We start from the raw sequence: 72089 nt of genomic DNA, 5'->3' as shown, positions 1-72089 counted from the left end.
GATATCGCCCATGATAATGTTCTGCATGATCTGTGTATATTCTCCTGGCAGCACATCAGAAAACTATACCAGCAAGTGTAGTCTACGTACTGGTGCTGTGCGGCTGTGCAAAAATCATCAGCTCGTAATGTTTGTGACGTGACTGTGGGAAAACTGTTCGGGGCAGAGAAAAAACAACCAACACTCTTATGCGTGTACATATTAAGGTATCACATATAAATATACTGCACTTGTATCCAATACATCCCGTGTATAGAGATGGCCGCGTGAGGCTAGGACCATTGTTTATTCTTAGTTTTTCCAGTTGGCTTTGTCGTCACGCGCATATCGACGACATATGGTCGGCTATCGTGTTTCACCAGGAAGGAATATCGGTTGCTCCTCCATTAACTCGCAGCAATTCAAGCTCCCCTCTTTGGTTTCTGCCTAACTACATACTCGGAAATCGCTCCATATTAGGAAACAAAGAAACAAATATCTGTCAGAACAAAGAATTCTAATTTTAGTGCAGTTCGTTTAAGCTGCAGCATTTAAAGCTCTACCCTTAGGTTCCAGCCTCAACACGCCCGCTGACACCACCACGTATTCGGAAATAAAGAGCCAATTATTAGTAAAGAGGCAGAAAATGAATTTTGTTGTTGCACGTTTCAATCACATCAGTTTAAGCTGACCTCTTAGGTTCCTACTTAACCGTGCACTCGTAAACCGCTAAATATTTATTTCATACTTCGTTCTCAGATCAGACGGAATGTAAATAACATCCAATACTGCAGAACGTATTTGAATTACTTTCATAAGAACGTAACAAAACGCGTTAACAACGGTAACATGAAAAAACTGAATGTAATGGGATGTGAACCAACAACTTTCGACTGCAGAAACCACGAAGTTATTCGTCACCACGAGATGTTTAACTCCGGTCTTGGTTATCATATTCTATCTTGAAGGCCTGTATCGTTGATACGTTATTGATTGACTTTAACGATAATGGAGATGTGTTAGTTATAAATTTTCAGTGTTCCGCTACACTGAAACGCCTTACTGACAGTTACAAGACATGTGGACTTCATTCTTAATTTGTAAATTATTGACGATAATAACTTACTCCTAAGAGAGCACTCTTATATGAAGGTATTAGCTGTCGATAAATTATTATGTAACATTTTATTATTGTGATGATTATAATAAATCATTCCAAAAATGACTGGTTTTTGTAAATCTCCAGTACCCGCGTATGAAATTTTGTGAGAGGTCCGTATCGAATGTTAACGAAAGTCGATAGCCCATCAAGCGGTCGTCGATACTATGTGTGACGTCAAAATGGCGTCACATTTGTGGGCATTGTTATGAAACTAGACAAGCCCAAAGATGGGTATTCTAGGACTCCAACCACAATTTTGTGTCGGTAAATTAATATTTTCACGGCAGTTTCATTTTATAGCCATAATAACGCAGGTTATCTGAGTAAACGTAGAACTATACTTTAGATCACATCTTCGGCTCGGAAACACAATTTTTATCTGGATGAACATGGCACTAGAACATAGAACGACAGAAAGAGGAATCTTCTGAAAAATCGTACGAGTAGGTCAAATCAAGAACAAACACTGCAACTGGGCTTTAAGACAAGAAAGGAAATATAGTTATTCTGCCCTAAAATTAGTGGTGAGATCAGGAGAAGACGTGCTGCACAGTTAGATATTTAGAGAGAATGAGGCTAGGCAGATTAACAAAGAAGATCCACATATTATTCCAAAATAGGAAAACATACGAAGAAACTCGATGGGGGCAGGACAAAAGAGGAAAGAACAAATGCAAATTGAATGGGAGAGCTTACATAACAGACAGTTATTCCATTATTCCAACTTTAAGTAAAGAAATTCAGTTCGAGGGAAGTCCTGACATAAATTAATCAGCAGTTTGAAGCCGTTTTATAAGGGGGGGGGGTACTATTTTTGTAAAGAATCAGGAATTTATTGGTTCTACAGAGAACTGTTTCCCGTGGTTGGAAGTACAGATCACGCCCGCCTACAAGAAGCCTAGCAGAACTGATTCACAAAGTACGACCTAATAGAGTTGACATCCACCTAGTGTAGAAATTTTGAAGAAACTGAGAGCTCAATGAAGTATCTCGATCGGAATGATCTCCATGCTAACCAGCTTTGATTCCGATAGTTCTGGTCATGACAATCTTAATCCCTATATCTCTCACGAATTCTGAACACCACAGATCAATTATTCTCGAATGGACCATCGTATGGGGTGTCAAACGAAATTAGTGAGTGAACTGAGGGTGTTTTTGGGCAGCGAGGAGGCTGCATGTTGAAAGGACGGGGGCTGTTTGTAAAAGGATATTGTTTAGGGATTTATCTTGGTGTGTTAACGTGGGATCACTTAATCTACAAAAGGTTTCTATCTATTATACTGAAGCGCCCTGATCATATCATTTATATTTATTATGTCCACAGTGGATTACAGCAGTATCACACAAACTGAATGAATCGTGATAATCCGCACAATGATTCAATTTTGCGTGACGTCACTGTCGCAATGTGATGTTACTGTCAGTTGCTGCTAAGCAATATTATATCATTTTTATGCTGCTATTTCTCAGTTATTTATTGAGCATACTGGAACAATGTGCCTCAGAAGACAGCCGTGCGCACGGCATGGTGTGTGATGTGCCAATGGAAGCATTTTTCACGGCAGAAAACACTGAATCTTATAAAGTCGAGCGGGCCTGCTTTGGGAGGAACGGACCGTACACACTGAGGTCTGACTATGATTCGGTCCGGTCGGGCAGGCTGCACGTGTAAAACTTCCGTTAATTTTTGTGGCTATAGGACTATCGGCCCTTCGTTACGAAATAAACGGGAGCAATATGAATACATTTTTCCTATACTTCTCGAATATTAAAGCTATTCACCTGAAGGACAGAAAATGTCGTTTTGAAATAGTAATAGTAGCTCCTATTAGGCAAATTACTATTTTTTATTGTCCCTTTTGCACACAACACACATCGCTAACAATGCCTACGTTCATTCGATCTCGTTTGACTGTAATGTCTCTAGCTGAAGTAACCACTGATACGCTACGTCACGTTTCCACATTATTTAAATAGGTCGTCAGTGATAACAAGGAGTACAATGTTGATATGTTATGAGATCGACGCTAACAGTACACAATGATATGAAGTTTTTCATCTTAGGCCATGTATTTCTTTCTATTTGGTCATTAAATTTTTTTTCTTTAATTTTTCATCTATTGCACGCTGTGGCCGCTCTACAGCCCATACTGATTAATTGATTAGGACATTCATTATCTTCCGATAGACTACAAATTTACAGATCTTGCAGCACCACCTCGATAGCGTGGGAGAGTCCGATGGGTTCACTACGGACATTTGGTTCAGCCAGTATTATAATCTGGATAGAGTTCGTGGCGCCTAAGGTCGATCAATCCTGAAGAGACTGCTTCGGCGGAGTGCCAATTTCGTATTCAAAAATGTGCTTCTCATACGCATAATGAGCTAAGTGGAGGTACGCTTTTACTTGTTTTTTCTTGAACTTAGAAACAAATCTGGCCCATCACTTTCGCAACAGTTTCCCATCAATGTAGAGTTCGTTATAGAGTGGGGATATGATGTCTATAAACGGTTCAACGCATCATAGTAAATTAATTTCACCTCTCCCCTATGACATACGTCACCTAGTTACGACAAGTAAATCACTGGGGAAGGACTCGAGGGAGTTATGCATGTTTGCAATGGGAGATGTGGAGTCGGAAATCACAAAGCACGGGGCATCTATTACTTCTTAACGCATGAGATTGCCACGAAGCTTTGCAAAGATTGGACAGAAACATCTTCAAATATTATTGTATGGTTTACACGAATAACTGTACATTTTTAATCAAAAAGGTTAATGAAACCAGACTATGGGTATGGGACTACAGTTACAGGCATAGTATGTATCATATATGTGGCAGATATGAAGGATGATATGGAATTAGGATCACAGCAATACTCCTGCTGAGAGTCTATCGATACTGAACTATTATAAAACAGCTAGACTCACAGCAGGGCAGGCACTAGCAAGTAACCGACCACATACTGTGGGGACAAGGGAAAACATTAAAATCTGTAAATGGTAAATTAGAAGGAATTCTTTACATGTGTCAGTACTAAGTATACCGGTAATCTCACATACCGCATATAACACACACCTTACTACTCATAAGATGCACGATAAAGGACACGTGGGATGTTCTTTTCCCCACGGCTATGTTCAACACTGGAAAGAGTAGGCTAACTCTGGTTAAATCCACATTAGAGGAGGTACGCGAAATAATTAAATTTCGTCGCTGAAGGCGATAGTTGTTTCATTTAACGAACTCGAAATCTTTTTAGATTGAGTGCGACACCGTGTAACTTTACTACAGCCGAAGAAACGACATCAAAGCCACTGTTTATCACGTTAAAATTACCCGGATATTGCAAGAAATATATCTGAATGATTCACGAAGAAATCAATATTTAATTTAGGAATGAAACATTTCATGAGGAGCTAGTAAAGTGAATCTATGGACGCAGTTATTTACATCTCTTCATGGACATATGATTCAACATTAAACCTCGCCCTGCTCGTAAAATCTGAATAAATCAAAGCAATAATTATAATCACGGAACTATCTACTGGACAGCACTCCTCACCGAATCAGGTCGAAACTGAGTCCATGTTAAAAATGAAACCAGCTGTTAGGTAATTCCTAATACACCAGTAGGCTTGAAAAGATTGCCATTCTACTTACGCATCTCCGGAGCAAACGTGTTTTGCAGTTCGCAATTTCGGCTTGTCGTCTTCCCCAGGATGTAGTGGGGCAAAGTGGACCGTTAGACAGATGCAAAAGTTACATGTTTGCTCATTTGTTTATAGCAAACTTACAGTTACTAGAATGCAGTTAAGCTGCTACATCTCTGGTTTACTCTCTGGTAGACTGGAAGGAACGTTGGTTAACGGAGCACCAACGCACCATAAGTAAACACATTTTTCCGCTCATATTTCCTCTGGAGACTCATGATAATAACAAAACAGTGAGATTCCTTGCGACTCATATAAATAACATTCTCTCAAATTCTCAGAGACTTGCATCACTGATCATAAATGACAGTACCGTTACAATATCTGGGATGAAGAGTCTTGGACACATGTAGATCGTCAAGTGAGAGCCCGGAAAGCGTTATGGGACCTTTGTATGGCCCGAGTGACTCCTGGACAGGGTATTTAGGGCTGTGGGTGTCCAAGGGTGTTCTTTAAACAAAAGTTGTCTCCAAAATATTTTCTGATTGTATTCAGTAGACAGAATATGGGTGCTCCTGAGTTGCCCTATGAGGCCGTCAGCCAGTCAGATCTTAGGTGTAGTGTCGGAACGAAGTCCGAAAATAAGGGGAGAGCGGACTTGGTTCTGGTTGTTACTGGCTGAAAGCCTGTGCCGGAGACAGCGTTCAAAATGGAACCGAGACTCCACCTACGGACTGCAGAAAATACGTAACATCTCTCCCACACCTTCTATTGGCTATTCGAAATGGTGCATTGAGGCTTGTTTGTCAGCAGGTTCCACAGAAACAAACAACTTCTGCTGAATCGATGATCCTACTCGGCCCTCAGGCCACAATGGAAACTAAAATTTAAGTGAAAGGTTTCACTACCCTGTAGACTGGTGCACGACTTACACAGATACTGTTTCATATTTTTTTACTGTATTAATAGTAACCGCAGACTCTTCACAGGTGATACAGCCAATATATAATGATACAATAACAAAAAACTTGATCAAATTACTAATGAGATCTTGACAAGGGATTGAAGTCATCCAAAGATTAACAACTTGCTTAAACGTGAAAATTTTTTAGTTTGATTACTTCATGAAACGCGAATCACAGTAGCCACAGGTTATCAGTGAGTCACATTTGAAATATGAATAGGTGAGTCACATAGAAATATATGGTTCCAGCAGTTTGTGATATTACGGAATGCAGAAAACACACGTACTATCAGACTTCGTTTCATTATTATAATGGGAAAATGCAGTCAGTTTACACAGGCGATTTCTCAGATATTTATTACATTGTAAATCCAGTCACAGACAACAAAAGTTTATTAATCAGATAATTAATTTCGATCAGCGATGACCATCTTCAGACTTAAAGAAATATGCAGAGTTAGCTTGATGCACAATATTTCCAAATTACATGTAGAATCAGAAACCATTATTAGCAAACAGGGAAAGATCTCTGTACCTGAGCAAATCCATTGTTCTACACTAACCGTGTTTGGTACAGTCACATTAATCAGCGATGCAAGCTTCGTCACAAAATCACTTCTGTAACGTAATTTCACACGTTTAATAAAGCCTCTTTTGTTACAAATTGTGTTAGTTGCAGCAAATAAATGCTGTGGGACAATAGTGTTAATTATGTCCAGTGACATTTTTTTTGGTTTCCTTGAATGTAGTTGATAGCCAGTTTGTCGGATCTTGTTTGGCAGATGCATTTTGTGGGCGCATTGCGTGCACTTGGATGAAGTGTTTTTTGATTTGTTACATTAGCGTGTTTTCGATTTTGTTCCAATGAACGATTAAATTGTAAAATGATAATACGTAATTTGTAACACATGGTATTTTTCATAAAGCCTCTTCCGTCTTTAGGTTTTATTACAGAATATACACTCCTGGAAATTGAAATAAGAACACCGTGAATTCATTGTCCCAGGAAGGGGAAACTTTATTGACACATTCCTGGGGTCAGATACATCACATGATCACACTGACAGAACCACAGGCACATAGACACAGGCAACAGAGCATGCACAACGTCGGCACTAGTACAGTGTATATCCACCTTTCGCAGCAATGCAGGCTGCTATTCTCCCATGGAGACGATCGTAGAGATGCTGGATGTAGTCCTGTGGAACGGCTTGCCATGCCATTTCCACCTGGCGCCTCAGTTGGACCAGCGTTCGTGCTGGACGTGCAGACCGCGTGAGACGACGCTTCATCCAGTCCCAAACATGCTCAATGGGGGACAGATCCGGAGATCTTCCTGGCCAGGGTAGCTGACTTACACCTTCTAGAACACGTTGGGTGGCACGGGATACATGCGGACGTGCATTGTCCTGTTGGAACAGCAAGTTCCCTTGCCGGTCTAGGAATGGTAGAACGATGGGTTCGATGACGGTTTGGATGTACCGTGCACTATTCAGTGTCCCCTCGACGATCACCAGTGGTGTACGGCCAGTGTAGGAGATCGCTCCCCACACCATGATGCCGGGTGTTGGCCCTGTGTGCCTCGGTCGTATGCAGTCCTGATTGTGGCGCTCACCTGCACGGCGCCAAACACGCATACGGCCATCATTGGCACCAAGGCAGAAGCGACTCTCATCGCTGAAGACGACACGTCTCCATTCGTCCCTCCATTCACGCCTGTCGCGACACCACTGGAGGCGGGCTGCACGATGTTGGGGCGTGAGCGGAAGACGGCCTAACGGTGTGCCCAGCTTCATGGAGACGGTTGCGAATGGTCCTCGCCGATACCCCAGGAGCAACAGTGTCCCTAATTTGCTGGGAAGTGGCGGTGCTGTCCCCTACGGCACTGCGTAGGATCCTACGGTCTTGGCGTGCATCCGTGCGTCGCTGCGGTCCGGTCCCAGGTCGACGGGCACGTGCACCTTCCGCCGACCACTGGCGACAACATCGATGTACTGTGGAGACCTGACGCCCCACGTGTTGAGCAATTCGGCGGTACGTCCACCCGACCTCCCGCATGCCCACTATACGCCCTCGCTCAAAGTCCGTCAACTGCACATACGGTTCACGTCCACGCTGTCGCGGCATGCTACCAGTGTTAAAGACTGCGATGGAGCTCCGTATGCCACGGCAAACTGGCTGACACTGAAGGCGGCGGTGCACAAATGCTGTGCAGCTAGCGCCATTCGACGGCCAACGCCGCGGTTCCTGGTGTGTCCGCTGTGCCGTGCGTGTGATCATTGCTTGTACAGCCCTCTCGCAGTGTCCGGAGCAAGTATGGTGGGTCTGACACACCGGTGTCAATGTGTTCTTTTTTCCATTTCCAGGAGTGTATAAGCACAGTGACCTAAGTTTTGAGATATATTGAGCTGATTCTGTGGGGAAGATTTTGTAGTCTTAATCAAATAGAATATTTCTTTGAAGTTATGTGAACTGATATGCAGCAGAGACGGTTAAACTGCCAGAGTACAGGCACATCATTCTTCGCTGTATGGCAATACACTTAATGTCCTTAAAATGTCTATATGTAAGGCATGTTGATGTGCATGGTACTGAAAGTTATGATTAAGTGGAACGTTTATTATTTTGAAGTCGTAAGAGGATCATTATTAACCGAAATTAATTACTAGGTTAATAATTTTTTGCAATCCGTCACTGGACACGCAATAAAACAAATATTTCCAGGATCGTTGTTAAATCTTGTAGTGAGTACGTCTTAACCCATATTTTTTAAATAACTGTCCAGTTTTACCTGGAACAGCTGTTTTATTCCAGCATTTGAAGACCATATTGTCTGCACTACAAACCCTTAAGAATTCAGTTTTGTCTTAGTGTCTGACATGATCCATTTTTAAGGTGCAATATCTCTTTGCGTGAGGTCCAACGACTTTTTTGGTATCTGCTCACCAGACACTCCTAACATAAAACATGATTTAGTCGGAAAGTTTATTTCGTGGCGAAATATTTTTGACACATAACTCCAGACACAGCTCCTTCAAAGGAAATAGCACCTATTCATTTCACAAGTATATTTACCTGCTGTTACAAATTCCATCAGATGATACTTGAACGAGATATATACAGGGAAGTATATCTAATGCTTCATTCCTTTTTCCTAAGCAGTTTCGTTTTACAGAAGAGAAATGCTACAGAGTTTAAAATGTCGTGTGATTTCCCTGTCATTTGTATGCATGTCCAACGGTTTTGTAATGTCATAAAGGATAATGTAAATAAACTGGTAAAGAACGTTAGCAGAGAGTTTTAGTTCTTTGGGGGTCTCCAATGACATGCACACCACACGTTAGAGTTAGGGCCACGTTTAATAATTTGAAACCTTTTCAGCTGTAGACAGAGTAATGATCAGCTTAAAGATACGAACATCACTTCCGTATCTGTAATGTATGTATATGGTCATGTGTTTATGCGAGCTTCACTACCAATTCAAAAACATCGCCTATTTGAAACACAACTGAATATTAAAAGCGGAAGACTTTTGCTCTATTAGTCATAATATCTGTATGCGTGTTGGTTAACCTAGAGCTACGTTGTGCAGATGAATTAAGTAATATTTATTATATGTGTACTTAAATGCCTGTACAAACTGTTTTTTTCTCAGTTCAAGACGATAACGTAAGATCAGCACGCGCTACATGGAGAATTTTAGATCCAACCGAGATGAGCGTAGCTTGTATATCATCCCCGACGGCGCTCATATATAAACAACACTTCACACGTCACAGCCAGCACTCCACTTCGCTGCAATCGCTAACCACTGACACAACAAAGTACGTGGCTGACAGTCGATATCTGCCACAGGCATTCACTGACAGGAGAGCCCCTGCGTATCCCTCTCGATAGGCAGGCCGCAACACAAGGGCTGTGAGATGTCGCATTAAGTGGTTGGGGGCACACGAATTCCATGTGCTATTGCTAAGAGCTACAGTACTTGATCTGCGCTACATATACGGCTCTGACGTAACTTTTCTTGCTCAATAAGAGTGCTTGAGGTGGGAGACATTTTCAATAATTCCGTTTCTTTAAGAAGTGTAAGTTTCCTCACTAACGCATGTATGGAAATAAAATCAAAACAGAGCAAAAGCACACAATACAGACGAAAAGAGCACACGCCGAAAATTTTACTTTATACGCAGAAGGGCTGAATATTTTTATCCAGACGAAAGGGGCAGCTACATACAAAAGTACATAAGCAAATGACGAAGACTGGAAGATGCATAAGGATTTCAAAAGAAAAGAAAATGTCAGATGAAACCAGCAAATTGTTAGAGAAAAGAGGGGAGTTTAAGCAAACTACAATTGGGTCACAGTGGAATATAGCGCATGAATTAAAACTACCTTGCAATAAAAGTTCGCGAGATGGTGGAAAAAACACAAATAACTGAGTAACAATCTAAAAAGAAAGAATTGTGGTGAAATTGATGATTTAATGGTAGTAGTTCATGCTCGAGGCATAATAATACAAATGGAAGTTGAAAAATTATTTTCAGAATGTCTATAGAGGAAGACAATACCGCAAAATAAGAAGAACGATACGTGAGTTGTACTATATTCTTACCCAGCCGTCCAGACTTAAATTTTCCATGATTTCCTCGAATCACGTAAGGCGAAAGCCGGGATGGCTCCATTGAAAGGACGTAGCAGACTTCCGTCCCCACGCTTGTAATGACCTTCTCGTCGACGAGACGTCGAACTCTTACTTCTTTCCTCGTTCTACTTCACAATAAGGAATCCATAGAAGACACAGAATTATAGGCACTAGTGGAAATCAGCATAAAGGCATAGAGATTTGTATGAAATTTGACGTTCTCGATTAGAGTAGTTGTGCACTGTACAACAGTATGAGATCCATCATACCGTGGAAACGGTTACTTTTTCGCAAAGCAAAGGTTACAAACATGCTTATCAAATTACTGCTGATTTACAGTGACCCATACCTGCCATACGTGAACGACAAATTACATCAAATGACAAGCGTCTTGCATTCAAGAAAAGATTACAGAAACCTGTTCTAACACCCAAACATAAACATGCCATACTGAAGTTTGCTGGAAAACGTACTCAAGGACTTCATAATGGGATACAGTTCAAATGGCTCTGAGCACTATGGGATTTAACTTCTGAGGTCATCAGTCCCATAGAACTTAGAACTACTTAAACCTAACTAACCTAAGGACATCACACACATCCATGCTCGAGGCAGGATTCGAACCAGCGACCGTAGCAGTTACGCGGTGGTATACAGTGATCTTCAGTTATGAGAAGAAGTCTAATTTTGATGGAGGGGATGGTTTTCAATATAACTGGCATGATCTGAAAACGGATTAGCAGGTCAGAAGAAGCAGTAATTTTGGTGGTGGATGAGTTATGATTTGGACGGCCCTCTGCGCTAAAGGTAAATCACGCATTACTCGTTTGAACACTGGAACGAAATCTAACATGTGCACCAAGATTGCAGTGACACAACTCATTATAATATATGAGGACCTAGGGGACGAAAGTCTAGTATTTCAACAAGATAAAGCATCTGTGAATGTTTCTGTTACAACCAAAATGTGATATGAAAATAAAGATATTGAAGTCTTGCCCTGGCCTGCACGTTGCCCGGATTCGAACCCCACGGAAAACCTTTGAGACTATTTGGAAAGCTTGTTTTTCGCAACGAAACGCCATTTGAGGGCGTATGTGAGCTGCAAACAGTGAAAGGAGAAGAGTGGGCGACCAGTTCTCTGCAATAACTACAAATCCTAAAAAAATCAATGTTGAAGAGACGTGGTGAGTGCAAATGCCTTATTATGTTACTCGTGCTATAAAAGGAACTGCGTATTTTGTCATGATTGGTTATGTCTTATATGTTTCTATTACATTCTTATAAATTCGATATATGTATGCTTCAGGCATTGTACTAGTACTTTCGTAGAAACCCTACTATTGTACAGATTTCCACTGCTGTATGTCATCCCCGTCTAATATACAAAATTCTCACGAATATTATCAACAACTGAATAGCAAAAAAGTAAGATTATAAAGTGGCTATCGAAATAATTGTTACACAACAGATTTACGAAGTCTGACGAAAATTTTAGAACAATAATTATGTATCATTTCTATGTCTGGGATTCATCAAGAATGACAAAGATTTTGCCTCAGGTCCATTAAATTCTGTTTTAGTAGTCCTTGAGGGACAGGCCATGCCTCAGTCCGAACTAAGATAAACTGGACAATTCACGTCTAGGAATGTCGAAACTAAGTGCCTTAGAAGAACTTTTGATATCATTACACTGGTTAATTGCTGAAGGAAAGCATCTTAATGGATCCTACTTGAATCACCTTCAATTTTCTTTTAAGTATGTGGTCTTTCTTTATTATCCAGATGTACAATTAATGAAAAAGTTTAATAGAATTTGTGTAAGTAAAGGTCTGAAAACTAAGCAAAACGTGTGTAAATTAACATCAACAGATAGAAAATAAAATCATATAAAGTAATAGAATTGAGGATATGTATATATATTTTTGAGTTTTGTTTGGTAAACCAGAAAATGTTTCCACAATCTAGGATTCTAAAGATTCCAAAAAGTCTGAAAGAGGACTCATTAAAATCAGTTTGTGGTACCAGTTCTGGCTCATTAACGTAATAGGTGATATTTTAATGTGGATCCTTCGCAAACTTCCGTTAGACCTGCTCTTCGACCAGTGGAGAGACGCATGATGGCAATTAATAGACGAGACAGAAACGTCAATATCAGAGAAGAGATTGACCTTGAATGTATTATAATTATTGGAAAGAAAATTTAATGCAAATGAGTGAAAGTTGAAACGAGTTATATTTGTGCTACTAATCTGCATTACTAACAGTTTGAGCTCCGAAATAAAAACCTGCGGGCACTACCTATCCGCCGCCACAATAAACAACTTTGCATGTTATGAAACATTGAGTTAATAATTTGGCCACTGCACACAACGAAAACACTAACATATTGAATCTATACCTTAGTGTATTTCTAAGTACATTTGGTAAATAATGGTCGTCAAATCATCGGAGATGTTGTAAGAGGTAGGGGTGATAAATGAAACTACTTCAAAAAACAATTTTTATTGAGATTAAAACTACATGGAGCGTTATAGCAATGTGGCTTTTGAACAACAAACACAGAAAACTTCTCGGAAATACTGAAGTTAATTATGTAGGACTGGGATATCGTTAGGAAGACTGAAGGAAGAATAAATTCAGAGATCCTCATCCGCACAATTCGTATTTTCAAATAAACAAGAGAAATAACGCAATGAATCCCGCATCTACTAGGTCTACAACTTTGCTTCCGCCGTTTTTTCTCGAAGTTCGGGGCTTTATTGTGAAAAACTTATAGTAAAATTATAATTCATAGTGTTGGCCATCGCTGGCCACTAAATTCTCCCCTCTTTCGGATAGCATACGAATCCCGTGGCGGTAGAATTGGACGTCTTTTGTGGGGATCCATGAATCGATTCAATTTTGCACTTGTTCATATGATCGGAAGTGCTCGTCAGCCAGACCCTGTGCCACCTATCGAAAAAGGTGGTAGTCAGGCAGAGCAACGTATGGAGAATACGGCGGGAGGGATAGGACCTCTCATTTCAACGTTTCCATGTACATTTTGACGAGTTTTGCGACATTGGGTCGAGCACTGACCTTCTGCAAAATTACCTTTACGTGTCTATCGCTGTATTGCGGCCGTTTGTGCTTCAGTGCTGGGCTCAAACGGATCAATTTCTTTCGATAATGATGTCCTGTGATTATCTTCGTCTGTTTCAGTAGCTACGAAAACATTCTGTCTTCCACCCATATGCCTGTTCGGCATCAAAATCACCGTTCTTAAGTCGTTGAAAACATTCTCTGCAAGTTCTTCCACTAATAGTTCCCTCATGAATGGTCTTCCCCAGCATTTTAAGAGCCACAGCCGGAGATTTCTTCATGTTAAACAGAAAATTTAAACTTCCTGCAAATGGCGAGAAATGGGCACGTAAGTTGACGTACTTAATCGAGAATAACCTTATGATGCAATCACAAATCGACTAATGTTATTATGTCATTATGTTTACAGATGCCTGTTACACCTATGACCAACTACCCTACCCCACTTGCCAGTACTGCCGTCTGCTGCAAAATGGCGGAAGCAAAGTTGTAGACCTAATAAAATGAACGAACAACTAGATAAATGCGAGCTGCTCGGAATGCGAACTCTGAAATATGAAGCTAACACATGCTACACCAAAATGCGACACTGATATAAAGAGACTGCACTGTGAGCACGGGAAGACAGCCAAGATGCAAATGATCAGAAACTTATTGTAACGTATCTACAAGTCATCTTTTATTTTTTTTTATTGTAAGATTAATGGAATGGAGTATCCTTAAGTGAGCGCGAGTGTCATTTGCACTGACAAATTACAGTTAATGTAGTTCCATGAGTTCCATGCGTAACGGTTGCTTTGAGCAATAAATATCTCAGTCGATACACAGGAGCCATCTAGGTGACAAGTGGCGCAACTCGCTGATGAGTAACGCTAACGTCTCCTAAGCGGCGTTGTGGCATGCTGTACTGTGGTATGAGAATTATCAACGTCGCGTCATTGTTAGCACGCGTTATATGGTACGAAAGTTACCCAAAGTAAAATATCAAGTTTTCCTTAGTTTAATTAATAGTTTAAGTATTTCTGATACTTGTAAATGTTACTTGTAAATGCCACTGTATTGTCGTATATGCTGTGATCCGCTGTTTAAACCCACATGATTAAAGAGTGCGCCAGAGAACATTCGAAGTGCTATTGTTCTTCGTAAATGGATTAAGAGCAGACAGACTGCCGAGAATGGGAACACTTTCAAAGGAGTGAAGACTTTTAAGATTATAGGGTGGGGGGGGGGGGGAGGGGGGGCATAGCGGCCGATGAAGACTAAGGACTGTCATGGATAAGGTAGAGGGAATAACAGAATGTTAAAGGACTGCGCAGCACATATTAGACCTGTACTTACATTTTTTTGTTATTTTTCATTTAAGATTGTTTAGTTTTCCGAATGACTGAAGTACTTAGCACTAAAGCCGCTTTAAGAAAGGGAGAAAGTGATAATGTAGACAATTTTGGATCTATTTCTATGGCATCAGTGTTTGATAAAGTCATTAAAAAGGCTGTTATTTAAGGATAATTGATCTCTTTATATCACACAATTTGCTATCAAAAGTACAGTTCGGTTTTAGAAGTCTTTATCAACTGAAAATTCTATGTTCTCTTTTCTCTGTGAGGTACTGGATGGATTAAACAAAAGGTTTCAAACGATGGGCATATTATTTGATTTAAGTAAGACATTTGATTGTGTTGATCACAAAATATTGCTCCAGAAGTTTGACCATTACGGAATACAGGGAGTAGCTCACTGTTGGTTCACCTTTTACTTTAACAACAGACAACAAAAGGTCATTATTCATAGTGTTGAAAATGGCTGTGATGTGGGGTCTGAGTGGGATACAGTCAAATGGGAGGTGTCCCAGGGATCAGTGTTGCGGCCACTCCTGTTCTTTATTGATATAACCGATATGCCCTCTAGTATTACGCGTAATTCCAAAATATATCTGTTTCCTGATGACACTAGCTTGGTAGTAAAGGATGTTGTGTGAAACATTCGCTCGGTTTCAAATAGTGCAGTTCATGACATAACTTCATGGCTTGTAGAAAATAAACTAAGGCTAAATTACAGTAAAGCTCAGTTTTTACAATTTGTAATATCCAGTTCAACAAACCCAACGTTTTAATTTCGCAGAGTTGGCATACCATTAACGAAACTGAACAGTCCAAATTTCTAGGTGTTCAGATAGACAGCTAACTGTCGTGGAAAGCCGTTTTCAGGATCTTGTTCAAAGACTTAGTGCTACCATTTTTACTATTCGAACGGTGTCTGTAGTAAGTGATCGTTCGACACGGAAATTAGTCTACCTTGCTTATTTTCATTGGCTAATGTCGTATGATATTATATTTTGGGGTAACCATTCCCATTCTAAAAGGATATTTTTTTTGCTACGAAACAGGCAGTTCGGGCAATAAGTGGTGTAAGTTCGAGAACGTCTTGTCGACCCCTGTTCACTAGTCGATATTTTGACGTCGGCCTCTCAATACATATATATATATTCTTTACTGTCGTTTCATGTTAACAATATCATCTTATTCCCAAGAATTAGCAGCTTTCACTCAGTTAATATTCGGCAGAAATCCAATCTTCATTTGGATCACACTTCGTTAACACTTGTGCAGAAAGGTGTGCAATATAGTGCTGCATTCATTTACAATAAGGTACCACAAAAATTCAAAAATATTATCAGTAATCCAAGCGCTTTCAAATCGAAACTGAAGAGTTTCCTCATAGATCCTCCTTGTATTCTGTTGAGAAGTTCCTTGAAAAATTAAGCTGATTCTTATGTTATTTTGTTGATTGCGTTTACTTCAACTTATGGCTTGACTTTTTTGGGTTCGTAAATATTTTATCTGTTATTACTTTTATGTTGTAATTTCACGTACTGAACGTTCCATGACCTTGGAGATATACTCCTCAGTTTGGTCCTGCGGATCTAGACGTGTATATAAAATGAATAAAAATATGGAGATATTGAACGGGCAAAGCAGTATGCAAAGGAAAATGAAAATTAAGTAATCATGGGTGACTAAAATTAGCTTGTTGGGAAGGACTGGAGGAATAGCTTATGTGAGAATATGGACTAGGCAGTATCAATGACAGTGGAGAACGACTAACTGAGTCTGTATATACACGATAATAGCGAATACTCTTTTGAAGAATCACAAGGAGGTACATTTGGGCAGTACCTACAGGCAGAGGAAGTTTCCAGCTGGATTACATCATCGTCAGACTGTGTTTCCGAAATCAGGTAGTGGACTGTAAGGCGTATCCTTGTGCTTATATAGACAATCAGAGTAGACTGAAGTTCAAGAGAAGTGTCCAGAAGAATCGGTGTGCATGGAAGTAGGATACTGAAGTACTGAGGAAAGATAGACGCGTTTGAAGTTCTCTAAGAATGTGATACAACGATAAGGAATATCGGGGTAAGAAGTTAAGGGTAAGATGTTAGCTGGAACAGGAGTGGACATCTGTAAAAATGGAAGTCGCACCTGGTCGATATCCAGAGTGACAAGGAAGGCAACTCCGACAAGAAGCTTAGCTAACAGATGACATGCTTCAACTGAGAGGTAAAGAGGTATTCAAAATATAATGGAATACTGAAATATAAAAGACTAAAGAATGAAATAAGTAGAAAGAGCAAGTCACCCAAGGCGAACTAGCTGCGGGAAGTAGAAATCGAAATGACTGTCGGGAGGACCGAGTCAGTATATAAAAAGAGAAGTTAATCTTTTTTGAAGTTAAAAGTAGGGATGGCAAATTTCAGGTTGCAATGGGAATTCCACGGTTTAACGAAGAGGAAAGAGCGGATAGATGGAACGAGTATATTGAGGAGGAGAACTTGCTGGAAACTTGATACGAAATGAAATTGCGGTGGATAAAGAAGAGGTAGGGGATCCAGTATAGGAGTCAGAATTTAAAAGGACACTGGGAGACTTGAGATCAAATAACGAAGAAGGGACGGATAAAATTCCATCAGAGTTTCTAAAATCATTGGGGAGAAGTGGTGTGTACAATCTATGGGACTGGCAACGTACTATCAGACTTTCGGAAAGATATCACTCACACTCTTCGGAAGATAGCAAGTAGAGATAAGTGCGAAAACTATCTCATAATCAGAATAACAGCTGATGCATATGAGCTGATGACCAGAATAATATACAGAAGAATGGAAAAGAAAACTGAGGATGTGTTAGAAGACATTCAATTTGGCTTTAGGAGAGGTAAAGGAACCAAAGGAGAAGTTCGCATGTTGCACTGAAAGCAAGTTTTAAGGGAAAATCAAGACACGATCATAGAATTCGTAGACCTAAAAAAAGGGTCTGATAATATATAATGCTTCAGGATGTTAGGTATTCTGAGAGAAATAGGTGTAAGCTAGCGGGGAAGATGGGTGATATGCAATATGCGTATACAAGAACCAAGAGGGAACAGTACGACTGAAAGGACACGAACGGAGTGCTCGAATTAAAAAGGGTTGGAGGCAGATACATGTTTCACACCAAGTGTGCAACCTATACATCGAAGAAACAGTGACGAAAATCAAGAAAAGTTATGGAGTGTGATTAAAATTGAGGGTGTTAGGTATCAATGGTTTGATTCACTAGTGAATTTGCTAAACTCAGTGGATCTGAAGAAGAACGACGTGATCTATTGAACGGAATTAACAGTCGACTAAGTACAGAATCTGGACTGAGAGAAAACCGGAGAAAGACCAAAGTAATGAGCAGCTGTCGAAATGAAAACAACGCTAAACCTAATATCAATATTAGTCACGGAGCAGACGAATTTATGGAATTCTGCTTCTTTGGAAGCCAAGTAACGCATGACGGATGGAGCAGAAAGACATAAACGGAGACTAGCGCGGGTAAAGTGGGGATTCCTGCCCATGTGAGATCTACTGCTATCAATCATAAGCCTTAATTTAAGAAACATTTCTGACAGCGTACGTTTAGAGCAGTGCGTCGTATGGTAGTGGGTCGCGAACGTAGAAAACCAGAACAGAAGATAATCGAACCTTTTGAGATGTAGTGCTACAGAAGAACGTTTAATATCAGATGGACTAATATGATAAGGAATGAGGAGGTTCTCCGTAGGATCGCCAAAGAAAGGTCGATATGGAAAACACTAACAAGAGGGAGCATGGCGATAGGACAAGTGTTAAGGCGTCAAGGTACTAGAGGGTGAAAACTGTAGGGGAAGACAGAGATTGTATTATATCAAACATATAATTTAGGATGTTGGTTGCAAATACTAGTCTGAGATGAAGAGTTTGCCGCTGGAGAAGAATTCGTTGTCGGATGGATCAAAACAGTAAGAAGACTGATGTCTCAGAACAAAGCAAAGAAAGTTCCTTTGATATTTGTTTCAGACGTGTTTCATAAGCCCCACAATTTCTGGAATTAGAACAGCTCACGTTCCAGTCTTTCGTGGTGTTTCTTTAATAGGTGCCTACCTCCCAAGATGATTGAAACATGTATAGCTTCTGTTTTCCGTCGCTTCAACACATTGGAAGTATTCACTATCCTTCAGTCACTTCGTAGTATGTGATACGATGTGACAAGTTCCAGACGATTAGCATTAATAGAGTAATCTGATTCAATAGGCCATTATCTGCATTCGTGATTACGACGGAAAGAAATAATTATTATCTGGAACAAAAACAAGCAGCCAGTACCATGCATTGTGATTATTGAAGAACACAACAGTCGTTAGACGTCTTCCTGGTTTTGATCATGTCAATGACTTTAAGAGTTTTTCTGTTTCTAGTGGATTTGTATTGTCACCTAATTCTGATACGATTGGCTTTGTGTCCTCGTTACTGGATAACGAATATCAGAAATAGTTCTAAAAAAGATTTCTCTGCCATCCCATTAATGGATACTCGTGCGACAACATAGGCTACCTTCCATGTTCCAAAGAGCCGCACATTAAAACAGGATTTTTCCGTGACTTACACCTCGGGTTCTGTTGGTGATAGAAAGATAGGGTCAATGGTGATGGACAGCGTTTGGGCTAGGGACCATATGTGTACGCACCAGAGGGATCCTTCTACTGTAACTGTCCTGCAGTACAGGGTCGAAGTCTCCAACTTAGATAAATGGATGAAATCGGTTACTTATTTGTCTATTATATGTCGTATCTGGTTTGCCTTAAGTGGCTTCTGGAGGTATATTTTTCTTCGTGGCCAGTTCCTGAGAAAACCTGAAAAACATGGTTCTTGGGTACAATAACCGAACCGCGGATTCCAAGTCGGTTATGCACAGCAAATTTCTGAAATCTTTGTAGTATATTTCTAAGATACCGATCTCGAACAAACTTGAAAATTTTATTGACACCTTTATCTTTTTCCAAGATAGAGAGGTTCGAAGTTACTCTGCTGGACACGTAAAATACACACGTAATATCTGGTGTGAGGTGGAAAAGAAATTTATAAGATAGCACGGAGAAGCATGCTGTGTCTCCGTTACCATCATAACTGTTCTGGAAACCAGGTTTTGTAGCAATGTAGCACATGCAGAATTTTTGTGCACATAACATCCAATATGTTGTGTAAAATTAGTTTCGCGTTGTTTCAGTTTCACATAAGTAATCTATCAATATTTTACTGATCCATTAAATTGTTTTCATATGAGTGACATGCCCTGTTGTAGCAAAGAAACGGCGGGAACCAGTGGAAAAGTCTCCTATCAGACAAAACGGGCTAATATCCTCCAGCTTGAAAGACACTGACTGAAAAGTGGACCGAGTGATGTGGCGCAGTGTTTGTCCCACTGCAGTCGCAATCGGAAGGACGACAGTTCAAACCCGCGTCCTGCCATTTTGATTTAGGTTTTCCGTGATTTCCTTAAATAGCGTCATGCAAAGGCCTGGCTGATTCCTTTGAAAAGCCACGGTCGAGTACCTTCCCCGTCCTTCCCTAATCCGTAAGGACCGACGACCTCGCTGTTTGGTTCCCTTCCCCTAAATCAACGTACCAGCTGAAAGTTGGAGCACCAGTTGCCTCTTCTGTCTTCCTCGTGGCCTTTAAAATTGCCCCAAAGAGTTTGGCAAGTGAGCTTGTTTGCGCCATTATTCGTGGAGGGAGAAAGAGACAGTGACAGCGGCAAAGAGAGGGAAAAGTAGTAAATACTGGAAGATAGTAGACAGTTGTTGTGTTATGGAAAGAGCGAAGGAGTCAATGACAGTGTGAAAGAAAGAGACAGTGGTAGTGGAACATACTTGGCACTGGCAGAACAGTACGGACTCTGTGAAGATGCCAACGAGGAAGAGAGTGATATTCACAGTGAGAAGAGACAGCAGCAGTCGGAAGGAGTGAATTACATAGAAACACTAAGAGAAAGTGACTGGGAGACAGTGCTAGTGAGGCAGAACCAAGGAGATTCTGGCTGTGAGATAGGAAAGACTGTCGTTAGAGAGACACAAAAGTATAGTGACAATGAACTGTGCTGAGTGAGTGAGGGAGAATGGGTGTGGGAGACTTACAAAATGTTTCAAATGGCTCTGAACACTATGGTACTTAACATCTCAGGGAATCTGTCCCCTATAACTTAGAACTACTAAAACCTAAGGACATCACACACATCCAGGCCAGAGGCAAGATCCGAACCTGCGACCGTAGCAGTTACGCGGTTCCGGACTGAAGCGCCTAGAACCGCTCGGCTACAACAGCCGGCGGGTGACTTACAGCGATGAAGTAATGGGTGTGAACGAGTTACAGTTATGGCAGTTTGTGGGAGCTACACTACTGGCCATTAAAATTGTTACACCACGAAGGTGACCTGCTACAGACGCGAAATTTAACTGACAGGAAGAAGATGCTGTGATATGCAAATGATTAGCTTTTCAGAGCATTCACACAAGGTTGGCGCCGGTGGTGACACCTACAATGTGCTGACATGAGGAAAGGTCCGGGCGATTTCTCATACACAAACGGCAGTTGATCGGCGTTGCCTGGTGAAACGTTGTTGTGATGCTTCGTGTAATGAGGAGAAATGCCTACCATCACGTTTCCGACTTTGATAAAGGTCGGATTGTAGCCTGTCGCGATTGCAATTTATCGTATCGCGACATTGGTGCTCGCTTTAGTCGATATCCAATGACTGTTAGTAGAATATGGAATCGGTGGGTTCAGGAGGGTAATACGGAACGGCGTGCTGGATCCCAACGGCCTCGTATCACTAGCAGTCGAGATGACAGGCATCTTATCCGGATGGCTGTAACGGATCGTGCAGTCACGTCTAGATCCCTGAGTCAACAGATGGGGACGTTTGCAAGACAACAACCATCTGCACGAACAGTTCGACGACGTTCGCAGCAGCATGGACTATCAGCTCAGAGACAATGGCTGCGGTTACCCACGACGCTGCATCGCAGACAGGAGTGCGTGCGATGGTGTACTCAACGACGAACCAGGGTGCACGAATTGCAAAACGTCATTTTTTCGGATGAATCCAGGTTCTGTTTGCAGCATCATGATGGTCGCATCCGTGTTTGGCGACATCGCGTTGAACGCACATTGGAAGGGTGTATTCGTCATCGCTATAATGGCGTATCACCCGGCGTGATGGTACGGCGTGCTATTGGTTGCACGTCTCGGTCACCTCTTGTTCGCATTGACGGCACTCTGAACAGTGGACGTTACTTTTCGGATATGTTTCGAATCGTGGCACATTCTCCAGATCTCTCACCAATTGAAGACGTCTGGTCAATGGTGGCCGAGCAACTGGCTCGTCACAATACGCTAGTCACTACTCTTGATGAACGGTGGCATCGTGTTGAGGCTGCATGGGCAGGTGTAACTGTACACACCATCGAAGCTCTGTTTGACTCAATGCCCAGGCGTATCAAGGCCGTCATTACGGCCAGAGGCGGTTGTTCTGGGTACTGATTTCTCAGGATCTATGCACCCAAAGTGCGTGAAAATGTAATCACATGTCTGTTCTAGTATAATATACGTGTCCAATGAATACCCGTTTCTCATCTGCATTTCTTCTTGGTGTAGCACTTTTAATGGGCAGTAGTGCAGATGTAGATGTTTAAAAGTGCGTGGATATGTTCACATGGCAAAATTTTGAACGTGCTGATGAAGGTAGAACGAAGCAGCTAATATCCCACTTTTCATTTTTTTAATAAGAAGGAATATATTAGCCTTTTTGTGCTCCTGAGGGAGCGTTTCTAGCTGGTTCAGAATTACCTGTATTTCCTTTATTTGGAACTTTCGTTATTTTCACTACATTTGTCTTCATCCAGTAACAGTGTTATAGATTAGAGAGTCGATGAGCACAAGGTACCATAGTTTGACGGAGAATAGTCTGAGTTAAGGAACCGCTTAATTCCGTTGTAAGCGTCACACTTTTTGTAGATTCATGTTACGCGAATGGTCAGTCGAGCCTAAAACCGCATTCTTTTGCTGCGCTGGCGGTACAGGCTCTTGCGATTGACAGTACTGATCCGCATTCCCCCCTTCATTTCGGCAGAGGGTGAGGCGACAAAAATAGCTGTGTTCTCACGGCGGCTCTCTCTTCCGCCAGCGCCAGCCACGCACATGTCGCGCCGTGTCGCCGTGGAGGTGAGCGGCCGAGCGGTCCGCCCCAGGGAGCGGCGCGGCGCCGCTGCCGGTGCGGGGTTTTTGCAGCGCGCTGCGCCCAGCCGCCCGCCCCACGGGCCACGGCTTTCCTCCTCGGGTCTTTCCGGTCCCACGGCGCGCTGGAAAGCCTCCAGCAGAGGAAGCGGCGCCGCTGGAGAGGAACGCGCCGCTATAAAGCGCGGCGGCGCCCGGCCACCGGCAGCGGCGACAGCTTGCGCTCGACGGTACGACTCCACAAGACCCAGCGAGACACACGGAGATGGCGGCTGCTACGGCAACCAGAGTTGCTGCTGCGACAGCGGCACTTGTGCTGCTGCTGAGCTGTGCAGCAGCTGCGCAGGAGCTGGTCGAGGACATGCAGGTGCGTCTGTGCATACGGCCACCCTACACTCACCAATACATCCACTGACCGTCAGAACGCTTACCAGCCTTGCCCATTTTTCACGTATACACTCTCTCTCCTAAGGGCCGACTGCACCAACATCGATTATTGCAACATAACTCAGGGTCACGTGATCGCGGTTATATCTTAATAGCGATTGTGTTCTCTGCACCAACGTTAAATGTCGGTTATGAAAACGCGTCCAGCTACCCACAGATTTTACCACTGTTAACTGCTCGTATTACACAGGAAAGCGTCCATTATACAAGCAAGATCATCACAATCGGTGTCTGTGGTGCTTGTCTCTAACCTGTTTGTTCCCCTTGTGGGCTTTTCAGGTAGTTATCCTAACGTAGGTAATCTTATTGCGCTATGAAGTGTAAGAAGAGGAACTCAAATTTCTGAAAATTTAAGACTGATTTCCTTTCACAGCTAGTCAGCAATAATGCGAGAAATTTAAAATGCAAAGAAATGGACAGGTTAAAAAATGTCGTGTGACTAGGGCCGTCCGCTCTGTGCAAGTCTTTCGATTTGGCGCCACTTCGGCGACTTGCGCCTCGATGCGGATAAAATGATGACGATTAGGACAGCACAACACGCAGTCCCTGAGCGGAGAAAATCTCCGACCTCGCGGGGAATCGAACCCGAGCCATTAGAACTGACATTCTGTTGTGCTGACCACTTTCTTTCTAATTTTTTTTTAAAATCTCATTTTGTTCTCTTTCGTTCCTTATGTCTGCTAGGGGCGGACGTCGTAAGACATCCGTTTAAGTTCGTTGTTGATCGATTGACTCATTTTTTTTTATTATGGAGGGCTGCTAACCTTCTGACCGAACACGCTGAGCTACCGTGCCGGCGCCACTCAGCTACCGGGGGCGGACAATTGACAGGTGCAATGGTAGGGAGAAACTGGAAGCTTGATGAACTAAGGCAATCCATTTTAATTCCACTCCACGCTGCCGAGCAAACATTTCTTTAATTCCAGTCGATGGTAAAAAAAAAGGTCACCTGTCTATCGGTTGCAGTCTATAATGACCATTTCCAGAAATAATTAAAATAGGTCAAGCCTTATGCAGGGTGGCAAACGATATTTCTCTCACCTTATGATAGGCAGCCCAGCATAAGCAGCTAGGGAGGATGATGTAAGCTGGGCTATTTATCTTAAGGTGAGTGAAATATTTTACAAGCCTATTTTATTTTGCCAACTCCGTGTTACCTTAATATTTAGCCAACGTATCAGAATCAAAAGTAATAAACAAAGTTAGTCTAGTATTGTCTAACACATACAACGATGTAGTGCAAACTATGAAACAATGCTGGCGGTATCTTATTATGGAAGTTACTTCCCTTAACAGCAAATTGGTGGTGTCACAAAGGCGCACTGATTTGTTTGTCTTTGATTTGTTTTAGGGAAGGTGGTTTTTGACAGCTCTAATATGCCTAATAGGATTTATCTACATCAGCTGCTATATAAACTCTACTGAAATGCTCTAGAGGTTTTCCCTACATGAACCATATCCAGGCACTGTCGAGTGACAGAAGATGGCCCAAATAGCCATACTAGTATAGCACAGACCAATAACGTTTATAAAGCAGCCAGTGGTGTACATAAACATGTATTTCATTATGAGAAATTTTACGTTTTGTCCATTTACAGGATAATACGAAGGATAGATTATTCACTTCCATTTCTGATAGCAATCACATCAATAACCAACCTCGGAATCTAGTCGAACTGAGCTTGATTGACAGATATGGATATATCATTCCATGCTGCTTCGGTCTCATTCCAGGGCACATCATTTGTAGTGCATGGGAAGTGATGGTGAGCCACTCTCTCGGCAAACCGTGACGACATCAAATCAGTGGGCGTGGTCGAGAGAGCTGCAGAACGGGCTGGCAAGTACAGTGCCCATACTCCCTGTTTACCTATGTCAGGGCACCACACCACAGACATCACACTGTCTGCACGTATCTCGCTGGATTATGTCATGGGCACGTCGAAGTTATAGCACAGAGTCGGCTTCACCACGTCATAAATATCAAGGTTGTGGTCCAAATTACCAGCTATGTAGACCATAGGTGATCGGGTTGTATACACAGTAGCATACCACATTATCATGACAGGTATTGGGCCGGTGTGGAAATAACTAAAGCAATGTGGCAACATTCGCTCTCCTCACAGTATCCACACACTGGTATATACTTCGTGATGCTGCAGAAAGAAATGGTACCCTTCTGAAAAGATGAAAGGCTGCTACTTCTACGTTCATTGTTGTCAATAGGTGCAAAACTGTCGACTGCCGTGTCGAGGGAAGCTGCAACAACACACACTGGGCTGAGAATCAGCAGCACTCTAGATGTAGCCGCATTGCCCATATGGATTGTTTCCTAGCTGCAAACAAATCCATTCTATTTTGGCAGATGAGAAGTGGTTGTACGATCCTGCATGGTCGCACCAACAATATCTTGGTCTCCTCGGGTGTTAACCACATGGGCGTTTGAGAACCATCGTGAAATTATGGTCTTCAATGTTTGCATGATTGTCATTGATTCTAGACTGTGAATAAACCATCGTGGAATGCTACATAGTAATCTGTCTGCCTCCATGTCGGAGTAGTCAGCTTAGATGGCTGCGATATAATGTTCGATTCCTAGTACTACCAACGATTTTTGCTTGGCGGGTGGAATGATATGGGGTGCACTCACCCTCATGATGCAAATTGAGGAGCTGCTTCACCGAATAGTAACGGCTCCATGGTCTAGGAAGTCTAAGAAAACGGCCACGAGAAGTCTAAAACACAGCCACATGGCCGTCCATGCCGCATATGCATGATTCTGCAAGGTAGTTGATGACATAGGAGCGAGTAGACACCCCTTGGGCCTTCAAGGACTGGACAGGAGTTCTTCAAACCTGTCTCATATGCCACAATCCTATATATAAGGGTCAAATATTATGATCACTATTCACTATCCACTGGTAGGTCGAATGCTACCTAGTGGTGTTGCACAGCATCTAGTGTCGTTTCGTGCATAGATAAGTGGGAGAGTGTAGACTCGGTCAACAGCATGAGTGGCAAACAGGCAAAATCCATTGACATAAGTGGCTATCACCAGCACAAGTTGCTACGACCCAATGTCTGCAAGTGAGCATCTCGGAATTGACTCGTGTCGTACTGTAGTGAACATCTATGGAAAGTGGATGAAGGATTGTGGAAGTATGAGGAGGAGCCAAGGTGTTGGACATCCACGCTGTTCACAGGACATAAAGTTTGGAACTTGTTCGGCCCAGTAGTGAACATCTATGGAAAGTGGATGAAGGATTGTGGAAGTATGAGGAGGAGCCAAGGTGTTGGACATCCACGCTGTTCACAGGACATAAAGTTTGGAACTTGTTCGGCCCACAAAGTACAATAGACATCGATCTTTGGCAGATATAAAACACAAGTGCTTCGTAGCACACTATTTAGCGCACCTTATAGAACTTGCGGATCTGCGGAAACCTACCCACGATGAACCGGCGACGTCGTCATCTACAACTGCGGTGATATGAGGTCATCAGCAATGGACCGTGGATTGATGGAAATATGTCTCGTTGTCAGATGAATCAAATTTCGAGTTATACCAGATCTATGGTCATGTCCAAATGCACTGTCAGTCAGGCGAACACTCTTCGGAACATGCGTTTCACCATGGATTCATGCTGATGATGGCAATGTGATGGTATGGAGAACATTCAGCATGGCGTCCTTGGCATCTGTAAAAATTGTCGACCACCCACCATCTTCATGCTTGATGTCTTCTCCAAAGACAGAAGAGGAATACTGTCCACACCACAAGACCACAGTTGCGATATAATGTTTTGAGGAGCCTGATAGTTAACTCCTGAAGTCTTGTCTGTCAACTTCGCCTAATCTCACCCCAACGAAACAACACCTGAGAGCCGGCCGCGGTGGCCGTGCGGTTCTAGGCGCTCCAGTCCGGAACCACGCGACTGTTACGGTCGCAGGTTCGAATCCAGCCTCGGGCATGGATGTGTGTGGTGTTCTTAGGTTAGTTAGGTTTAAGTAGCTGTAAGTTCAAGGGGACTGATGACCTCAGATGTTAATCCCATAGTGCTCAGAGCCATTTGAACACCTGCGACAATAGTGGGGCCAGCCCCATGACCACGAACGACGAGCCCGCAACTTACAGCAGTTAAAGGATCTGTGCGTAAACATCTGGTGTGAGATGCAACGAATGTCTTGTTGAATCCACGCTGAATCTATGCTGTATTGCGTTACAACTGTAGACCAACGCCCTATTGGTCACAGACGATAGAATTTTGTCGCCATGTAGTCGGTGGACTAATAGACGTGGAGCTCCCGGGGTCAATGCCAGATAGATCGTTCCTCCATCCAATCCCTCCAGGACGGCTCCAGATCCACAGAGAACCATCCACCTTACCCAGGAGTAAAAAGTGGCCCGTCACCATTTCACTCCTAGTGCTGCAGCGAAAAAGTGTAGCACTATGTTATTAGCCAATAGCCTGACCACATTCTTGTGCTTCAGATTTTACTTTTACGATAGGGTTTTGGCTTATAAGAGAACAATGTAGCTGACGATGCTGTTACCTACCTTGTGTGGTTGCACTCAATGCTAATTACTGTGACATCCGAGCATTACAAGCAGATGTTTGTTGAATGCCACCTTTGTGGGTGGTAATTTCTACGGCCAGCAGCTGAAATTTAAGGAAGAGTTGTAGTCTTGTCGAAATTGGACTCATCCACTAACAGGCAGAAACAGGCCGTTTTTAAATTCCGTCGCAGTTACGGCGAAAACATTCTGGAGGTATCATCTGGTGCCCTTCATAGAGCATTCAGAAGCGGCGACGGAGAGAAGACGAGCAGAGCAGTTGTGACTAGGAAGGGTCATTCTCGGAGACGCTGTCGCACAGTGGCAGCAGCTCCTGCCGGTCACGGTGTGGTTCCAGCAGCAGCGGTGTTAATGACGGCTGGCTTTCACAGTGCGCCGCGCCCCGTAATTACGGATTACCTCCCGAGGAGGCCACAGCGCGAATGGCAGCGCCGCGACGCCTAAATGGCCGACGGGCGGCGCCTTATTTACTGGCAAACAGCGCCGCAGCCGCTGCCGCAACATCCGCTGCTCTCATCTGGCCAGAGCGCCGCGGCGCACCGTAATTACTTTGGCGTACCGTTTCCCGCCCCCCGCGGCAGCCTGGCCCTTCGCTCTCCAGGCGTGCTGAGGCTCCACGCTGAGCAAAAGAGACGAGACGGGACGGGACGAGATGGCCGAGACCGCCGCCCAGAATAGGAGGGCTGGAAGGAGGCGAGAGGAAGGGAGGGTGGGAGAGAAGGTCTGCTCCCGTAATGGTCGGCCTCCTCCTCTCCTGCAGAGCAGTGCAGAGCAACAGCTTCTAATGGGCACGACGTCGCCCTCGCCATGGCGCACCATTTCACTATGTTTCTTGCTTTCCTTAGTTCTCGCAATATGCTCACAGCCGTGTCTACCAGCCGACAAGTTTGTCCTTACGTTCTGACCTAACTGAGAGGTCAATTTTTTGTTTTCAACCTCCGATCTGTCATTACATTACAACTACAGGGAACATCCGCTGACGCCTTGTGCATAAGTGTTGCGCAGTGTCTCTATTACACCCATCTATCACATCACATTGCACTTTTCAATTCTAAGCACACAGTGAGTGCTTAAATATGCCTCCAAAAAATAGTCTCACGCAAGTGCGAAGTGTCTGCTGAGAAGTTTCGCCTGATTTCAAGCAACCCACGTAACGTAGCTGTCATGTGTCTCGTTCTTGCAATGAAGACGCTCCTGCAGGATTTTCATCTCTTCGCTCACATGAGCTGCTGGCCATAAGTACAGCATTCTGGCGCAGACAATGAGCTGTAGACCAGTGTAGAGACTGGAAGAAAGCACAAGTTGCTGTCTTCTACGATGTGGGCATTTGAAAGTTGGCACAACACTACGGCAAATGTCTAAGCAGGAGCGGTGACTGCATAAGGAAGTAGCTGGAGGGCGTAGCTAACTGTAGCAAATAAAATATTTTTGATTTTCACTGTGGTTTTCATTTCGTGACCGATCGGACCTTACTTCCAAACAGGCCCATGTGACGAGGATATTGGAAAGTTGGTACCACACTAAGACAATTGTCAAAGTTGGAGTGGGGACTTTGTAGTGAAGTAGCTGGTAGGTGTATCTAAATGTTTCAAATAAAACGTATGTTATTTACACTGTGGTTTTCTTTTCATGACCAATGGCAGATTGAAAAGCGTAATTCCTGTTACAAAAGTATGTGTTGCTTTCGTCGTCTGCACCCATGTGAATCTAGTTTCTGTAGTCAATTCCCCGTGCCCCGGTACAATTTTAAACTAATACACTTCCTACCGCTAGCAAACTGACGATTCCTTCATGTGTCAAGATGTGTCCTGAACAACCAGTCCTTCCTTTTAGCCAATTTGGGCGACAAATTCCTTTCTCCCCAATAAGATCTGGTATTTCCTGATGATTTCGAAAAGAAAACCGTCTATACAGCTTAGCAACATTTAGTAATAACTACCATCGTCAAATCAAAATGTAGATCTTGTAAAAAAACGTTCACTGTCAGTCAGTAAAATCTTTGTCTCAATGGGCGTCAGCTGTTGACAGTTAACATAACACCTAAATACAGGTTCCGTTCACTAAGACTGAGCGGTGTCTGGATCTGATGACAGAAGTTTGTAAAACAACGTTATAAATAAAGTAACGCATTCAGCGAACTAGACGGCTCTGTTTACAATAAATCGAGAACGACGGCGTTAGCAAACACAACACAGTATGTTGCTATCAATGGGGAGACGTCTACAGACGTTAAAGTAACCTCTGGCGTGCCACAGGGGAGTGTTATCGGACCATTGCTTTTCAAATGGTTCAAATGGCTCGGAGCACTATGGGACTCAACATCTTAGGTCATAAGTCCCCTAGAACTTAGAACTACTTAAACCTAACTAACCTAAGGACATCACACACACCCATGCCCGAGGCAGGATTCGAACCTGCGACCGTAGCAGTCCCGCGGTTCCGGACTGCAGCGCCAGAACCGCACGGCCACCGCGGCCGGCCATTGCTTTTCACAATATATATAAATGACCTACTAGATAGTGTCGGAAGTTCCATGCGGCTTTTCGCGGATGATGCTGTAGTATACAGAGAAGTTGCAGCATTAGAAAATTGTAGCGAAATGCAGGAAGATCTGCAGCGGATAGGCACCTGGTGCAGGGAGTGGCAACTGACCCTTAACATAGCCAAATGTAATTTATTGCGAATACATAGAAAGAAGGATCCTTTATTGTATGATTATATGATAGCGGAACAAACACTGGTAGCAGTCACTTCTGTAAAATATCTGGGAGAGTGCGTGCGGAACGATGTGAAGTGGAACGATCATAGAAAATTAATTGTTGGTAAGGCGGGTGCCAGGTTGAGATTCATTGGGAGAGTCCTTAGTAAATGTAGTCCATCAACAAAGGAGGTGGCTTACAAAACACTCGTTCGACCTATACTTGAGTATTGCTCATCAGTTTGGGATCAGTACCAGTTCGGGTTGACGGAGCAGATAGAGAAGATCTAAAGAAGAGCGGCGCGTTTCGTCACAGGGTTATTTGGTAACCGTGATAGCGTTACGGAGATATTTAGCAAACTCAAGAGGCAGACTCTGCAAGAGAGGCGCTCTGCATCGCGGTGTAGCTTGCTCGCCAGGTTTGGTGTCGAGGGGGTGCGTTTCTGGATGAGGTATCGAATATATTGCTTCCCCCTACTTATACCTCCCGAGGAGATCACAAATGTAAAATTAGAGAGATTCGAGCGCGTACGGAGGCTTTCAAACAGTCGTTCTTCCCGCGAACCATACGCGACTGGAACAGAAAAGGGAGGTAATGACCGTGGCACGTAAAGTGTCCTCCGCCACACACCGTTGGGTGACTTGCGGAGTATGAATGTAGATGTAGATGTAGAACCTCTCCAACAAATTTACTTCCTTTATTAATTAACTCCTCATTTGTTATTTCATCTGACCATACAATTTGCAACATTTATCTGTAGCGTCACATTTCAAAAACTTCTGTTCTCGTTTAGTCTTAACTGCTCATCGTCCACTTTTCACTGTTACACAGGGCTATGCTTCATACAACCACACGCTACACGGTGGTCTGTACGTATAACACTTCTAGTTATTCCCTTTCCTATTCTATTCAGAAATGGAACAAACAAAGAACGATTATCTATACGTGTTCGTACGGGCCTTGATTTCCTTTATCTCGCCTTCGCCGTTCCTACGCGAGATGTTCGTAATTGGTAGTAAAATCGTCCTGTAAACTGTCGCAAATGTCGTTTCTCCAAACCTCCTCAAAAATGTTTCGCAAAAAGAACTTCTTCTTCCGTCCAGTCTCTCGGGAATACTATTGCGTTGGTCGAACCTACCCGTGGGTAATTACTCTAGGGACTGCTTAGATGTATTCCTCTCATCTGACCTAGTGACAAGCCCAAACACTAGAGCAACACTCAAGTGTCGGTCGCACAGGTGTTCAGATAACGACGTCCTTTACAGATGGGCTACACATTCCTAGAGTTCTCCCAGTAATTCGAAGTCGACCATCCACGTTCCCTCAAACGATTTCACATGCTCGTTTCATTTCATATCGCTTTGCAGCGTTACCCCCAGACAGTTAATCATGGTTACTGTCCAGTAGCTTACCTTTATTTTTCTCATAATTTCGATCATGTTGCACCATTTTCCACTATAGAACGCATTTCCAGGTCGACATATGCTTTGAACGTGTTTTGATGTTTCTCTATTCTTGCGTTATCAACCGCAACATCAGAACCGCCTCTCTGGCGGATTTTCTTTTCCTAAAGCCAAACTGATCGTCATCTGTGATTTATAATGAGGCAAAATAACGATTCGTTGAATCATACCACGCGCCTCCAGTCAGCAACACTCCATGTTGTCTGACGCACTGAAAAATGTGCAACTATACAGGGTGTTACGTTATAAGTGCTGAGATTTGTATTGTTGAGTGAGGACAGTGTACTGAACAACATAGCAGGGATTTTCTCTGCCTCGTGATGACTGGGTGTTGTGTGATGTCCTTAGAGTAGTTAGGTTTAAGTAGTTCTAAGTTCTAGGGGACTGATGACCACAGCTGTTAAGTCCCATAGCTCTCAGAGCCATTTGAACCATTTGAACAACCTTGCATCATTATTTACTTCATTTTCAGAGTGATCATTATAGCTATTAGCCGTAGTATGTTATTAGGTTGGTTAAGTACCTCCAAGTACATGGGGCAAGAGAAAGCCATTAATGCTTATTTTACGTACCCTGAGCAGTAGGTCAGGTGTACACGTGTGCAAATTCGAAAACAAAATGTTTCGTTTACAGCGACAAGATTAGTCCACTTAGTGCAGCTACCACCGTGCAAAAAACATTAGGTAGTAAATTATGTGACACTTTCGCAGGGATACTTTTAGAGGCAGAGAGAAAACAACTAACATATTTTAGTGCGTACATGTTAAGAGACAAATGACTACAATGTCAGCTCTTATACCCCTAACACCTGTATGTCCCGCAGTTTCCAAAAGCTATATCAGATAAACTCGACTCCAAATGTCAGTTGCATGTACTTCGTAACATTCGTTTGGAAACTGGGTTAGAACCACCTCCATTATCTGACAGCAGCAAATACTGTGTAGTTAGAAACGGATTGTTACCGGCCACCATTTTCATTCGCTGTCAGTTAACACCTTTTTACAATCGCTATCCGTACAATGTGTAGCATGGCTGCGAGGGATAACCATTTTGTTGATGCCTGGGACAGTTGACTTAGGTTGTGATCGCGGGAGCGTCCGCAAGCGATGGCTCCTTTCGGTGTTGCTATTACGTCTGCATGTCGAACCATCTTATTGTGTTGATTCCATACTACCGCCTGGCACAGATACATCACATCAGTATTGACTAGTTACATGGCCGCTTGGTTTCTAAACCTTCTACGTCGCTCTAAAGCGACCGGTGAGCTCCATCATGGGGCGGATTAATATTACGTCCCTTAAGCATGTAACTCTGCACAGTATACTCAGATCTTAGCTGCTACGGAACTGTTCATTCAATACGTCTTCAACATTTAATTTCAGAATAAATTTTCTTCAGCAAAACGTAGTTGCTATCATATATGTTTTCCTTCCTGCTAAAACATTAATTTCACTGAGTCTGCCTCTACGTTTTCACGTTTCCTCTGCCTTCCAACTTCATAAAAATATATTAAAAAACCGTAACGCATTCTATAGAAATGTTTCCAACGACACTGAAAAATAAAATATTGCAAAAAATTACCACAATCAGGAATACTGTTCCCGATAAAGTGGATAACTGGACATACAACGCTCCCATTTATTTATTTTGCTTATGTATATTGCTTATATTCGTGAAGCTAAAGAAGTAGAAAGGCATGGTTTCAATTTTACTAAAAAAAGGTAGTGAAATAAGTGAAAGAAATAAACAGACCTCTCATAAAACCTCAAGTGATACGTATATGTATAACATATTCCCCTATTTGAATATATATTAGACTTCATTGTTCTTACTGCCATTACTTTTCGTCACCTGGCTGTTGCTTCCATTATCACCTTAATTTTCTTTTTTTTAAATCCAAGCCTGCCGCGGTGGCCGAGCGGTTCTAGGCGCTTCAGTCCGGAACCACTCGCCTACTACGGTCGCAGGTTCGAATCCTGCCTCGGGAATGGATGTGTGTGATGTCCTTCAGTTAGTTAAGTTTAACTAGTTCTAAGTTTAGGGGACTGATGACCTCAGATGTTAAGTCCCATAGTGCTTAGAGCTCATTTTTTAATCCAATATTGAAGATAACAAATGCTGCAGAAGTTAGACAAACGAAGAAACCTTAGCATCAGCAGACTGGTAAAGAGCAAGACATATATCCCCAAGGAAAAAGTACGTCTAATATTAAATATTGACAAAGAACTGAGAATGCAATTTCTGATACATTGAACAAAATTCAAGAAAAGTAAACATTGATTTATTATCAACAAAGATCAAAAAACGAAATCCTATCGGGTAAGGTGTTATCATTGCAGAGAAGTGGTAAATGAAATTCTACCGACAAGACAAAGAATTAAATTTCGTCCGAACAAGCCATGAAGGTCCAACAGGTCGTAGGGCCACCGTGTCATGCTGAGACCCCAGGCGTCACTGGATACGTATGTGGAGGAGCATGTGGTCAGCACACCGCTCAACCAGCCGTATGTCAGTATACGAGACCACAGCCGCTATTTCTCAATGAAGTAGCTCCTCAGTTTGCCTCACAAGAGCTAAGTGCAGCCCATTTGCCAACAGCACTCGGCAGACCGGATGCTCACCCATCCAAGTGCTAGCCCAGCGCGTAACTTCGGTGATCTGACAAGAACCGTGTTACCTCTGCGGCGAGGCCGACCATCAAGACTGATGACATAATTATCATAGATTCTCGAAAGGTTATTTAGAAAAATGATCATGCACACATATATCGTTACTGGCATTCGGAATTAGAGGTGACAGTAGTAGTATTAGCACTATACAGAGAACACAGTGCATTACGCAGGACTTCCGAAAATACCAAAGGTTTAGATGAACTAACTGAGACATTGAGAACTACCAAAAGTATTGTTTTTCATGGACTCGAGAAATTAAATAATGTGATTCCCAACGGCCAGGGACAAAAATTTGTAGTCATTATCACTTTGAAATACCACAGTATTACAGAAAAGAGTGTTCACAGTAATGGTGAAAATAAATTGCATAATAAATTCAACATGAAAGTAAGCATTTTGAGGCCTATAAAAGACTAACAGAGTTCGTGGGAACCACAGTAGTTTGGATTAGGTGACCCTAGAAATTTGAAATGCATTATAGAGCGTTGACATTTTGACACCTAACTGTTACTGTGGGCGTGCGATAAATCCCATCTAATGAGTAACACAACAGCCATAAAATGCCTTATTGGAATTTTGTCTTCTTTTATGTAGCTGAATTGTCGTTGACAAGTAGAAACGACGACAACATTCTTTTTAAGGATACATGTAGGTAATTTCACTGCATAAATCGAGTCCCGAACCGTCCTGATAGGAAATTAGGTGTAGAAAGGATTTGGCTTTAAATGGCGAGGTGTAATTGAAAGGAAATCGAGCAAAAAAGGCACAATGAACAGAGGCGCTGCCCAGTCATGCTTGACTTCCAGCTCACGCCTTGCTGGATCGTACTTCCTGCTCCTTAACACTCTAACTGTCGATGTTTCCTCATCCAAGCAGTCGACACGTACCACGACGTTCTTCACTGTATCTACCCTGCATCCTGGTAAAACCCATTCAACATATTTTCAGGTGGCAGCATTTTGTAGCTTTCATACCTTAAGTGACAGGCACAGTGAAGCAAAGAGTAAGTGCTTGCAATTCAGAAAAGAGGAGAGTGAATTCGGGAGAAAGTACAAGTTTACATCGACAAGGTAGAGAAAGTAAATTGACACAGCTCCTACTGACGGAACAACACCAGTACTCACCTATACTGATACAGGGAAACCGAGTAACTCCGGATAACAATTTCCGAACCGTTTCGAAACTCTCTCTCCCTAAGTTCGCTGGGCCATCTTGCTTGCTCCGTTACAAAACACTTGAAAGTAAGTTTTAATAACAACGGTTCATAGTTAATAGTAATAATTTGAAAATAAGTTTAAATGTCTGGTAATAGCATTATTCGATTATTTAACCGTTTTTTAAAGAGAAAACGAAAACCAAGTTTGTGCAGAATGCACGCAGACAACTATACGTCATATTGCGGCGGTGCAGCGAAGTGAATGATTCATGTAGCAAATAATTTCTGTACTTATGTAAAACATGCATTGGTAAGCCACAGAAACCCTGGGGCGTAGCACCCTCTAAAGACGACAGCAGGTGCCTACTATGAGAAATGAACACTTTTAATAAATTATTAGAACTCAGTCATATATAGACCACAATTCAATGAGTAAAGAAGAAAACATTAAATGCATCGACCAATTAACAACATTCGTCCTCAATTAGCTAAGACATTTGATATACCGGGTGGTCGAAAAGTCAGTATAAATTTGAAAACTGAATAAATCACGGAATAATGTAGATAGAGAGGTAAAAATTGACACACATGCTTGGAATGACATAGGGTTGTATTAGAACCAAAAGAAAAAGTATTGCTAGACGCGTGAAAGATATCTTGCGCGCGTCGTTTGGTGATGATCGTGTGCTCAGCCGTCATGCTTGGCCTCCCAGGTCCCCAGACCTCAGTCCGTGCGATTATTGGCTTTGGGGTTACCTGAAGTTGCAAGTCTATCGTGATCGACCGACACATCTATGGATGCTGAAAGACAACATCCGACGCCAATGCCTCACAATAACTCCGGACATGCTTTACAGTGCTGTTCACAACATTATTCCTCGACTACAGCTACAGTTGACGAATGATGGTGGACATATTGAGCATTTCCTGTAAAGAACATTGCTTTGTCTTACTTTGTTATGCTAATTATTGGTATTCTGATCAGATAAAGCGCCATCTGTCAGACATTTTTGAACGTTGTATTTTTTTTTGTTCTAATAAAACCTCATGTCATTCCAAGCATGTGGTCAATTTGTACCTCTCTATCTACATTATTCCGTGATTTATTCAGTTTTAAAATTTATACTGACTTTTTGATCACCCGGTATACAGACAGCGTATGGAAGCAGCCTAAACTGAAAGCTACTGACTATTGAATGAGTGCTGCACCCGAGTCAATGACCGATAAATTTCTGGGTATTTACTGTGATACTAGCATTATCTGAACAGTTCTAACGAGACTTGCCTTGTGAGGAAAAAACTTGAGAATCTCATTTCAAACTTGAACGCCACTGCCCTGTTCGAATACAGCCCAACAATGGACTCACGGAAGTCAGCTAATAACTCTACTACTTGGCTCTTCAGGCACTATTTTCAGTTCTAGAGGGCAGGGTGTTGGGTCCATTGAAATGCAGCCCGTGGCGTTCATCTTTTTTAAATTCATCTTCTTTAACACCTGAAGAGGACACTAGGGACAGTGGGGAGTCAATAATCACTGAAGTCCATATTGAAGTGACATTTACTGTAGATGTTGATTCTTAGATAGCAGGAACGCCACTGCTACACAGATGTAATAAATATAGTTGAACATATCTTTGATATCGAAAGGGCAGTATCGTTCGCAAATGAACTGATATACGAAGAAGACGTCTGCAGTAATGTGATCAAACTCTTCGTTGCTGAGTTTCAAATCGTTGTCGGTCGTGCTGGGTAACAAGCCATCATGCTCCAGGGTGTTGCTCCACATATATATCTGTCACTTCCCTGATGACTACACAAGCGTCCCTCATTTCATTTTATAACTTGTATTTGTAGTTGACGTTTAATGAAATGTGAAATGTGATAAAGAATATTAGGGCTCAATATCGCTTTTCTGTTTGTCAGTAAATGCTTAATGTGGAATAAATTAAAATTATAGACCTTGATAGTGTGCAGAAACGCAGCATAAGACTCCTTGGTTATTTTTTCACTTGAAACTTGACTTCTCTCACTCAAGCATTTTTGTTGATCGAAAAATGACCTATGCGTTTTGATATTTCATCATTTTTAAAGGCTACAAAGAAGGACATACAACGTATCATAAATATATACTATCCTCTCGTCTTCCCTACCTCCACTTCACCGCTGTTCTCTTCCCTCTCCCAACCCACCCTTTTCTTTCTTCCTTTACCTTTGTGCATTATAGCGACTTTTTCGTAACTTCTTTCTTTCCATTTCAAATACAAATGAAAAATAGTACGTACGAAAGTTTACATAGCGTTTAATGCACACCCATTGGGAGGTGCGCAACTTGTATTGTTAATTAACGAATTTCATGCAATTCAAATAGGTTCATAACATCGTCCATGACGAACTACATACTGTAGTAGTCAGTATTTACCTTAAGGCTACTGTCACATACGGTTCCTAAGTCAACAACTTTGTATCTACTACGATATTACACCCATGTAAGTCGTGTGAAGAGCTACGCTGTTACGTCGATCTGTTAAAGAACATGTAAAGTAATTTTCTCATTTCATCAAGGTACTTTTTGCATTCGAATTCTGTTACTTGCTTTTGTAAATACGCTCGACTGGGAGATTGTTATGAGTTTGTATTGCCTTATACGTACACGCTGAACTTTGTCTATCGTTTTGTGTTGTAACTCTGCTTAGTACTTTTCTCCCTTAATTCTTTTAAAATGCTTTTACATGTTGGAAGAATGTGATAGACAATTTATCAGTCTTGTCATTACTTCGTTAACTTTTTAAAATTTATTGAAATTTCGTTGCACAAATCTATAAGCAATTGGTTGACATACAACAACACTAGCACCCGCTTGTGACCGGCTACAATTAAGATCACGTAGCACTAAGTCAGTTTGCACTTGACTGTGGTACACGCCAGATGACGTGGCAAAATGTACCCATATGTCAGTATTGTCAACACTATATTAACCTGAAGATTTTTTATTTTTAATATTTGGTTATGTATCCCCATATACCTTAGCAGATTCATTATGACATTAATGTACCCATTACCTATTTGTGGCGCCTTGTATACACTTTTTGGTAGCCTTTGAAAATGATACAATAATGGAAGGCATAAGGCAATTTTTACCCTGTAAGAGGTGTGGCTGAGAGAACAGAAGTTTCAAGTTAAATTAATGAGTCGAATTAGGATTACTCCAATTAATATGATTGTGGTATTGCCTTTCCTATTCAAATTAGCTGTCAGAATAACGCCGGGAAGTAGTATCGAGATAGATGCTTGCAAGGCCACATGGGCCGTCATCACTTTCGTTGAGATCCACTTGTTTGGGAAAGTCGGGTAGCAGGGGTGGGGATGGGAGAGGGCGAGGTACACCAATACAAGTAGTGGGAGGAGGAGTACCGACCAGGAGAGCGCGCTCATGGGTGGCGGTGTTGGTTTCCGGCGGCTGCAGATGGTGTCGTCGGGACAGCGGGAGCACTACGTGCACAAGGACGGCGGCGACCACGGCACCGTCGGATACCTGCGCACCAAAGACAGCCGCGGCGACGACGGCTACAAGAAGTTCGACAGCTTCCACAAGAAGGACGGCGACTCGTACGGCTACGAGCACCACACATCGTACGGCAAGGCGGGCGGCGGGGAGTCGGGCGGTTCGCACGGCGACAGCGGCTCCTACAGCCAGGTATTCCCCTCACCATCCACCCAAAACCCACGGCAGGAGCTGGCATTTTCTGGCGCTGTGGCCGTCGGTGTAACTGAAAGACATCAAGCATAAAAGTAGCTTTGTGGGTATACCACTGCGGACCTTACAGCGAAATTGCTGTTCACAACATCAGCTTAGCAGACGAAATATTAGTCAGCATTTTAATGTCGTACTGGCCGTTTTCGAACAGCGTATATTCTCTAGAGAAAGCTATAGGGGAAGAAGAGTAATACAAAAAATGTGCAAAACTAAACAGAGAAGGAGTGGATGACCGGATAATATACATCATGTAAAAGATCCGAGAGGGAAATGTAAGAACGGAGGACCAGGGACCAGTTCCTCCAATTAGAAACGATTTGAGACCCTACCGTACAGTTCAGTCTGTGCATGGAAGAAGCAATGATGGAAACAAATGAAACAGTCACAGTGAGATTAAAATTCAGTGTGGAAGGATATCAGTGTAATGTTATCCTCACTAAAACTCAGGAAAAACTGCAGGACCAAATGGTTCAAATGGCTCTGAGCACTATGGGACTTAACATCTATGGTCATCAGTCCCCTAGAACTTAGAACTACTTAAACCTAACTAACCTAAGGACATCACACAACACCCAGTCATCACGAGGCAGAGAAAATCCCTGACCCCGCCGGGAATCGAACCCGGGAACCCGGGCGTGGGAAGCGAGAACGCTACCGCACGTCCACGAGCTGCGGACACTGCAGGACCTTTGAAATGGAATGAACGGTCTAAGAGCACACTCTATGGATCTGTAGTAAACTGAAGGAAGATGGAAGTGTTGAGGAGTAGTGAAATCGAAATTAGCGATAAAATTAATATCGAAATCGAGGACTATGAAGTGGACGAAAGAATGAGTTCTACTACGTTGGAAGCAAAATAACACATGACAGACAAAGCAAGGAGAAAAAAGTAAATGCTATCACAAGACGCCTATAAGCATCAAACGTCAGCCTTTCCTTGCTGAGCTTTGCTGAGCTTGCACCTCTCGTGCTGACTGCTGTACGGTAGTGAATGGTAGTGCGTCATTGGCTGTGGAGAAAATTGAAACGGAAGGAATCGAAGCGTTTCAGATATGGTGCTATAGGAGGTTGTTGAAAATAATGTCAACTGATTAGATAATGAATTAGAATGTTATACACTGAATCGGCAAAGAGAGTAACACGTGGGAAATAACGAAAACTAGAAGGGACAGGGTGGTAGTAACGCGTTAATACTTCAAGAAATGACTTCCGTGTTGCCTGAGAAAGCTGAAGGGGATAAAACTATAGAAAAGACAGAGCTCTGAGTAAATCAAACAAATAATTGCGTATGTTGGGTGCAAGTTCTACTCTGACATGTCGCGCTTATTTCAGGAGCGAAATTCGTGGCGGGCTGTAGCTAACTAATCAGGAGAATTATAAAGGAATATTGTATAACTTGTATCAGGCGGTCACGTGACCCTTCACAGGTCACTATCTGATGACACTAAGGTAGTTTGTATGTTCCAGTTAGGACTATGGAATAAGCGTAGTTAAGATGAGTCCAAGTGTTCATTTTGTTCTGAGCAGTCCTGGAACTGTCTTGCCATCGATATATCCCCACTTCTTAGTTTTATTTTTGTATTTTGTACCGTCTTCGCCTTACTATTTATTTATGTCAATTTCTTATAGTTCTTCTTGCACCTCTCCAATCAGTTTGATTGCCGTTCAATCTTTCTAAATGTTGTACAACTTTCCTTTTCAGTTTTCTAGAACAGCTTCTACTGTGTGCCTCTGTCAGCGATAAGTCGAACTGGATCACAAAACTGAGCGTAAAGATCAAAGGATTTCCAATTTTTCTCGAGAACCTTATTTACTTATTTACGAGTTCGTATTTTGAAGACGGAAACTGTTAGTGTGTTCACAAAAGGGTGAAAGCTTCGAAGTTGTTCTAAGCTATCGAAGGAAGTTTTCAAGTATAATACGGAAAACACATGGCTCTATTGCCGAAAACAATTAATGATATCTCTGAAGCAATAAGGAAATCCATACACAGAACGTGGTGGCTAGGCTTAATACAAACACGTGATAAAAATTACACTTCAATCAAAGGGTACTGCTGACAATAGAAAACCCGGGTTGATCAGAAGAAAGATGGTTTATTGAGGTTGCAAAGCAGCTGGAATTAAAAAAGCTACATAACTCAAAAAAGGAAACTCAATGGCAAATCAGCAATGTGGCGAATGGCGCAGAATACAAAGTCGGCACTGAAGCGCTGAGCTGTATCATACGACATGGAATGTGTAAAGAAAGTCTTGTTCCGGTACAGTGGAAATATGTGCCAGCGTGAATCGGAAATGACGGAGCAGGAGTTCTGTAACGAACAGATACGTGAGTCTTTGTAGTTAGGCCACTACGAAGCCTTAATATTGTAGTGAGAGAAACTGTAGGCGAGTTTAGTAAATTCCAGAAATTGACCATTTCATGGGATGTTTCTAAGTAATGCGTTATCTACTAAATTCTCTTTTCAACATCTACTCCAGAAATGCATATTAGGAATTGTGTAACGTTTTTACAAGAATTGTAGTTGATACAGTGAAGCCCTTTATAAACTCTTTTTCACTAATAACACATTCAGTATATTCCTAGTGTGTGGTGGACTAGTATTGTATAGGAATCTCTGTCATCCTTTGTAAGTATATACTGAATTTAAAAGTTTCCAACGATATCAGTTTTCATGTATACGCTAAAAAGTATTGACGAGCTTAAAACGCTACCCATACTCAAGTAGGGACAGAAACACAACCTGCGGTTAACGAAGTAGTGATTCTTTCCCGAGACAACATAAGTCGTCAAAACCATTATCTAGTGCACTTTAATGTGGAAATACCTGCCTAGATTTCTAGCGCATGGAGAAGTTTTCATCACCTCGCTGGCTGAGATGAATAACAGGAATACCTCTGTAAGCGTTTTGACGAACAGAATGTGAACTCAAATCCAGGGCTTCATCCTTAATCTCTTACCAATAACGTATCATATTATGACATTTGCCATTTTGGTTATTATTCATGATTCAAATGTCAGTGCCAGGCTCCCAAGTTGTCCACTGAAGCTGTACACTACCTTCGGGCAGAGTGTTCTGTCTCCTGCAGTTCCGCCTCTTCCCTTCTCTGATTTCTATTTTTTGTACAGTAGCCAGTCTCCGTCGGATAGCTGAAAATAACATTGAAGCTTAAGGAAATCGTAATTGACACAATGGAATGCTCATTACGACGACGAGCAAGAACCGATAAACACCGACAATCAAAGCCAGAATCATTGCAAACAGTAGCTTCCACAATTAGAGTTCCAGATTCGAAGGTTTGGTCCATGAAGAGAAGCTATAGCTGCATTTGCCAATCGTCACACTGAAACCTCAACATCAAGATACCAGCTGCAGATGCAGCCACCAGAACGCGCTGCAGTTGACCAACAGTGATAACACGGAGCGTGATCCGCAGCGACTCTTGCGGTCACGGTCGTATATACCGGAAATGATTGCTAAATCGGTGCTATCGCTGACACCTTTGGTCAGTTTTCATACGGATGTAGTGGTGGGATGTAAGATCACTTGTAGCACAAACTCAGCGACACAATCTCCAATTACGTATCACATTTGTATGACACATCTCACACGTCATCAAAGTGCCGCAGGAAGACGTGGCAAAAATATCTCCAGCAGGAGTTTGCCAAAAGAACAGTCTGTGATGCCTCATATTTACATTTTGCTCAGTTATGAGACTTGCATATTTGCTTCGCATGAATATAAAAAGATTCTGTTCAGTCAGAAAATATAAAACGTACGAAACAGAATCAGTATGACTAGAATTCATAATTCGAAATATTCTGTTGAAGTCATTAACAAATGACCGAAAAATCTGCCATTATTTACACTAGAATTTATATTCTTCTTTTCACAATAACCCACATACACATTCTACAGTAACTGCAATTAGTTGTGATTTATCTAGTGTACCTTACAATATTTTATCTAAAAACTGAGAATTATCTGTTTCATTTGTTACTAGGATAACAGCAATCAACGTAATGTACACTAAGTGCTACAACAAATGCTGTACAAATTTATATGTAATGTTATCATAAATATTTTTCATTGTTTGTTTTCAAGGAAGAGGCATCTGATTTACGTTGAGCGCAGTGCAGTTGTTTTGTAAATAATTGTTGGTATCGACACCTGCTTATAGACAGGTATCAATATGATACGTCCAATTAAAATATATTTTATCTTCCATAACTCTTGTTGGGTTCTGTATGAGGCACTATGTGGATCTTTACAGTTTTTAGATTTCGTAGATGAGTCTGATGCTACTGGGGTTTCGTTTCTTAGTTACATACAAAGTGATTCTCTCTCTGTTGGGTTTTTCTGCTTATTGCCGAGTTTGGTCGTAAGTCATGCCAGCGCAATATTACAGAGTCCAGAGTCAGATTGCATTATTTTTCATCCTAACATGTTGCTGACCTGTCAGATATCAAACCACAAATTTAATTACAACATTTTCTGTACCACGTTTAACTATCATATATATAGTTTGTTTGTTGTATAGTGTGATTTATTGATCCATCTGATCTGTCACACGCATATCTAAAAACGAAATCGTTTAACTTCAAACTCTATCATGACATTTATATGCCATCAATTAAACAGCTGAATAAATTATCCAAGAATAATACATACACCTGAATACACCTACAGTTTTAGGGATGCAAATGAATCACAGCAAAATGTCTACCAGATCAGTCTCGAAAGCTAATTCCTTTCTAACATTATATTCTACTGCATGTATTAACCTATCTTAAACAAACTAATGGTGATACAAATATTCCCTCGCCAATATTTTCAACATTATTTTTAGGTCCCTTTCAGTGCATTTCCACTATCAAATATAAAATTTTCGATTCGTTCCTGGAGCTTACACGAAGCTTGATGTGGCCTTTGTGTACATACATCTTCAATATGATGCTTTTGTATATAGACTAGACTCTTACCTAAGTTAATCGTGGCTGTTTCATTACTATCATTTATATACATTATTGGACTGTCTCTTCCCACTTGCCTTGTTTTTTGTGGGATGAAACTTCTCATTCATTTAACTTCAGGTCTTATTTTAGTATTATTTTAACAGGAAGAGACTACGAAGTTAATTGGAAAAATTTAAGCGCCGAGTTGCTCACAGGAAACTGCGACAGAAATGTTAACAACACATGCCCAAACACACTTTTTAAATTTTATTTTACGTTGTCAGAGGTTGAGTTATGGATGACATCGTTGCATTGATAATCAGTATGAAGAGATCCTTTATCAATATATTATCGACAATTACAAAACGTTTAGAGTTGTTTTTTTCTCGACATTTGCAAAACTTTACCATTCTTATTAGGTGTTCTACAAAGGAATATTTCAGGCCGGTGTATACTTGATGGCGTTGAAGATAAATTAAATGAACAGGCAATTTTAAACTGATGATTGTCAATAGCACAAGCCGTGTGAATATTAAGTGAAAACGCGTGGAGTTTTCGGACTTAACCTGACAGTTTCTCTGTGTCGGACAGTTCTTGCAAGTACAGATTTACAGTTGCTTCTATAACGAGGCGACAGCGCTCTTAGCCAGTGCATGCATGCTCACAGGGTGACCACCACGGTGCCGGATCGGAGCACTACCTGCGCGCCATCGACGGCGGCGATTCGTACGACCACGGCGGCGAGCACTACGAGTCCCTCGGCGGCGACTACGGCGGCGGCCACTCGGCCCACTACAGCAGCGGCGGCGGCAGCGAGGGTCACTACGGCGGCGCCGGTCACTACGAGTCCGGCGGCGACGGCGACGGTGGCCACCACTACAGCGAGCACTACTACTCCAGCGGTGACGACGGCGGTCACTACACAGGCGGAGAAGGCGGCCACTACTGAGCGTCGCTAGCGATCCGCGACACCCCGCGCCACCTACCGCCATCTACCGGCGCCACGCAGTACTACTCCACGCCGAGTGTTTCTCTAAATAACCTCGTGGGGCAGTGGACTTTCCTGTAACTTATACAGCAGCCAACTTACTAGGAAAGCACTTTTAAAATATGGTTCCAACGAGAATCGACGGCTATTGTCACAGCATGCTAGTTGTGAAGCAGTAAAACACTCTAAGCTCTTAGAGACGCTGTTCACCAAGTTAACTAACAAATTCGGACTTGTTCAGCTGCGGAAATTTTTAAAGCTAACTACACGCGCTACTACAGAACCAGAATGTGGGATTCGATCTCAGCTTAAGAAAACAACACAAAATCCACCACATCTTCCTGTCTATTCGGACAATTAAGCTCCGTATTAAATTTATCACAAACATTCTATTTTCCTCCTTTTGGAAGTCTAGTTTCAGAATGGGCTATTCTCTTCGTGGTCTACGGTCTCGTTCTGATATTTATGTAAGTGAATTTGCATAACACCAAAGCTTGGATCTCTTCCAAATCCCTCCCAATGCTGGCAGCTGACAACATTTTCTCGTTATTTATCTTTTGCTCTAGTCCCTGATTTACACAAACTCAACGAATTAATGCGTTTCATCGAAAATGTTACACCAGAGTGGCCCCACAAATCTAGCTTCACTTCTTGCAGTACTGAAGTAACTTGCAAATTTAGTTGACGTTTCTGGAGTAGTATTTAAGTACTGTCTCTTAACAATAATGTTGTTTGTTATTAAATTGTTATCTGTTACTAATAAACTTTAAAAATAAGATCATGGTGTCTACATTCATTTCCTCTATCAAAGTTTACAGTATTAGAAATAGTGAAGATAGAAAGTCAATAGTATATTAGGCACACATTACCGCATTTTACAGACGCTTCAGCGTTTGACTATTAAAAACTTCAAAAACAGAGAAGTAGGTAAATATCACCAAACAATTATTTTGGAATTCCATAGCAAGCATTTCTGTTGCACACACAATTGATTTTGTAAATTAATAACAGATTATTGGCCAAGTACTGTCATAATGTTCAAAAACGCAGTTCTCACTTTGACTAACGTACCACTTATTAGTTACATAACATCGTTTATAGATCACAGATACGGTGTCTTTGCTGACAGTCTTAAATCTGCATCTACAATGGAGGAAAATTTATTCATTTTACAACGCAGAAAAAGGAAATCACACCGAATGTAAAAATGTTCTCTCAATAAATATTCTCCATCCTTGCTGTCGCTTTTTTGTAAGACCAGTCAGTAGTGGTTTTCGGAAAGCTGAATTTAGTAACCTTTAGAAAATTTTAGTTTGGATTGTCATTGAGTTTCCTATGTAACTCCTAGTTACGGGTCTAAGCAAATAGCTCACAGTTGATTGCTGCCCATACCCGTGTTCAACTAAGTTCCTGCACAGGCTAATAAAGGATCTCATTTGTAAGAATACAATATTTATCCTGCTACATAAGAAAAAATAAATGCATCTCCATCATAGTGACAGCGAAATATTACTAAAATTACATCTCACATAACCGAAGGAATATGTCTTACGTAACGTCATAAATCCGACCACATACTTTCCATAACGTCAAATTGAGCATTGTTGCAAGAGGCCGCGCATCAACTGGCGAAATTTGTCATCGGTTCCGGCTGTACCTCCTGGGAGCCACAACGCTCGCCCCTCATTCAGGTACGTAATTTAAATTGTAAGACTGTGCAACAGATGATAAAGGAAGAAGCCCTCGCAAATGGCAACATCAAAGATGTCGGGGGCAAGCATTATCCAACTGTTGTTATTATTGTTGTTGTGGTTTTCAGTCCGAAGACTTGGTTTGATGCAGCTCTCCGTGTTAGTCCTTTCTGTGCGAGCCAATTCATCTACGAATGACAAACTGCAACTTACATTCATCGGATTCTGCTTACTACATTCATGTTTTGGTCTCGCTCTATGATTTCTCCCCCTGCTCTTCCCTTCAATATTAGACTCGTGATTCGTTGATGTTTCAGATGTGTCCCGTCAACCGACCCCTTCTTTTGGTCAAAGTTGTGCCACAAATTTTTGTCTCCCAGTTATGTTACGTACCTCTTCATGAGTTACGTGATCGACCTATTTAATCCTCAACATTTGTCTCAACTACTTTTCGTCCAAGCTTCGCTTCCATGCTTGCTACATTCCAGACTTATAACTTCCGAAAAGGCTTCCTAACGCTTAAATCTATATTCGATGATAAGTAATTTCTTTTCTTCAGAAATGCTTTTCTTAGCATTGTCAGTCTATGTCTGTATCTTCTCTGCTTCGGCCATCACCAGTAATTTTGTGGCCCAAATAACAGATCTCATCTACCACTATAAAAGTCTCCTTCACTAATCTAATTCTCTTAGCATCACCTCGTTTAATTTGACTACCTTCAATTATTCGTATTTTTCTTTCGTTGATGATAGCCTCCTTTGAAAACACTGTCCATTACGTAGTACTGCTGTTCCAAGCCCTTCGCTGTCTCCGGCAGAATGAAATGTCGTTGGCAAACCTTAATGTTTTTAGTTCTTCTCCCTGATCTTTAATTCCTGCTCCAGCTTTTTTCTTTTGTTTCCTGTACTGCTTGTTCTCGTTACATATTGAACAACATCGAGGATCGGCCACAACACTGTCTCACTCTCTTCTCAACCCCTCTTTCCTTTTCATGCCCTTCGACTTTTATAACTGCCGTCTGGTATCTGTACAAGTTTCAAACAGCCTTTCGCTCCCTGAAAATTACTCCTGCTATCGTCAGCGTCAATATTGTCAAATTCTTTCTCTAAGTCTACAACTGCTACTATAAACGTACGTTTGTCTTTCCTTACTCTATCTTCTAAGATAAGTTCTAGTGTCAGTATTACCTCAGGTGTTCCTACATTTCTCTGGAATCCAAACTGATCTTTCCCAGAGTCGGCCTCAACCAGTTTTTCCATTCTTCTGTAAAGAATTCGTGCTATTATTTTCCAACCATGGCTTATTAAATGAACAGTTCGATAATTTTCACACATTGGAGCAACTGTGTTCTTTGGAATTTCAATTGCTACATTCTTATTGGCGTCTAATGCTAGTTCGGCTGTTTCATATACCTTGCACGCCAGATGGAAGAGATTTGTCATGGCTGGCTCTCCCTAGGCTGTCAGTAACTCTGAAGGAATTCGTCTACCCTGGGGTCCCGTTTCGAGTTAGATCTTTTAGAGTTCTGTCACATTCTTCTCACCATATCATACCTCTCATTTTCTCTTCATGCACGTCCAATTCTCTTTCTATAATATTGCCTTCAATTTCACCTCCCTTGTATCGAACCTCTATATATTTCTTTTACCTTTCAGGTTTTCCCCTTTTGCTTCGAATGATTTTTCATTTGAGCTCTTGATATTTAGACAGCTGCTTCTCTTTTCTGCAACGGTCTCTTTAATTTTCTAGTAGGCGGTTTCTGTCTTTCCCTAGTGAAACATGCTTTAAAATCTTAACATTCGTCCTCTAGCCATTTCTGCTTACCCATTTTGCACTTCCCGTCATATATAAATCGGATTTAAAAACACTTACAAGTTAGCAGCAGTGTACGAGGGAACGAACGGAAACATCGCAGAAATGTCTGACTCTCAAATCTACTGTCATCTGTAGCACAAAAACAACTGCATTGACCATCCCGTTGGCACTGGACAGACATGAAAAATGGGTTAAAAGTGATCTATTGGCAGCGTAATGGGTAATCACTTCGTACAACCAACATGGGGATAGCCCGACAGTAACAAAAACCAATGTCGCAATGTACATTAAATCTTGGTGTGATTATTCTTCACAGCCCCGATAATAATTTTAAAACTGTTGAGTAAGTAAACTCTTGCCTCCAAATGCTATTGACTGCCTAAAGTAATTGTTCTACGTCTTTCGAATGCACAATGAATCTCTAGGAAATTTATCACAGTATGTAGTGAACCCCTAGAAGTTAGTTAATGTATGGATAATTCATTCCAAACTAAGAAAGGGGTGTCGGAACTTTCCTAATGTCCACGTGTGAGCAGGTTCACAAAGACTCATCGAGAAACTGTGGTAAAATTCACTTGCAAACTGCCAAAAATTAATAATGTGCTACGAATTCAAATGAAATATCAGCGTTAAGGACCCGAAAAATCAATTGGTACCTAACTTCATTTTTTCAACTTTGGTTCAGGTCAACCATCGAAACGACAGCAGAGCTTACCCTGGCTATGTGCGGTTCCCACCAAGCCAGAAACTAGTGTGTCTGTGTTAGCTGTTTGCCCTCTAGGCGCCCCTGCGAAAAAAAAAAAAAAAAAAAATCACGTCCAAACTGACGACGCTTAAGCGGGACACGTGACCTGTTGCTCCATACGAATCTAAGAGGAGACCATCCGAGTGATACCCTCTGGCCAGAGAAACTCCAACTGACAGACCAAAGATGAAAACGAATGCCCCAATACATGTCGGGACTTTAAAAAATTGCTGAAACATCACCTGTACGAAATATGTCTCTAGTTACCCAGAAGTTGATGTGTTGTAGTGCTGCTACTTGCTTGTCATTACAATTATTTCCGTTAGTCTTTCATGTTCACTTATTCACATGTAATCAAAGTGACAATAACATACGATTAAACAAGTCAGCCACAAAACTAGCTACGCGTTTAATAGTAAATAATAGCATTCCGCTTATGAACCGAGTTTTCTAAATTCATACTGTTGATCCATTCATTTCCTCTAAAGATTATTTTATCTTCCCATCAAAGAATTTAACTTTGTTCTTAACGCAGTTCCTTCCCAGCAATTTGTGACAGTCAAGTATCAAACAATTCTTCCTGGCCTACTCCATTATTTTAGGAGATTTTGTGTGTGGATCCATAGTTGACAACACATTTTTCTGAGAGTAGCGGTTCCATAGTACACTACTTAGCTTTAATTAATATTTATTTTCCTAAGGCAAGACGCTCGTAAAAATTTATTCAGTAGTACAAATCATTGCAAATACTTTACTGAAATTTCTTAAACTAAAATGCATCCTAAGTGCATAAAAAATTAAATGCCCAACATGTTTATCCTGCCACTCAACTTAGCGAAGAGACTCTTCAGTATTACTTTTGGTATTGGTAATGCAGTCAGAGTTTCTGAGCACTTGGTTAACCCAAACTCACTGCTTCTTTTGAGGTCATCTGTTGACGGTTGATTGTTGGATAGTCTACTTCGAAACAAATAGGGAATCACAATCTTTATTTACAAACTGCGGTTACTTGTATTTACTTACGTTATTTGAATAACTTTCAACGAATTCTGTTCTGTTTTTTAATCATGCCTTTGTTTGCAAAGATGTGGCAGAAATGTGAGTATGCTTTATCAAATTGTAGGCACGCTATTTTCATATGTTATCCACAGATGAGCAGCCTGTACACATTTTGCTTTATTCGTTCGTGTCCTTATAAGCACGCCCAGAGGGATGGCATACCTTACACTCACAAGGATGGTCTACCTAAATCAATTCTGAACTTCATCAATTCAACATTTAGATATCTGTCCAACCCTGAGATTCCAAAGGAATCCAAGTAACTCTAAGAACCCTCTTGTGTGGAAAAGTTGACATAAAGCAACATTTTGCTCTGCCAAAATGGTTAAAATATCGGTTTATAATGCAGTCATGTATTAAATGGTAGCAACTAAGTTCTTTCAGGGAATACGTATCAAGGTTGGAGCATTCACTCGAGACATCTCGAAGAGAATTAACAAACAACGTATAACTGCTGCTGAGAAATTAATTGAAGATCTAGCAAAGACTACAAGACAGAAAAGAAGAGGCCAGAAGAGAGGCTTTGAAGAAAAGGAGGACACTTTGTACAGCTCTGGAGTGTTTAATGCAGGGAATGGCAAGGAGAAAATGTTCAGTTTTGAAGGGAATTTTCTCACAAAATCATTTTCATTGTTCGGGTAGTTTTCTCACACACTAGAAACTATGGAGGCATGATTTTTGGCAATACCTTTGCAGTATGTACCACAAACTTACTAACTGGGGTAATTTTTTTCAGTGAAAAAAGCAACATAAATATTCATTAAATATCAGTGTATTAAAATGCTTATATAGATTTGTTTCTGTTAATTCTGAGGCTATACTGTAATATTTACAAGACAATTTGTTGGAAAAGATCTGAGGAAGTGGTACCTTTGTGAATCATAGTGTCATAAAACTTAAAAATTAAAACGAAAAACAGCATAACACAAAATAAAACCATGGAAGCTGAAACTTCAACGGAAGAAGAGAGAAAGGAATTAGCTAACTCGTTGTTTCAGTGTGGCGATTTTTCCCAGAAACTGGGTATAATGGAAGTGGTCCCCCATCTCGTAGCTTCAGCGTGGAGATGTCTTTCCCCAGAAACTGGGTATAATAAATGGGTATAAGTATGATATGGAACTGACCCCCTACCAGACTTATCGTCACTACACGTATTCCGTTTCGTGGGCTCGAAGGGGAAACGGGCTCGAAGGGAAATCGTTAGAAGAGAAATACAGATGTTTCACTGGGAATCTCGGGAGTTTGGATTAGAAGGAATATTAATTACTGCTCGAAACCAAACAACTCGTGATTAATAATTTACATCACTATGTACATCCACTTATTGATTGATAATGTTAAGCTAAGTCTACATTGAGTAATCTATATTGGCATGACGTGAATAACTGTTTTTTTATGTGTGGCTAAAATAAATTTAGCAAACGACGGTATACTTATTTTCTGCGAACAGACTGTTTGTAAATAAGTAACAATGTCTGATTTGTAAATAGCTATCCTACTGTTTATTAAGGAAAAACATTTGTTTTAATTGCACTGTACATCTGACAAATATAGAGAGTAAAATATTACTGAATTATAGTGGAAAACACCACAAGTGCATGTCTGTAATTGTCGAGTAACTGTAATTAACAAGATGTCATTCATGTGAGAAGCAAAAGAATACCTATGACATGCAGGTCGAGTAGAGGCTATGAAACAATAAAATAACGGTGTGACCTCAAGTCATGTGTTGCCTGTTTACTCGTTGTAAATACATAAATATCACAAGACGGATACTTTTAGTGCCAAGCTATGGTGAGACCAAGGCAAAATTATGTTTAAAATTTGCTATGCTACTTGAATTATGTTTCATGGTATTGTACGTAGTCAGTAGCTCAAGAAAGTGTTCGCCTCTAAATACCGTTTGACCAACTTCGTGAAGAATGCCTTTGACTTTTTAAGAATTTTAGCAGCAGATCCATGTGAAAATTTTAGTCTCTTTGGATGATATACAAGGTACACTGCCTTGTAACGCTTCAGATATTTTGAAATTAGTTCAAATTTCAAGCGACAAAAAAAAAATTCAACTTTCACACTCTTTATCTATGTTGTTGTTGTTGTCTTCAGTCCTGAGACTCGTTTGATGCAGCTCTCCATGCTACTCCATCCTGTGCAAGCTTCTTCATCTCTCAGTACTTACTGCAACCTACGTCCTTCTGAATCTGCTTAGTGTATTCGTCTCTTGGTGTCCCTCCACGATTTTTACCCTCCACGCTGCCCTCCAATGCTAAATTTGTGATCCCTTGATACCTCAGAGCATGTCCTACCAACAGGTCCCTTCTTCTTGTCAAGTTGTGCCACAAACTCCTCTTCTCCCCAATTCTGTTCAATACCTCCTCATTAGTTATGTGATCTACCCATGTAATCTTCAGCATTCTTCTGTAGCACCACATTTCGAAAGCTTCTATTCTCTTCTTGTCCAAACTATTTATCGTCCATGTTTCACTTCCATACATGGCTACACATCATACAAATACTTTCAGAAACGACTTCCTGACACTTAAACCTATACTCGATGTTAACAAATTTCTCTTCTTCAGAAATGCTTTCCTTGCCATTGCCAGTCTACATTTTATATCCTCTCTACGCCAGTTTTCTTTCTACTGATAACGACGTCCTCTTGAGTAGTCCCCGCCCAGAGATCCGAATGGGGGACTATTTTACCTCCGGAATATTTTACCCAAGAGGACGCCAGCATCATTTAACCATACAGTAAAGCTGCATGCCCTCGGGAAAAATTACTGCTGTAGTTTCCCCTTGCTTTCAGCCGTTCGCAGTACCAGCACAGCAAGGCCGTTTTGGTTAGTGTTGCAAGGCCAGATCAGTCAATCATCCAGACTGTTGCCCCAGCAACTACTGAAAAGGCTGCTGCCCCTCTTCAGGAACCACACGTTTGTCTGGCATCTCAACAGATACCCCTCCATTGTGGTTGCACCTACGGTACGGCCATCTGTATGCTGAGGCACGCAAGCCTCCCCACCTACGGCAAGGTCCATGGTTCATGGGGGTTGGATTTATCTATACACTATGCAAAAGCGCACTGATCACAGATTCGAGAACACTACCAGAGATGTCGCTGCGGACGTTACGTTTAATGCTAGGGCGTACACTTTCTTGAGGAACTGACTGTATATGTTTGGAGAATTTACTTTGATCCTCCAGAATAATAAATTAACTAATCATTTATTTGTGAATAACACTAGACATAATGTCGGACCATGTATTAAACAAGAGATATTGCATTCTAACGTCGGGATGGGTTTTTTCTTATCTTCACGCCATTTTGTGCACACCACCGTCGCGTATGTGATTTTGTTTGCCTTTTATTCGATGCGTCGTTAGACCAGAGGATGTTGCTAACTTGCGAAAGTAGAACAATGGTAACCTAGGATCACCATACAATCATCATGGATAAAATATTAATTTCATTTATAAGTACCAGGCAACTGACGAGTAACACACCAAAAATGCGGCCATGTAGATGGTAAATAGGATACCTGTGAGCACAAATCTGATCCTGTAAATACTATAAATGTAATTTAGCTTCTCCATTATAAGGGACGTACACTGCGCAACGGAATCAAGGGATCACTTTTTGAAAGTGACGCAATTGTTTGAAATTTGGCTCAAGGGAGTCTACAACTTTCCTCTTTAATGGCGAAAATGTCTGGAACCCTGCGATTGCATCCTCAGGTCCACGACTCGTCAAACACAAATGTGTCGACACATGCGGAAAAAGGGTCAAAGCCAAGAAGTCCATTTAGCTTGTAATGTGGTTTAATTTTGCCACATTCGCAAACGTTCTGCCGAACGCCACGGTGGAAGTGTCAAACGATCGTAACGTTGTCATAGCTCCCTTTGAGCCACATTTCACCCTTTCTTTTGACGCTGCTAAGATTGACATCAGAACCGCGACGCCCAGAACTGAAATCACTAGCCGTACGGTGTAAGGCGCTTTGCCACAGTCCGGGAGACTTCCCCCGTCGGAGGTTCGAGTCCTCCCTCGGGCATGGGTGTGTGTGTCGTCCATTGCAGAAGTGAATTAGATTAAGTAGTGTGTAAGCCTAGGACCGATGACCTTAGCAGTTTGGTCCCATAGGAACTTACCACAAATTTCCAAATTTACTAAAATCACGCGGTGTTCTCGTTGGCGGTCGAGGGAAAAATTTCATACACCGCCTCTCAAAATCGGAACGAAAAGGCCTCAGGGGATTGCACACAGGTCGCCAATGACACAACCTCGTACCATGGGACCTTGATAAGAACACAATTCGAAGTCGAAACACTATTCTCAGTGTGATGAGCAAAAGGAAGACGCTATTGACAACATTTGACACTGCTGACGCCTCGGATGTTTCAGCACTTATCTCTGGACATTGTGGGGCTGCATCCACATTGAAAGCGATCGCACAGCTTTGAGTTGCACTCCAAACTGATGAGATCACATTCAATAGCTTTGAAGCCGTCGAGAAGGATTGAGTCGTCTACGAGGTGAGGTGTCAACAGTGATAAGGGTTGTCAAGAGCGGAAGACTTCCGGGAAAAGAAGTCACCCCTCACTCTGCCAACGGCCTTATCAAAGAGGGTGGAGGAGCGGACAGATGTTCAGGCCACGCTATTTTCCTAGGGATGGGAAACTCCCTAAACGCGGAAGAATCAGCAATGATCAACGGCATGAGGATGCAGAAGGCAATGGAGACCACTGCGATAAAGACACGTAACGTGTATCCACAGGACATGTGGCCTGTAATTGAAGAAGTGTCATGATGATCTCTCCAATGGAAAAGATTCCGGAATAGTCCCCCATTCGGACCTCCGCGGGGGGCCTGCCAAAGGGAAGGCTACCATGAGAAAAAGATTCAACAATCAACGTAAGTATAACGTTCTACGAGTCGGGGCGTAGAATGTCAGAAGCTCGAACGTGGTAGGGAAACTAGAAAATCTGAAAAGGCAGATGCAAAGGCTGAGCCTAGATATGGTAGGGGTCACTAAAGGGAAGTGAAAAGAATACAAGGATTTCGGCTCACATTAGTATTGGGTAATATCAACAGCAGAATAAAAAGGTATAACGGGAGTAGCATTCGTCACGAATAGGTAGGTAGGGCAGAAAGTGTGTCACTGTGAACAGTTCAGTGATAGGCTTGTTCTTACCAGAATCGACACAAACCAACACCGACGATATACATGCCGACGTCGCAAGCTGAAGATGAAGAGTTAGAGAATGTGTATGAGGATATTGAAAGGGTAATACAGTACGTAAAGGGATACGAAAATCTAATAGTCATAGGTGACTGGAATGCAGTTGTGGGAGAAGGAGTAGAAGAAAAAGTTACATGAGAATATGGGCTTGGTACAAGAAATGAGGGAGGAGAAAGACTAATTGAGTTCTGTAACAAGTTTCAGCAAGTAATAACGAATACTCTGTTCGAGAATCACAACAGGAAGATGTATACTTGGAAAAGGCCGAGTGATATGGGAAGATTTCTGTTAGATTACATCATGGTCAGACAGAGATTCCGAAATCATATACTGGACTGTAAGGTGTACCCATGAGCAGACATAGATCACAATATAGTAATGATGAAGAGAAGCTGAAGATTAAGATATTAGTCAGGAAGAATTAATACGCAAAGAAGTACTAAGGAATGACCTGATACGATTGAAGTTCTTTAAGTCTATAGATGCATTAAAAAGGACTAGCTAAGTAGGCAGTAAAGTTGAAGAGGAATGGACATCTCTAAAAAGGGCAACCACAGAAGTTGGGAAGGAAAACATAAGTACAAAGAAGTTAACTGCGAAGAAACCCTAGGAAACAGAAGAAATGCTTCAACTGATCCATGAAAGGAAGAAGTACAGAAACATAAGTCGCTGAGGAATGAAATAAATAGGTAGTACAGGGAAGCTAAGACGAAATGGCTGCAAGAAAAATGTGAAGACATCGAAAGAGAAATTATTGTCGGAAGGACAGAATCAGCATACAGGAAAGTCAAAACAACCTTCGGTGACATTAAAAGGAACGGTGATAAAGTTAAGAGTGCAACAGGAACTCCACTGTTAAATGGAGAGGGGAAAGCGGAGAGGTGGAAAGAATACATTGAAATCCTCTTTTTAAAGAGAAGATTTGTCTGATGTGATAGAAGAAGAAACAGGAGTTCATTTAGGTGATCTAGTATTAGAATCAGAATTTAAAAGAACTTTGGAGAACTTAAGATAAAATAAGGCAGAAGGGATACATAACAGTCCATCAGAATTTTTAAAATAATTGCGGGAATTGGCAACAAAACGACTATTCATTTTGGTGTGTAGAATGTGCTTTGTCATCAAAAGTATCCGGACACATGGCTGAAAATGACTTACAAGTTCGTGGCGCCCTCCATCGGTAATCCCGGAATTCAGTATGCTGTACAGCTTCCACAATCGCATGCATACGTTTAATCAGGTACTGGAAGGCTTTTTGGGGAATGGCAAGCCCATTCTTCACAGTGTGCTGCATTGACTAGAGGTATCTATTTCGGTCGGCGAGGCCTGGCACGAAGTCGGCGTTCCAAAACATCCCAAAGGTGTTCTACAGGATTAAGGGCAGGACTCTGTGCAGTCCAATGCATTGCCGGGATGTTAATGTCGTGTAACCATTCCGCCACATGCCGTGCATTATGAATAGGTGCTCGATCGTGTTCAAAGATACAATCGGCATCCCCGAATTGCTCTTCAACAGTGGGAAGCAGAAAGGTGCTTAAAACGTTAATGTAGGCTTGTGCTGTGGTAGTGCCACGCAAAACAGCAACGGGTGCAAGCCCCCTTCATGAAAAACACGACAACACCATAACACAACCGCCTCCGAATCCTACTGTAGGCACTACACATGCTGGCAGATGACATTCAACGGGCATTCTCTACAGCCACATCCTGCCATCGGATCGCCATATTCTGTGCCGTGATTCGTCACTCCACACAACATTTTTCCACTGTTCAATCGTCCAATGTTTACGATCCTTACACCAATCGAGGGGTCGTTTGGCATTTACCGGCGTGATGTATGGCTAATGAGCAGCCGCTCGACAATGCAATTCAAGTTTTCTCTGCCTATTACGCACGACGACCCTCTTCAAATGTCGGCGCTCCCTGTTGACCGCACCAGACGATGTCGGCCTGTACGCTTTTGTGCTGCACATGTTCCTTCACGTTTCCACCTCACTATGACATCGGAAACAGTAGAGCTAGGGATGTTTAGGAGTGAGGAAATCTCGCGTACGGACGTGTGACGCAAGTGACACCCAATCACCTAACCACGTTCGAAGTCTGTGGGTTCCGCGGAGCCCCCCATTCTGCTCTCTCACAATGTCTAATGACTCCTGAGTCGCTAATATGGAGTACCTGGCAGAAGGTGACAGCACAATGCACTTAATATGAAAAACATATGTTTTTTGGGGGTGTCAGGATACTTTTGATCACATAGTGTAAGAGTCTGGTGCCACGCCATCTGAATTTTAGAAAAGCGTCATCTACACAACTGCGAAGACATCAAGAGCAAACAATTGCGATAATTACCGCAAAATCAGCTTAACACTTGATTACAAGAATAATATACAGAAGAATGGAAAAGAAAACTGATAATGTGCTAGTTGACGATCTGTTAGACTTTGGGAAAGCTAACGGCATGAGAGAGCCAATTCTGACGTTGCGGTTAATAATGGAAGCAACACTAAAGAAAGAACAAGACACGTTCATAGGATTTATCGACCTGTAAAAAGCGCTCGACAATGTAAAATGGTGCAAGGTTTTCGAAAATCTGAGAAAATTTGGGGTAAGGTATAGGAAGCGACGGGTCATATACAATACGTACAACAGCCGAGAGGGAATAATAAGATTGGACGACTAAGAAAGAAGTGTTCATATTAAAAAGGGTGTAAGAGAAGGATGCAGACTCTCGTTCCTACTGTTCAACCTGTACATTGAGGAAACAATGATGGAAAAAAAGAAAGGTTCAGGAATGGAATTAAAATTCAAGGTGAAAGGATGTCATTGTTACGACATTGCTATTCTGAGCGAAAGTGAAGAAGAATTACATGTCTGCTGAACGGAATGAACAGCCTAATGGGTACAGAATATGGATTGAGAGTAAATCGAAGAAGTAGTAGAAATGAGAACAGCGAGAAAGTTAACGTTAAGATTGATGGTCACGAAGTAGATGAAGTTAAGGAATTCTGCTACCTAGGCAGTAAAATAACCAATGACGGACGGAGCAAGGAGGACATTAAAAAGGAGACTAGCAATGCCAAAAAGGGCATTCCTGGTCAACAGAATTCTACTAATTTCAAATATCGGCCTTAATATAATGAAGAAATTTCTGAGAATGTACGTCTGGAGGACAGCATTGTATGGCAGTCAAACATGGAATGAGGAAAAACCGAAACAGAAGAGAATCGAAGCACTGGAGACGTGGTGTTACATGCGAGTGTTGAAAGTGAGGTGGACTGATAAGATAAAGAATGAGGAGGCTCTGCGCAGAATCGAAGAGGAAAGGAATATATGGAAAACACTGAGAAGGAGAAGGGAAAGGATGATAGGACACCTGTTAAGACATGAGGGAATGACCTCCGTGGTACCAAAGGGATCTGTAGAGGGCAAAACCTGTAGAGGAAGACAGAGATTGGAAAACATACAGCAAATAAGTGAGGACGTAGGTTGCAAGTGCTTCTCTGAGATGAAGGGTTTAGTACAGGAGAGGAATTCGTGGCGTGCCGCTCTGCGCGGCGAAATGTGTGGGAATTAACGCCCCAAAGCTAGGAGTTGTTTCATTGACGCAATGAAGTCTTTTCATTTCGATGCTGAGCAGTTGTTTGTCTGTTTTCCGCAGCCAACCATAAGAAAACAGCGTGGTTTGAGCAATGCGCGTCGCGGTTATACCCACGTTGCAGGAGTGTTAACGGAAAGAGCGAAATGTAGGTAAGAAGAGCTGTGACGACATTTCTGTCGTGTGCCATGTCAGCCGTAGCGGTGAGCAGGATTGTAGTGAAATAAGATGCCAATAATAAATCCACTTTACGTGTCACATGAACTTCTGAGGTCTAGCCTTTTTTCCACATTTGTCGACACCTTCCTGTTTGATGAGTTTTCGAGTCTGAGGGTGCCGTCGCAGGGTACCAATCTTTTTCGCCATTTCAGGGGAAGGTTGTAGGCACCATTGAGCCTAATTTCGATATTACACGTTGTAATGGGAGACAATTATGGTGTTCGAAAAAAAGTGGTCCTTTAATTCTGTTGTGCACTGTATTTCCGATCTGGAGTGCGGTATAGTCCAGAGAACGCGGTATGGCACCAAAGTCAGCAGCACATATCGATGCCATAGACGTTAGAGAGGGTCTCGCTGCAACCCACAACGACATATGGGAGGCGCTACTGGAGACCACTCCTTCCCTCGCAGCAGAGCAGCGCCCTCACGCAGAAGTTAATATAGTCCCGAGCATGTAATAACGCAGCTCACTGTGTGATCTGAGCTTCAGCAATCAACATCATCTAGTGGTATTACTGGAAATCTCAGTAGAACATGTACTTGTGTTAAAATTGAACTTCAGGAGAACAGCTTGTGATTGGGTGCATCAAGTGATGCTATCACGGTCAGTAAACACATCTAAATATTCTATGTTTTCCTGTGGCAAAGTACTATCTCAAGTAATTCATTTTATTCGTTTATGTAATACGGTGCACTATTAATTCACCTGTTATGGTTAGAATGACCCGTCTCCCAGAGCTATCCGAGAACCCCCTGTTTTTGCCGCATGATTGAAGTTTTTCCCTGTCACGACACAGAATAGCTCCAAGGATTCAAGGGGGCTGCGGAATATTACCTTTAAAGTCAATTTAAATTTTGTACGTTCTAAGAAAGAACATGTATTTTGATTTCATGCTTTTCTAAGTTTTCATCTTGATGAAGAAAGACAAAATCTGTAATAATTTATGAAGGCGTGCTAGTGTTTACTCCGTGTGAATCTTCTAAGTACAGTAGACCGTAGTTACGTCTATCGCAGGAAAAATAAGAAAACTCGCTCTTCTGCTGTTTTCAGATTGCTAGTGCTCAGTTACTCCCTTTTACTCCCTTCTGATGTTTTTCGTGCACATCATGTAAGTCATTCTGTACGCTATATTTTTTGAATGATTACTTGTTATGCCTGGTACATTGCTGATTAAGTTACTTCAGTTCTAAGACTCAAATCCTTCTCATGCACGTATCGCTCATTGCGTTTCTAAACTTTTCATTTCGGGCTTCAAATAAGGGAGCTGGTGATGATTTGTTGGATGGCGAATGACCAAATGCTCATCACATTCTCTCATTGCTTAATTCTTTAAATAAAACTAAAGCGTCCCTGAGATCAATCTTCAGTAGCGTAGGAACCCGCCATCAAACAAGGGTGGTATCCAGTTTTCTGACTGGCCTGATATACAATTATAAGAAGAGGGAGCCTTTGAGGTAAAAATTATTATATGAATGTTATTTGCCTCTGTCATGTTGAGCTACAAGGTATACTAAATGATATTCTGGCCCCCGTCCTCAATGCGGCTATAATTTTGTGTTGCTAACGATTAGAAATATAAAAGCTACGCCTCAGGGTGTGTTACACAAAGTGGATACAGCAACTGTACAGAACGTAATCGCTTCGACTATCGAAGAAAAACAAATTTGCCTTGCAATAAATTCTTTTAAGTGTATTGTGGCCAACTTTTGGTGCGGAGAATATTACAGCCCAATATTGCCAAGCTGGAAATCACGTACGACGAACGTGTGAGGAGTGCAGCATGTCACTAAGTCAAGAAGTTCAAAGAGTAACCAATATAATGATGGCGTAGAAGAATGTTGTGGAGCCTTTCGAATAGTAATAAGTGAATATGTATATTCATTCTTTGCTGCTCTGTGGATGTAATTCTCTTCATTTCTTTGATTGTGTAACTATTTTATTACGGATTAGCATCTCCTCCAGTGTGAGAGATTTGGACTTATTTCATTAATATCGGACAAGTGCCATATATAGCTAGTTCTTCCAAGGATTTTCGTTGGTGATAGAGAGTATATCAAGCCATATGTAAGGACGTTTGAAAGAAGCCTTTTAGTGACTAGATGTGGATGCAGAAGCAGGATTTACAGCCATTTTTTCCTTTTCTTTTCATTTTTTTCTTTTCTGCCAGACATGCAAGTTGGGCTGCGCTTCTGTGAGAGTGGAGAATTTTGTTGTTGTTTGAATTGCTAGACATGGAATTGCGCTGTCTTTCTAAGTGGAAATGAATGGTACGAAATTAACAGCATAAGTACCTATGGTAAAGAAAGTTTCTTCATAAAGGAGTGATAATTTCAACTGCAACAGGGAGAATATCATAGATGATATGGAATATATACTGACCCAAATTGACAGAGCATAAGGGTGTAGTATCGAGGCCAAAAAGAAAGAGAAAGAGAGAAGAATGGGGAAGGGATGGAATCATCATCCACATTGGCCAACAAAGTTAGAAAGTTACGTCGACACTCTCCTTGTTCTTCGTCAGCCAACAACAGTTCACGGTAATGTATTATTATTTTTAACTGAAGAACTGTTTTAATTCTTGCTATGTTTCTGATCTCTAATTCAAGGGAGAGATTTAGAGTGGTGGCAGTTGCGTGTCTGACATTTGAGCGAAATCAGTTGGTAGTGGATTTAGTGAATGCTTGTCACATGTAGACAGCCTGAAGACGCTCAGACATAGTAATGATATCAGACTAGCGTAGAAAGTGAACCGCTAGAGGAAGAGGAGATCTTATAAGGATCTGGAGTAAGTATTGGAGTACTAGCTAAATGGGTATATGGTATATACCTGGTGTACATAGTAGTTACATGGTATAGGTGTAAGAGTACTTACATGGAGAAGAATGACGTAAATGTTCACAGCAGAACAATTGATAACTGGGTACGAGCAGCAGTCCACTTTTGTGTAGGCTGGTACCGCACACAAGAAAATGGAAAAGTCAGTATCTTATGATGGACATGTATTTAGGAATGACTAGGAAACTGTAATTTTGGTGAATCTCTATCCTATCCACACGACCTGTCCTAATTCATCATGTTTTTTGCTAACGATAGAGGTTAGAATTAATGTTGCAATGATAAGGCACATTTTTTTTTGTAAAAAAGAGCTAAATCTGGTAACACGGGGAGATTACAATTAAACTTTCCCTATTTAACACGTTGTAACACGGAAACGAATTACTGTAAGAGCACTAAACTTGGTAGCATTAATGTCAAGGACATGGGCAAGAGAAATAATGTAGAATCACTTCAACTGAAACACATTTAATGTGCTGCTACGGCACATCATACCATTACATACCAGTAGCATTACGACATTTAAAAGGGACTCATTTCGGCACGCATCAGTGTCCAGTAGAATGTGAAAGGGCACGATTACATTCTGCTCAACAGAACGAAGCGTGTCCGTAGGTATGCTGGCTACCTCTCCTGAAACGCAGTGCTTCAGATCAGTACATGTGTGAATCTTCCCCTGGTAAACACTGTCTTTCAGGAAGGGCCACAACTACAAATCACAGAAAGTGAGATCAGGTGATCGGGCCAGCCACGCATTTGGAAACGATCGGCTGATAATTCCATCGTTTCCAGATGTGTTTAAGCGAAGCAGGTGACCTTCACGAGTGATGTGCGCTGGGGCCCAATCTTGCATGAAAACTGTAGGGCGGGTATGACATGCTGGCGAGGCATATCGCTGTAATCCTGGCCAGTCATACTGTACGCTTTTGGTCCTTGAGTGACAAGTTGTCCAGAAAGAATGGGCCATTGACGAACGTAGTCGTGAAGCCACATCATATGGCGACCCGTTCACCATACAGACTGGAGGTGAATATCCCCACAATTGGCCTGTGTGTTCAACTCACTCGTCAGGGAAAAATGAGTTTCGTCTGCCCATAGGATGGTGCAGAGCCAGCCAGCCCTCGTCAACTTCAATCCTTGCGAGAAAGTGGAGAGTGAATCAACACGGCGTTGTGCGTCCTGTGGTGTAAGCTGCTGTACGACATGGATCTTATACGGTTACCATTTGAGAATGGTCCGAAGCACCTACCGTAGAGTGGACACAGAATGTTCAACTGTCGTGACACAGCAAGGGCACTGTCTGACGCTCGGGAATTGCGCAACACCGACTTCATCAACAACGTGTGGTGCAATGGGCCGTCGGCCACTTCCCGGAGAGACGCCCAGTTCTCCAGTTCGAAATTCTTCATCATGTTCGGGGCAGCAGGTGGAGACAGAGGACCCTTCTGTAATCCTTCCAGCCGGCCATAATCTCGAACTGCAGCTTCAGCATTACTGTTATGACAGAGCTTCACCAGTAATAACCTGCTCCCTTTGTCCAAGCTCATGTTGACATGTCAATAAGAGTACTGCGACTGGTCCAGTATGTGAGACTATGGATCACGATGGCTGTTCACGGCACTTGGTGGCTATGGTTGGAACTGGACAGTGGTGCTGTGACGCATGGAAATCATGCACCCCATTCTCTGGACATCAATGTTACCAAGTCTGGTACTCCTACGATAGTTAATTTCCGTGTTATAACGTGTTAAATAGGGAAAGTGTAATTATAGCCACCCGGTATTTCCAGTTGACAGAATACTGTTAAACTCTGTTGTGTGAGATGCATCATTTCATTCACATTCTGTATATTCCTTTATTTCAAAAATTTTTAGATGAAGGCATGGCAATTTGTAATGTAACATTTTATCTTTATCTTACCGAATGCTTTCATATCTTTAAATCTTGTTTGTACCTTAATGTCGTCAATTTTTTCTTATTTGATAGTGACGAAGAGTCCTTGTGCCAGTGTGGTCACTTAGCGTTGTTATTACTGTCTGTTGCAGTTCTGGTTCATGTTGACGAGACTTTATGCTGTGAACTGTAGGAACGCCATCTAATGTGATGCTAGGTAGCAATGGGTAGCCTAGGGCAATCCCAGTAGAGCGAGACAATGAGAACGTCTATCTGTGCGTGGTGCAGCCGTATGAAAACGGAACTGGTGTCTAAACGACCACAAATTCTATCTATTATCCGGGTTCTTCATCATTGTAGCTGGGAACTTCAAAGCGAATTATTCAGGAACTGATAACTTATGATCAATGATAAACATTATATTACTAGTGGAACCAGTGTAATTTTATCTGAGGAATTAATGGTGAGTTATCTTTTAGGGACACAAAATAGTTTTGTGGCATATGAGTGTCACCGAAAGGAACTGATTATAAAATTGATCGACTGATAAGCGGGCTACACTTCAGAGTGGGAGGACAGTGTTGCATTGTTGAACTGCGGATGTTTCTTTTTGGGAATTTCAGCAGCAAAGCTTTACACAACAGTCACCATCCAAGACAATATATGGACTCAATGGTGTCTGCCCAGTCCATGAACCTTTTTGTGTGGTCACTTTACCCAGTGAAATGCCACAATGAGATATTCATAGATTGATGGAACTGTGATCCCATGTGTGTTCCTGTGATATTTTAAATGGTCAGATGAAAACTAAATATTTAATTATTGCATGCGTTCTGACTGTTGTCAAAGACTCAATATTAACTTACGTTCTCTCGAACCTCAGGTCTAGGATTAATTATGTATACTTCTGTCTTTTCTTTAACAATCTTTACTTAAAATTCTTATTCAGCTGTGCCCATCCTGATTGCCAACCACTTCCTATTTTCAAAATGGTTCAAATGGCTCTGAGCACTATGGGACTAAACATCTGTGGTCATCAGTCCCCTAGAACTTAGAACTAATTAAACCTAACTAACCTAAGGACATCACACACATCCATGCCCGAGGCAGGATTCGAACCTGCGACCGTAGCAGTCGCGCGGTTCCGGACTGAGCGCCTAGAAACGCTAGACCACCGCGGCCGGGTACTTCCTATTTTCCTTTCTATTACTGTTCTAATGTGTTTTCCGTTAGTATTTGTGATTAACGACATTAATTTATTTCACGTAATTATGTATATTTGTACTGTTATGTCTAAATCAGTAAACAAGATGAATAGTTTAGCCATGGCAAACTATTCTCTTGAAATTTATACTAGCTGCCTGTGACACAAGCGTAGCTTTGCCGCCACACCACAGATACAAGCATATTTTCATCTCCGTTGGTAGTTTCTTTTGGTATCTTTCTCAATTTACTCAGTTATTGTCACTTACTTTAATATACGTGTTTTTTTTCACTACAAAACCAACACATTCGTAGCATTGCTATTATTATAGTGTATTATTATACTACATGTGACTTAACTGTTTCTTTGAAATTGCTTTGTCTCATATTTTGAACACCTGAGGAAGGCTGGAAGAAGAATACCATTAGATGCTTTATTTCTCTTGAGATCAGAAGTCTATTGTCTTTCCATTACCAGGTCCTGATTATCTTTCTGCCTGATACGGAATCGTGAACGTACGTTTTTGAATGCACTTTTTTGAATGTAGGTCAGAGAAGTTTGTTTCTCTCGGATGGCAACTGTACCAGCCTCTCAATTTACATTCCAACATCTCAGTTCGCACGACCATAGATGACCAACAAATCTGCATGCCACGGATCCTGAACTTTCCCGGTTTTTCTGATCCACTCGATTGGCTAGACGAGCGGCAAAAACGAGGCGCCGTCGTGAACTGGTGCTCAGAGGTAGGCTATTCGATGCAATCTTTCTGCAGGCTTTTACTTGTGAGTTTCGGTTTGTCCCCTGGAACATTGTTTTAGTATAAGTTGTGTTAATTAGTTCAGTTGTGCTATTCCAATAATATTCTCGTTTCGACACCTACTGACTCACGTATAACGTTACATTGTGTGCTCGTGTTTCGCTCTTTACTAATATCTATTCATGAAAAATAAATCTGTTTTACCTACTTTCAAAATACAAGAAGTTTGTATGAATGTTTCAGAAACTTATCAGAGAACTTAGTTTTGTATATTACTTACATTAAATGTGGTTTTACTATTAATACAGCGAAAACAGTCAGTACAACGCTACAAAGCAATGAAATATTTTACCACAATACTTTTTGTGGAGTGAAATCAATCCTAGAATTTTGTTGTTGTTTCAGAAGATTCTAAATCTATGAATTTGTTGTAGTACTTCTCTAAACATTTTCTAGGGCTTTTAAACTGTTTGTTCACTTCCCTATCTGATGTTTCATGCGGTTTCATTTCTGTAGCATCCAATTCTGCAGTTGCTTCATAAACATAACCCCCTTCAGTTTTCTTTTTATAATTTCGAACCATCTTTATAAAAAGACGATGAGTAAAAACATGAGCAAATTCGATGATAAATGCAGATTTGTTACTTGAAAATATATGTCCTGCAGTCTTGCAAAAGTAAAATATTTCAAATTGTTCGTTTGTCGATATCAGTACAAAGACAGGGTTCCTAAGAAAGTAATAGTACAATGCCTGCAACGTGCAACGAAATTATTATGAAAGTAATAGGTACATATAAAACAGAAACAATAATGACGAAGTTAAATAGTTTCTCACAAACATGAGTAATAAAATAAGTTGTTTACATTTCCAGGCTGGAAATTAGTATAAATTGTGATAGTACACTGTTATTGCTTTGTCTAGCCTCTGAACTTCCTAATTACATAAAAAATTCTCTTAGGCATTGATTTTATAAGGCTTTGATGTTCATGCAGTGAATTAATCGCCCACTCTTCATTATAGCAGTTTTCAGCTCACATACGACCTCAAATGGCCTACCGTTGCGATAAACACGTCTTGCAAGTACTCCAAGAAGGTTTTCCATGACGTTCATATTCGGACTACGTGCAGGTTATCTTTAAACCACTTTTTAGTAGTAGCAGAAATAGGCATTGAAGTTGTATCCTGTTGAAACATTAGACTTTCGTCCCGTAGACCCTTATACATTCTAATCAATTCTGCCTCTAGCAGCTCAGTGTACACGTTAGAGTTCATTCTAGTGTTCAGCCAAGGAATGAGCGATTTACCTTTAATCCAGAAAGATGCCACCAATATTTCGGAACTTCCTTATCTGCTGCTCTGTCCTCAGATCATACCAGTAATACTGAAATCCATCTGGCTCATCTAAATCAAACGTCTTCTCATCATTAAAGATCACTTTATAGCATCTTGAAGCCCAGGACATATATTTTTTAGCAAACTCCTGTCTAGCCTGTTTATGTCAGGATATTAAAGGAGGTATCTGCATCTGTTTCTTGAATGCAAGATGTTTGTCATTTGACACAATCCGTTGCACATGTGAGGCAGTTACTGACAATTGTAAAGCGAAAACGAGCTGAGAAGAATAACCATTTTTGGCCCTTGCGTTGCCTAAAAGGAACCGTTTCGATGCCTCAAATAATTTCCTACTTGGTCCACATTTTCCTTTCTGTCCACATAGTGCGCCAAATCTAACAAATTTATCAATTACCGCAGTTTAACGGTTCAACGACTTGGCGTTTTGACGATTAGCGCGGCCCATTCCCTTGTCCGCACCCATTCTTACTATTTCATCTCACGATAACTGTTTGCCGCGTGGCATTGTCACGGTTGTGATCTACGTATACAACTCGCACTGTCACTAGTAGTGTCTGTTTCCTATCTGCAGTAAAGGCACGTACGCACATACTAAGAACCACATTGAGATGACTGTCTTTATACTGATTTCCACCTTCTACCACCTGAATCGTTGATGACTTGTTTTACGTATTACTCTACTGACATTTAATGCGATACCATTTGAATGCATTTTTCAGTATACTGGATCTCAAACTATTCCATATGCACTGTGCACAGCTAAGGTATTTCAGCCGACAGCGTTAATGTTACTACAAATATCCAAGCCTTTATACTGATTACCACTACTGTGTTACAATCTTTTTGCTGAGTAACTAAACACGAGTTACTTGTTAGGGAAGAAATGGTCGACCATCACATAGATGTTACCGGTTTAAAAGCAAAGCAGGACACAATTTGCTTAGACACGAATCGCAGTGTATATGAACTGTACTTTGACTATGTTAGACTTATTGAATTTAACAACGATACTTAAAAAAAAGGGAGTATGACAGGTGGGCCGTAAGGGCCAATGTACCCCTCTTTCAGTGGCCCATCGTGTACCAGAGTCATACTGAAATCAGTTTAGTTCTTTTACTAAAACGTTTTAAACATTTATCGCCATTCACAGTGTCAACACAATCCTTAATTTATGGACTGTCAACTCACCCTTAATCTATCGACTTTAATCATTGTGCTTGGTTGTATAGTAAATGCGTTACCTTCCAGTAGTATGCTGAGCAAGGAAAATATACTTTCGACGTTCCTCGTTCGACAATCTAACTGCACTGATGCGTTTGCGGAAAGAAGACGGCACTGTTGCCACCAATCGCCTTGGTCGGTAGGATTTTCGGACGGCTGTTTAACAAAATAATACCAGTTGGGCGTCATGCCCCTAAAGTCATTGAACTATGGTCTTTCATACATAAAAGGAATGATGTAAATGTTAACACACACATGTAAAATTCGTACGGATCTGAAATTGCACCTTGCTCTATCACCAACAGAGAGGCTTCATAAAGTATTCCTTATACGAAGAACAGATGACCCAGATGCGAAACTTGGAAAGCAGATAATGAATTAACAGTTAACTGAGTCATTATAATTATTGTTGTGCCTCACATAACTATTATTTAGTCACCAAACCTCATTCTTATGGCGACTTCTTTCACCAAGTTTCCGCATTTTCAGTTTCGTCATTCAATAATATCAACATGGAGGTGGTCAATGGAATCGAAAATTATGTTAGTTGGACTAGACGAATAATTAATGAGGAAAATGGATAACACAACGGAAGGATTTATCTTTCAAAGAAGTTATTTTAAAAAACTTGCCAGGTAACAAAAAGCAGCCACCAACACAAATACAAGTGAATATTCTCAGCTTTCCATTATCTCGGGAGAAACATGATTGCGAGGGCCAATTTCATTTGTAGACAGCTGGATCAGTTTCATGGCAAACTGAGGAAGGCAGATGAAGTACATGGAAAGCGATCTGGTTGAGACATGTCTGCTACGTAAAAGTGTTATCAAGACAGAGTGAAAATGGAAATGCTACATGCCAACATCTGGGACATCAAACAAACTGACGTTTGCAAATACTCAAACTTGAAAACTACAACTACAATATATAATATTTCTGAACACACGATACCAGTCATATATCTTTAAGCTACGTTCATTTTGGAACGAATCATATTATTCATCGAAATTCTCAGTATCTTCATTAGAATATTACCAATACATCAATTTTCTTACGAATATTTGAGGTGCCACACGCGTGTATTAATGTACTTCCGAATTTACTACGTAACACTTTTGTGACTGATCTGATCACTTATTTAATAAAGAAAAAATATGTAGCTACATCGGTTGCACAAAATGTTTGTCAAATAGACCGTGGTTTCGACTGCACTAGGGCAATCTTCAGTAGAATAAAAAAATTTCATTGGTTACATGTAATCACATCATAGGTAAAACTGTCTGAGCTAAAGTGCTTATTTTAAACTGAAAAGAGCACTTTTGCTCAGACAGTTTTACCCATGGTGTGATTACACGTAACGCACGTAAATTTTTATTTTGCTGAAGATTGCCCTAGTACAGTCGAAACCATGGTCTATTTGATAAACATTTTGTGCAACCGATGTGGCTATATATACATCCTGTAGCAAAGTAACGTACGGTTGCTGGATCTCAGCCAGTAAAAATGTTTAAAATTTTAAAGAAAAAATATATCTTTTGCGATGGAATCCAAGGTAGCGATGAACGTCGAACATCCTTTCGGTATCTTTTATATCGACAGTGTAAGTTAATGTTAAATGTTAATGTTGCTAACAAACTACAATTTACTGAGGCGAACCCACTTTAATTCGCAGTGAGCATACCAAAAGTAGTTCATAACACCAAGTTTATTTATCTAGGGTGACAAATCAAATAAATCTATCAAAAGAAAAGTCGATTTTCCATCTTGGAGAATTTGATCACAGCTACTTACTTCACACAATCAACTGATTCTAGCGATGCTGCGTTTTCAAGTGCGTATTTATAGCCTAATAATTTTACAAAGTTACCTTGTGTGTGCATACACAGTGTTCACCTTTCACTCATGTGTGCAACAGCTACACTAGCACTTACGGTTGCCGTCAGCAGATCGTGTGAAGTAACTGATTGCATTCATAACAGGGCGAAATTGCAATTGCCCTTTTGCTCAGAACAGCTCAAATGAAAGATGAACTCAATGAAAGATAGCTTCTAGTCTTTTGTGCCTGGGTATGTGCTTAATATTGCTGATAACATCCATCCCTTCTCCTTGATATCACGCAACTGTATCTAAATACCAACCGAACGTATGAAAAGCTGACATTAACACAAAAAATTAGTGTATCATACGAAATTCCACTTCTGTCCCATTTGTAATCCGCAAAATATTCGTGCTGAAGGGTGTACCACACTAGCATTCTGGAGCCATTAGGGAAGATGAGGTTCTACACTGAAGCCGTGCTACTGGCAGGAGCTCTATGTCAGCATAGCTTAGCACATACAGCAGTGGCGGCCAAAGCCAGAGATTATATCACGTCTGATGTCGTCATACCAGCGGCCTGGTGCAGCTTGTGAAACCTTCATTTTACACGTGCGAGCATGCATGTTTGTATGTGTGCGTGTGCGCGTGCGTGAAAGGGATAGAGAGAAAGGAAAAAAGAGAGAGAGAGAAGGGCCTAGAGAGTTAGAGGGAGGAAGGCAGGGCAGCAAGGGGAGAGAGGGAGTGAGACTGTAAGAGGGCATAAGAAAGCATGTGAAGGGAGAAAATGGCTCTGAAAGGAAGAGGAGGAGAAGTGAAGCAGGAAAGATAACCATTTCATGCGAAAATGTTTCACATTTAAGGTTATCTTGGAGTG

At 41.5% G+C, this 72089-nt stretch overlaps 1 protein-coding gene across 1 annotated transcript; it reads left to right on the top strand.

The window, feature by feature from the left end:
• Window positions 1-23284: 23284 nt before the first annotated feature.
• Window positions 23285-46446, top strand: LOC126412836 (keratin, type I cytoskeletal 9-like). The gene is made up of 3 exons (XM_050082679.1): window positions 23285-23427; window positions 39537-39767; window positions 45451-46446. Exons 1-3 carry the CDS (start codon window positions 23326-23328, stop codon window positions 45730-45732), a joined length of 615 nt encoding a protein of 204 aa, XP_049938636.1. The 5' UTR covers window positions 23285-23325; the 3' UTR covers window positions 45733-46446.
• The last annotated feature ends 25643 nt before the right edge of the window (window positions 46447-72089 follow it).

Source organism: Schistocerca serialis, chromosome 7 (assembly GCF_023864345.2).
Source record: "Schistocerca serialis cubense isolate TAMUIC-IGC-003099 chromosome 7, iqSchSeri2.2, whole genome shotgun sequence".
NCBI classification, from domain to species: Eukaryota; Metazoa; Arthropoda; class Insecta; order Orthoptera; family Acrididae; genus Schistocerca; species Schistocerca serialis.
Note: the sequence above shows the minus strand (reverse complement) of the source record. Positions and strands in the feature narration are given on the sequence as shown.

What these genes read in the sequence shown, in the direction of transcription:
- LOC126412836 (XM_050082679.1), top strand. Translation starts at nt 23,326, where the DNA reads ATGGCGGCTGCTACGGCAACCAGAGTTGCTGCTGCGACAGCGGCACTT. An exon ending in AGCTGGTCGAGGACATGCAG is followed by an intron (nt 23,428 to 39,536) that starts GTGCGTCTGTGC and finishes CGGCGGCTGCAG; the next exon opens with ATGGTGTCGTCGGGACAGCG. An exon ending in ACAGCGGCTCCTACAGCCAG is followed by an intron (nt 39,768 to 45,450) that starts GTATTCCCCTCA and finishes GCATGCTCACAG; the next exon opens with GGTGACCACCACGGTGCCGG.